The sequence below is a fragment of the Peromyscus eremicus genome, chromosome X (assembly GCF_949786415.1).
Source record: "Peromyscus eremicus chromosome X, PerEre_H2_v1, whole genome shotgun sequence".
NCBI lineage: Eukaryota > Metazoa > Chordata > Mammalia > Rodentia > Cricetidae > Peromyscus > Peromyscus eremicus.
The window spans coordinates 667892-739980 of NC_081439.1; the positions used below are offsets into that span (position 1 = coordinate 667892).

The 72089-nt window shown below is 40.0% G+C and overlaps 2 protein-coding genes and 1 long non-coding RNA gene across 3 annotated transcripts; all 3 read right to left on the reverse strand.

The window, feature by feature from the left end:
• Positions 1-12094: 12094 nt before the first annotated feature.
• On the reverse strand, positions 12095-16081 carry LOC131899862 (uncharacterized). Its single transcript, XR_009376137.1, has 3 exons — positions 15406-16081; positions 12876-13011; positions 12095-12199 (listed from the first exon to the last, which is right to left on the reverse strand). It is a non-coding gene; the product is annotated as an uncharacterized LOC131899862 (long non-coding RNA).
• A 326-nt stretch (positions 16082-16407) lies between these two features.
• On the reverse strand, positions 16408-23253 carry LOC131899631 (protein SSXA1-like). Its single transcript, XM_059251133.1, has 5 exons — positions 23144-23253; positions 17638-17772; positions 16962-17076; positions 16503-16589; positions 16408-16418 (listed from the first exon to the last, which is right to left on the reverse strand). Exons 2-5 carry the CDS (start codon positions 17704-17706, stop codon positions 16408-16410), a joined length of 282 nt encoding a protein of 93 aa, XP_059107116.1. The 5' UTR covers positions 17707-17772; positions 23144-23253.
• Positions 23254-39409: 16156 nt separating this feature from the next.
• Positions 39410-44032, reverse strand: LOC131899632 (protein SSXA1-like). Its single transcript, XM_059251134.1, has 5 exons — positions 43964-44032; positions 43415-43529; positions 42996-43094; positions 40344-40463; positions 39410-39898 (listed from the first exon to the last, which is right to left on the reverse strand). The coding sequence occupies exons 1-5, from the start codon at positions 44030-44032 to the stop codon at positions 39873-39875; spliced, it is 429 nt and encodes a 142-aa protein (XP_059107117.1). The 3' UTR covers positions 39410-39872.
• Between the last annotated feature and the right edge of the window lie 28057 nt (positions 44033-72089).

A 72089-nucleotide genomic window follows, 5' to 3' on the forward strand; every position in this document is an offset into this window, starting at 1 on the left:
ATTTTTGTATATGAACCCTGTGTCCTGCATCAATGCTAGGGCCATTGTACCCAGGAGCTTTTAAATACATTCCATAACACTCTTTTTGTAGGATTCACCTCCCATTCTCCTTTCCTGTCTTCTCTTCCCCATCTCAACAGCCCCTTAGCTTTCCTTTATGAATCCCTTGTCTAGCTATAGTCTGTTAGATACATATTGTTAAATATAGATTGGTTATGTGAAAGGCAATTGAGATGTTTATCTTTCTTTTTCCCCCATGTTAGTCCCTTATTAATCTCTCAATGCATCAGAACATTTTTCTACATTAGTACATAAATATTTTTAACATTTCTTTTTTGAAAAAAGTAAGAAAAGTTAGCAGAGAGAGAAAAACTGTCCATAATTTTGGGTACTTGCTGGTACATGCACCATTAATGTATACTCTTAGTTTTTCCCTCAAGCCATGATGTGGCTATGAGGACAAACTGAGGAGAAACTCTGGGCTCAGAAGAGTCTCCTGTCTCCAACTATTATGTAACTTAGACTCTAATCTTAGTCTTGTGCTATACGGTAGTTTTGTTGTTTCTTTCTTTGTTTGTTTGTTTGTTTGTTTGTTTGTTTGTTTGTTTTGAGAGGTGCGTTCTTATGTGTGAGATGACTGTCACAAGTAGAGTGGTCTCCCTCACTGATGATTTTCAGAGGTCAAGGCAAGGGATAGTTGGCTCTGCTGTGATGAAGAGAGGAGGATTTGCTAAGCTGAATGAATTACTGAGCTATTACTGGTCTAAATTAGAAAGTATATGAGACAGGAGAGCTGTAATCTCCAATCTACAGGATCACTATCACTCAATCTGAAGGGACTTGGAATGTTTAAAGATGAACTAATAGAAGAGCTTGGCTCCTATATGAAATAATTGGGAAAATGTTAGTAAGTGGATGTTGAAGGACCTTTGGTACAATGGAGATTGTGGCATTGTCCCTGAGCAGGCAGTGAAGTAGCCCTTCTGACAGGAGCCATTTGGTGTTACCTGTGATAAAAGAAATTTCAGGTCATCTGGCTGATCTCAAGGTCTGTGCACTGTTTACTTCGTAAATAGTGGCGAAAAGTAAGTCAGAACTGAGATGGTTGCAGTTTTGTCTAGTATTTGTGGAAATCTCCCAGTAAGGTTTTAGTTCCAAACACAATCCTAACTGTGAAATATTGTGTAAACCACAGGGGAAGCAGAGGTATTTAAAGGGTCTACAGGGGTTTTTTAATGTTTGAACTGTGCAGGTTTAACATGTTTAATGTGTTGTCCCTCAGAGAGAATTACCTCAGTATTTGTCCAGGAAGAGACCAAATGCCTTGATGCAACTATCCCTCAAGGATCACTCTACTGGGGGCAGTCAGTGCGCTTGAAATTCTCAGGAAATTGGATGAGCTACAAATTGTGTTTGTGTATTATATATGGTTCCATAACAGAAATTACTTCAAAAAATGGCTATGGTCCCTGAATTTTTCCACCAAAAGTAGTATCTTTGGTTTCCCTGGCAATGACTACTCAGGATCAAAGACCTGTTGAAATGCATGTCCCTCCACATGCCCAGGCTTCTCCTTGTGTTCAGATCCATAATTCTACCCTCTTCTGTGTAGCTCTTTGTCTAAATACATAATGTACATGCTGTAGCACATCATCTCAAATCCCTCTGTGTATCTTTGATTATACATAAATTATCTATTCTGGACCTTTATGCAAAAAATAATAATAATTAAATAATTCATCAAAAGTAATTATTAACTTTGAAAACACTCTGCTATGTGCTTTGTGCTTTTTAGCCAAACACACAAGAGCTTGAAGCATGTTTACTGTTTTTTTTTAACCATATTCTAATCTATGACAGTACATAGTTTTTCAAGTCAAAAGAATTTACTGTGCTCCACAAGTGGTTCCTAAGTAACTCCTTTTAGGAAAACCTCCCTTTCTCTAGTCTAATGTACTTCTAATATCCCCCTTTCTATATAGAAAGCTGTTATGTCTATGTTGCCCTTTCAGAACAGCAGAAATCTCCTGGCAGGAAGAGGATTCATCACTCTTAGTCCCAACACCAAGCTTTTCCCTGCATCTTTCCCCCAAGTTTCATAACCTTATTTTGATTTCTGTACTGTTGTCATACCTAGTTTTAAACTACTGATATTGAGATAATCAAATATGATTAAAAATCACACAGTAAACAAACGTAAGTTTCACTCCCTAGTTGAATTAAATCTAGAGTGTGCTTTTAGTCTTCCCATATGTCCTTCTTGCCTTTTTTATTTCTTAGAGACATGATATCACTATGTAACCTTTGCTGGTCCAGCCTTAGGTATGTATACCAGGATGTACTCAAATTCACAAAGATCCACCTACCTCTTCCTTTTGGAGCACTGGGACTAAAGGCATGTCCTATCATGCCAGGAATGCTTCCATATTTCTTAAACTCTTGATTGGTCAGGTGAATGAAAAAATGCATCTTAAATATATGAAGTATGGAGGGTGGAGAGATAGCTCATCAAACAAGACTTCAATATCAAACTCTGGCTGCCCAGGAACTTGCTACATATACAAGGTTGGCTTCAACCTCACAGAGACTCACTGCTTCTGCCTCTGAGATTAAAGGCGTGTGCCCCCAAACCTGACTACTTGGTACTACTCTTGCTGAGGAACAAAATATTCAGTTTCCATTATCCAAATACAGCAGTTAACAATTCTATCTCTAGACAATCTGATGCCTCTTCTGGCCTCCATGAGCACCTACACTCGTGTATACCAACAAACAGACTTACGTGCATATAAAGATATAAATTTTTTAAATGAGGCTGGAAGACAGATGTGGTTATCTACAACTTTAATTCTAGCACTTTGAAGGCAGGATACACACACACACACACACACACTCATACAAAAGGAATAAAGGGATTTGCTGAGTGGTGGGTGGTTCCGCAGCTAAGAACATATGATGGTCTTATTTAGGACTTGCTTAAGTTCCAAGTATCTAGGAGATAAAACAATCTTCTAGCTTACATTGGGTTATACCTGCATGTGTTAAATGTATGTCCACGCAGACAAAATACTCATACACATAAAATAAATATTAATATAAATGAATCTTTAAAAAATAAAAACCCGATGTTAGGGAAGTTGCCAGTTATCCCCAAGGATGACCCCAGCCTGGGCTACTAGCAATAGTGGAGATGGTGCCTGAACTAAACTGGCTTGCCCCAGAGATCAGACTGGTGAATACCCTAACTGTCATCACAGAACTTTTCTCCAATGACTGATGGAAGCAGATGCAGAGATCCACAGCCAGTCACTAGACAGAGCTCCAGGAGTCCGGTCAAAGAGAGAGAGAAGAGGGATTCTGTGAGCAATTGCATCAGGATCATGATGGGGAAACATGCAGGGACAACCAAACCAAACTAGAAGGAACTCATGAAAGTTGGATCAATGGCTGTGGAGCCTACATGGGACTGGACTAGGCCCTTTGCATGGTGAGACAGTTGTGAAGCTTGATCAGCTTGGGAGGCCCCCTGGTGATAGGATCAGAATCCACCTCTGGTGCATGAGCAGACTTGTGGAGCCTGCTACCTATGATTGAACACCTCCGGCAGCCTTGAGGCAGGGGGAAAGGGCTTGGACTTGCCTCTACTGAATATGCCTCCACATGGGAGGCCTTGCCTTATTGTGGGAGGGAGTGGGAGATGGGTTGGGAGGGGAGGGGGCAGAAGTGAAGAGGGGGATCTTTGATTGGTATGTAAAATGAATGAAAAAATTTTCTTAATTAAAAAAATAGGAATCTCTAAAATCAATGAAGTATATATATTGTTTAATCCCTTACAACCACAAACATTTTCTACTAATTATTACCACAGACCTCAAAACATTATAAAAAGCATGAATTTATTACTCAGTGTTCTGGGAATCAGAAAGGCAAAATAAGTTACATTGAGCTCAAGCCATCTTACCAACAGGGCCACACTTCTTTTCCAGGTTCTCTAGATGATAACGTGTTTCCCATGTCATCCAGATGCTGATGGTGCCAGAACTCTTTGTAACTTCTGGCTGCATCACTCTATAATCTGCCCCTGTGATCACATTGGCTGCTTCTCCTCTGTCAGTGTTGTATTTGCTTCTGCTTCTTCCGGTGAGCACATTTCTTGCCCACCCAGACAAGCAAAATAGGTTCATTAATCAAATCTGCAAAGGCCCATTATCCAAGGAAGATAAAATTTATAGGATTCAAGTACTGTGGCATAACATTGTAATGCTCATTTTTCAATTAAGTGTACTTAAGTAGTAAGTCGGAAGCCTTCTTGGGAACTTGTAGAGTCACCTCACAGTGTTGGGAAGGAGTGACTGGAATTGTTTTAAGCTATGTGGTTAGGAGGCAGTACATTCTGGTGGGAAGGATGTGGGATTTGATATTAGACACATTCAAATACTACACAAAATATATAACTCAATAAACATAGAAAGACACAGTTTTATAAAACTGCATTTTTTCTCCTTTGAAATTAGGTAAAAACTGCACATAATCTGCAATCAACAAATATTAGATGATGTTTTGAATAAGCCTCAATCCATGAATATGGTAAAATATAACACAATTACTTTGTTCTGTAGCTGTAGTGTTTTATATTTGTAAGGAAACTTCATTTCACCCTAGATTGTTGCCAATAGAACCCAGAGTGTGTCTCATGGTAGGCCAATTCTATACCATTGAGTTACACTATAAGTACCTTATGAGAATTTTGAACATATATTTCTCATAATTATGTGATGTAAGTGGTCTTGTTTCAAAATATTTAGACATCCATTAACATGTAAAGATTTGTTTGTAATTAGATAGTCAACAAATTTTAGATGCAGGACTGAATATGATGCTTTGCTGACTCTTCATCACAGTGATAATCTCGATCACAAGATGTGATTGTACAACAAAGTTTCTGAAGAAAAAGTCCTCCACCTTTGTGTTACTTTTTTCAAGAGTTGCTTCGGTCACTCAAGACCCTTAAAAAATCAATATGAATTTCAGATTCAGCTTCTCAGTTTCTATCAAATGCCGTGCTAGTGTTTTCATTAACATTACATGAAATCTGTGGATAAAATTGGGGAAAGTTGACACTTTAATGATGTTGACACTGCTAACTTCATAACAAAATATATCTTTATATTTCCTTTAATCTACTAAGTTTCTCTTAGCCATTAGCCCTGGCTTTCATTATATAGGACATTTATTTCTACTCTTGCTTCATTCTCTTGCAGATAAAACACTCTGGCCAAAAGTGACTTGGGGAGTGAAGGGCTTATTTGATTTATACTTCCAGGCCACAATCCATCATTGAGGAAAGGCATGGCAGGATCCAGAGGCAGGAATCATGGAAATCTGGTTCTTTCTCAGCTAGTTTTTTTTCCCTTTTCTTTAAATTTTTTCATACAATATATTTTGATCACATACAACATGTTTTTTCCACTCTCTAACTCCTCCCAGATCCTTCCCACCTCCCTAACCACACAAACTTAACTCATCCTACCTCCCCTCTCTCTAGAAAAAAAGAACAAAAATGAAAATCAAAGCAAACAAACAAAAATATTTAACAAAGGATACCAAGACAAAGCAAAATGAAACAAAAATCCTCCTTTCAAACATATGGAATTTAGGCAAATAGCCCTGGGTTAATGAAGTGAGCTGAATAAACTCATGAGGCATTTTCTCAATTGAGGGCCCCTCTTCACAAATTATTGTAGATTGTGTCAAGTTGACATAAAACTAGCTAGCATTTCAGATGACTCTAGATTGTGTCAAGTTGATGCTTAGAGATGACCAGAGAAATACCCTTTGTTAAATATGTCTTTATGTATGTCATATAAACAAATTCTATAAAAAGACTGAATGTAAATGCTGGTAACATATCACTTTGCAAGAAATACTATTTCAAAAAAGGAAAAGCCAGGGCACAATTACAATCATATCAAAGCAAAATCAGAGTGCAACAGTAAAAAAAAAAAAAAGCTACCTGGAGAGATCCCAAGAGAGGCTATAGGTAAAGGTGAAGTTCAGTTGCAGAGGATACCATGGCATTCTGAATCTAGCTTTCTTATATAGTACAGGCCCATGTACCTAACAATGGAGCTGACCACAATGGACTTAGCCCTCCCACTTCAGTCAATAACCAGTCTTTCCCAGATATGGCTACAGAACAAGCTGACCAGAGCCCTCCCTCAATTAAGATTGTTTCATCAGGTATCTTGAGATTTTTATTGTTGTAATAAAGCATCTAAGTAACTTGAGGAGGAAAGTGTTTATTTCATTTTACACTTTTTCATCACAGTGCAGGGTAGTCAGGACAGGAACTGAAGCCAAGAACCTGGAGGCAGGAACTAAAGTAGAATCCATGGACAGGTGCTGCTTACTGGCTTGCTCTTCATGGCTTGCTCATTCTTCTTTCTTTTAGCACCCAGGACCACCAGCCCAGGGGTAGAATCACCCACAGTGGGCTGGGACCCTTCCATAGCAATCACCAGTTAAGAAAATGTATAACAGACTTGCTAACAGGCAAATATAGTAGGGGCATTTTCTCAGTTGAGGTCCCCTCTTCCCAAATGATTCTAGCTTGTGTCAAGTTGTAATTTCTGGAAATTTACTGGTAGAATTTTTGGGACATCTTATGTATAATATGATGTTATCCAACAGAAAATTTGTAAGAAGCAGAGATAAGGGAGGATTTGAGTGAAATTATGTCTTTTAGGTGTGACAGGGCTGCTGCACTCATATGCTCACAGTAACTATGGTTGTCTACACAAAGCGTGTACATGATCAAGCCAGTCAACATTCCACAAGAGTATCAAATAAGAGTTAGTGATCCTTGAGAGACAAAGAGTCATATTTGTTTAAAAGTATGGCCACTTTCAAGTTGATTATGATCTACTGGATTACCTCGTATCCATCACACATGAGCAGCACAAATTGGGGGTCAGTAGGCTAAATATACAAAAAGAATATACAAACTTGGGAAGAGTTGAAGCCTGCCACGGCCATACAGTTTATAAGTAATATAAGTCTCTGTGTGTTTACTTGGGTCTGAGCGGCAGTGGCCCAGGCAGCACTGGAGAAAACTCCAACTACAGAGAGATGTGGGGGTGAATATGATCAAATTATATTATATATATGGACTTTTAAAAATAATTAAGACAAAAAAAATTATGCCGGGTGGTGGTGGCGCACGCCTTTAATCCCAGCACTCAGGAGGCAGAGCCAGGCAGATCTCTGTGAGTTCAAGGCCAGCCTGGGCTACCAAGTGAGTTCCAGGAAAGGCACAAAGCTACACAGAGAAACCCTGTCTCAAAAAACCAATAATAATAATAATAATAATAATAATAATAATAATAATAATAATTAAGACATATTATTTTAAAACAGAATTTAATAACATATATTTTGAAAATATATTTTCAAATTTTTCCCTTATTTCCTTCAACAACTCCCATAATCACCCTCTGTGCCTTTCCTTCCTTAATCTATACAATTTTGAGTTTTATTTTTTTTTTCAGTTGCAATACAGATTGTGCTGTACAATTAGAATACAGTTTGTGTGTATTGAGAGTGGGGCCTGGCCTGGTGTGTGGTTGACCTACCAAGGGGTCACATCATTAAAGAAAGCTGATTTTCCCTTTCCTAGTTACTATCAAATGCTGCTATCTCCTCAGCTAGTGGTGGGATTTATTGCCCACCTTCTACCCTCTGAAGTGGGATTTTTGTCTGTCTTGAACTTGTGCTAGTTTTGTGCATGCTGTTACAACTTCTCAGCATTCACATGTGCAATTCTCCTGTTACATTGGGAAAACTCTGTTTCTTTGATGTTACCCACCATTTTTTTTGCAATGTTTCCCCACCCTGTTCCTGAATGATCCCTGAAATTTTGGGAAAAGAGTTATGATATGTATGCCACAGTAAAGACTAAGCACTCCACAATCTCTTATTCTTTCACAATCAACAGTGGGGGATTTCTGTGTTAATTTCAGTCTACTGCAAGATAAACCTTCTTTAAAGCATTTCAAAGGAAGGTGCTCTGCTGTGGGATGGTCTGTATGTCAAATGTGTTGCTGATTGGTCAATAAATAAATCACTGATTGGCCAGTGACCAGGCAGGAAGTATAGGCGGGACTAACAGAGAGGAGAATTGAGAGAACAGGAAGCTGGGTGGAAGAGACACTGCCAGCCGCCACCATGACAAGCCGCATGTGAAGATCCCGGTAAGCCACGAGCCATGTGGCAAGGTATAGATTAATAGAAATGGATTAATTTAAGCTGTAAGAACAGTTAGCAAAAAGCCTGCCACGGCCATACAGTTTGTAACCAATATAAGTCTCTGTGTTTACTTGGTCGGGTCTAAGAGGCTGTGGGACTGGCGGGTGAGAGATTTGCCCTGACCGTGGGCCAGGCAGGAAAACTCTAGCTACAGTGCTCTGATCTATGGTTATTGAAACTAAATATTAGAAGTTATTTTAATATTATGTCCATTCTTAACAGAATAATAGTACTGGATTCTCCTTTAAAGCCTAAGATCTATCTAGCCACAGGTTCTTGACCTTTTAAACAGAGCCAGATAGGGATTTGATCCTATGACATAGGTATTACAACCAGTCAGAAAGCTGTTGGTTACTCCCATAACATTCCTGACACTCTTGCACTAGTGAACACATCTTGTCAGGCCAATTGTTGCAGTTTTTAGAGTTCACCGCTGGGTGAAATTGGTAATTACATTTCTTCTCTGGTAGCATAAGTCACACATTCCAGCATCATGAAAACTAGTCAATAGAGATGAAGCTTCCAGGTGTGTACCAGATTGATTTCCTTGTGTTCGGTGACACAATACTGCTTTTTAAATGGTGATCTTAAAAAACCCCAAATTCTTGTATTTAACAGCATATTCAGGGTCCCACATGTTTGATAATTGTAGAGTTTGACAAGTCTATAATTTATAAGATGAGCTGAAAGAGAGAGTCCCAGGGGAGCACATATAGTAGTTAGGATCAGAAGGCATTTGGCTATAAAGCCAGGAAGAAATAATGCTAGAAATGAAGTCTGTAGGGAAATCTGGATGAAGACAATAGCTTGTTTCAATCTCCTTGCTTCAGTTTGGATTTAACCTTGAGCAAGTTACTTAACCTCTCCAAACCCCAGTTTCATCATTGTATGCAAAGTTGCTCTTGATATTCACATCTGCAAGGGTTTTTCCAGATTTCTACTCTATTTTATTTCTTTTCTCCACACTTAGAGGTCAGAAAATTATCACTAATTGTGTTTCCCAGTTACAAGTGTGAAAGAACCAGATCAAACTCAGTGCCTGCTTTAGGAAACTTAATCACTGTACTCAGACACTACAGTCTTTTGTATAAATTCTAGTGATTTCACAAAGCTTCCATACTGTAGGAAATAGCTGGGGACCATAGTAGAGAACAGTAGAGTCTTAACAACACAAATCTATTTTCTTCTGAAAAACATTTTCTCTGATGGCTCAGAATCTGTACAACATCTCCTTGAGTTTCATTCTTGTGTTGGGCAACATAACCATAAATCCTATGTTCTAGAGAGAAACATGAATCAAACCTATAGTATCTCATCTCAAATTGTATAGGAAATAAAGTGAAGTCTATGCTTGTTCTTATTTCTACCTTGTTGTACAACCAACAGCCTTCTAGACACACAGTATGCCTAGCTCTCTCCTACCTTACATTCATGATACTATTCTTCCTCCCTTTTCTTCACCTCCATCTTCAGGTTCTTAGGGCTCCCCTCTTAGAAAGTGAGCCCACATTCAGTACCCAGAGATTAAGAATATATCCTGGTATATTCACTTATCCCTTCCTGGCTTGTTCTCTTCAATGTTCCTGACATCACAATGTATTCCACATGCCTTTATTTCTCTCAGTGATAAGTCCTGGAGCTCTCACTAGATACCTTACATATACCAGGTTCTTCAGGCCCCATAAAGTCTAGAATGAGAAAGTCAAATTTCCATCTTTGAAGGCTGTGTGAGAGCAAGGTCAAAGCAGCACCAGTAATGACTCCATCTGTGTATGCTATTTCAAGATCATTGGAAATACTTCTTTTTTCAGTGTGGAAGGTTGAACCTAGAGCTTCAAACAAGGAAGGAGATGTTCTAATATCAGTATACATATCATCTTACAGAAAGGGCTTTCATGTATTCAAACATACAGTGGTATATTCTAAAATAAAATCCTCTTAACTTAGTCAAAGTTGGGTGTATCATCTTTATACTTTACAAGTATATACTGGGAGAAGACTTTCCCAACCCAAGTCTTTATCAGAAAATCAGTCTTCAAGGACCTAGGATAGTACTGAGCACACAAATCATGTTCAATCAGTGCTTGATGAATACATAACATCTATGATGCATCAATTTTGTTTCTAAGAATTAGTCATAAATATCACACTCATATGCAAATCTATATAACCAAGAATGAAAGGTGTCAATAATTGGGAAACTTTTACAAACCCTTAATTAAGTGACAGTGACTAATTCTGGGGCAATGAAGGATAAGTATTTCCCTGTGTGGCATGTGCCAACTAGTAAACACAGTGAGAGAGACAAGCCCATACACCTTTCAAGTGAAGCGAAGCATGTGATAATCGTGCATGGTGGTTTGTTCTCTTTCCTCTCCCTCTCACTCTCATTGTCCTCTTTCTGTGTACATGAAAGTGCAGAGAAAAATATGTGAAATTACAAAACAGCACTGTTTATAATATTCATATTTGGGCAAGAGAAGGGTAGCGCAGTTCAGTACCGAAAATGTGATTCTAAAAAACTTTCAGGACAATGGACAAAGACACATTTTAGATTTATTCCTTGCTCAATGAAATACTGATATTTAACATACTTGTCACAGAGTAAAGAAAATACTATGAGAGTGCTTATCACACAATAAACATAATGCTGTCAGAGTTTTAGGCAGAGTAAAAACAATTCTTACACAAAATCTGGCAAATATAAATGACAAGGCTTATGGAGTGCTTGATATAGAGTAAGACCAGTGGAAATAGAGTGTTTGACACAGAGCATGAAAAATGCTAACAGAGTGCTTGTCACTTGGTCAGAGCAGTAATAAGAGAGTGCTCCACAAATGGTGAAAACAATGCTTACTGAGTGGCACAAAATGAGAACAATGCTTTTACAGTGTTTACAATGGTAAAAAAAAAATACTAACCAGTTTTGTACTTTGAAATAACCAGGTTTTGGTGGCTGCAGAGATGTTTCAACAGGGAAAGGCACCTGCTGCTTTTCCTGAGGCCCTAAGATGTGTTCCCAGCACCCATACTGGGCAGCTCACAACCATCCGTAACTCCATATCCAAGGCATCCAATGCCTTCTTCTGATCTCTATAGGCACCCAAACTCAAGTGGCATACACATGCACAAGGCAACCATATGCATATCCCTAAATGAAAATACAAATAAATCTCACAAAAACTCAAACAAACAAACAAACAGAGAAGAGGCTTCAGAATGTGCTTGGCACAGAGTAAGAATACTGACGCTTAATTCTTCATTGTAGGAAATTTTCCTTTTATTTGACATATAGGATTCCAGAGTTGTTCCTTTGATACTGAAAGACCACCAAATTCTTCTCACCAGCTTTTCCCCCTGTTTTTTTGGATGAGACAATGGAAGAGAAGAAAAAGAATTGTGAGAGAGTCCCCACCAATGGTCATTCAGTCATCAACTCATCTTATTACCCAGCAAAACCTACATACTGCCCTTCTGCCTCACTTCAGAGCCTGTATCTACAGAAAACCCTTTACTCAGGTCACAGTGACTACACAACATGGCCTCTGTGTGGCCTGCACATTGAAAACTGACCTGACCTTTGGGAACCCAGAGCACCACAGGTGGGGAAGGACCCTAATATACAGACTAGAAGTAGAAAAAAATGGGATTTCTCATTAAGCCTGAATGTTGTACAGGCTTAGATTGTGTGAAGAATTAGATAATATGAATGAATTGGGCAAGCAAAAGACTATACCATAGTAAAAATGTTCATTTTCAAGGTGTAGGAAAGGTATCAAAAGTTGACTTACAGGTTAGTTATTTTCATCATCATCACTGCTTTCTTCAAATATTAGGATACGCTTTCTTTTTTGCAATCTTGGTTTTCTGGCCCTCTCATGACTCCTCTTGGGTCCTGATGTGAGGAAGGGTTGCTAAGTGAGAGCTACTTCTGGGGATAAGTGTTCTTCCCCATTTTATCAGGCAAGCAGAGGACTGATCCCACCCATAGGGCTGTAGGCCTTCTCCATGCTCTAGGCTGATATCTCCTGGCTCTGAGAGAATGATTTTAGACAGCACCAATAACGTCCAAATGTTATTTCAGATATGTACATCTGCCCTTTCATTGTCAGGTTCATATAGATTTCCCATCTCACCTTTCACTAGTACAATGTCTTGTCCATCTTTCATTTAACATGTTTTTGTGAATGAGGTGTTATATATCACACACTTAGCAGAGAAATATATTGTCTAGATTTTCCTACAGAGATAATTATGTAAGCAACTGTCAGGTTGTGAGGCCATTTGGATTTAGTGGAAAGCTTGAAAGAGTTTACAAACAGTGACTCTTTAATTACATCCTTTGGAGGAAGGATCTGAAACACAGAGCAAGTAGAAGATATGTTACATGTGCCTTGTGGCTTTTAGATGAAGGACAAGTCAGAGCATGATTGTCAAGTCCTGTTTTAACCTCTGAGATGTGCTGATAGCATTTTATACCCTGTGTTTGTAGAGCCCATGCCCACACCCAGACCACAAGATAGAACAGAACTAGGAAAGCCAGTGGATGTTTCCCCACTGATTTCTCTCACCTGTTGTCATCTTACTGTTTCTCTGAGACACACTTGCTTTCTCTTGGGTGTCCAGGCATCTCTGAGTCCTTCCTGAGCCATGTATACCTGACACTCTCTTTTGGCAATTTCCTTTCCATCCTGCCTCCTTCTGCATCTTTTAAATATTAAGGGAACATGTAAAATATATCAGTGGCAATTCCCCTGTGCTTTCGAGTTTACAAAACACCTTTGCATTCAATTTTGTTTTCCAAAGTTTTGTAAGCACGTGTCATTTCATGATGACATTTTCAAAGATGTATGAATATATTATGGAAACATTCACTCCCCATTAACCTCTCTTGACTGTCTTCCATTCAATGTTGATGCCCTTCCTCATCTCAACCAGTTTGAGCTCTACTTTCATGTTGGAAAACCCAATGAATTTTATCAGGATTGCCAAGCAGAAACATGAATAAATGGTTATTTACACTGCAAGTACAATTTGCCAGTGTCAACAGACAGCACTATATAACATGTCTCCCACTCCTCAAGTAAATCATTAACTGCACACAATTCTTTTGATTCTCCCCTATAAACTGTTAAATTGTCTATAAATTGTTTGTTTGGCACAATGGAGCCTGGAAAGCACCTCTTTATAAGCCAAAATGTTGATACGCAGACCTTTTTTGTGTATTTTCTTAGTGTGCTTCCTCACATCTTGGAAATTATCTCCTTATTGAACCTGAATTAAGAGGAACTCAGAAGTTTAAAAGGGTAAAGAATGGACTAAACGAACAGTGTTTCCAACACTAAAATGTTCTTTATCCTTCTTCCAAACAAATATTCATGAAAACTTAAATGATATTCATATAAATGAGAGTGTGATACACATAAAATTTGGGAAGAAAAAAGAATGGAAGAATACACAGTATCTCTGAAGGACAGGAATTCTAGGAAATACAGGTCTTCACACATAAACTTGTAGAACACTATATGGACAGTAAAATAAATGTAAGTAGATGGGAGAAAGCACTATATATCAGGATTTTATGTGGAGATGATGTGGAGAAAGGAGACTAAAGAAATGAGCCACAATGATCTAGGCATCAAAGAATGTAGTAACAAGTGTGTCTTCACACCTAATTCTGATGATAACACTACATGTGGAACTAGACAAAGTGACACCTGTAGCAATTCTGCTTAGGTCAAGAGGTGTCATAGGCCACTAATCCTGAGCTATATTTCATTCAGTTTGTTCATTCATGGTGTAGAGAATCCATGTACAACTTGATGAAAGAGATCAGATTCTAGCTTATAAACACTTTATTCTTTTTGTTTCTTGTATGTTTTTGATTTGAGAGGTTTCCTTACATACCCTACAAAGGTCTCGATGTCATGATACCACACAGTCCTGATATTATATGCATGCCCCAGCAACAAGAGATAAAAACATGGTTGAATGGCATAATAATAAAGTTGAATGCTTTATTTTATGATCCTTTCTTTGAATTTATCCTTCAACTGTTTCCTTGCTGGCCACCAAATTTCAGATCCATTAAATCCCTGTAGAAATGATTGGTTTCTGCAGCAGTGGAAACTTGCTCTTCATAAACAGGTACCTCTGAGACTGGGACTATGGATGAGAATGTTAAAAGATGTAGAGAGTGTCTTGAAGGAGATCACAGTGGGAGTAGCTACCAATGAAAGCCCTGTTACTTCCAAGTCATTTGAGAGATCAATTCACAGAGTAGAGCCTAGCTCCTGCTTCTTATTTGGAAAATACATGTTAGAATGGAAGTATCAGCTTCCTCTGTGGGAGAATACCAAAATGAGGCCTCACACGAGCCTTAAACACCAATGAAAACATTTCAATATTCTGGGCTATGGATTATAAACTTGGTGGAACTGCTGCTCAGGCCAATGATTTCACATGTTTAGACACAAGAGCCTCATCCTCAATATTATCAATAAACCATGCGCATATATTCATTATTATTTGAAAAAAACAACTGTCATAGCTTTCTTAAGGATCCAAGAACTTAACTGGAATGAGTTCACTAAAATAATATTAAGAAATGGTGTGATTCAGACCACTTTCCATGGTACTAGAAATTGAAGCCAGAACCCTAATCATACTACGCAAATGCTCTGCAACTGGGGAATGATTCTGGGCCTGCAAGTGATGTGACAACTAAGGATGTATTACTTATCAGAATTGTTGTTGATTATTATTGTACTGTATATGCTACATCAGGCATTGTGAAAAAGAGAGCAGGAAGTCTGTAGAAATTTCCTTAGTGATAGAATGCTTGGCCAACAGGTGTTAAGCCCTGTGATCCATTCTCTTTTCTGAAAACTGTAAACAAAGGAAGAAAGAAACAACAAAGGAAGGAAGCCATAAGGAGAAAGAACAGAAAATATAAGAACTACACAGAAAAGGGAAGAAAACAAAGTGATAAGCAGAGCAAAAGTGTGGGAGCTGGGCATTTCATATCTTCCATCCTCACTAATGTGAATACAAACTGAGGAACAAATGTGGTAAAATCCTATAGAACTGAGAGATACTCACCTTCAGGCCTTTTGTCTGAATAATGCCAAATATCCTCTCAAAATGTTCATCTGCAGAAGGGTGACAAGTTAGAAGGTGTTGCTTGTTAGTAAATATTTTCAAAGTTAAGGCTCTTGCACCTATTCTGAATACTAGAATGGAGGGTTACAGCCCATTGATGGATAAGAAGTGGAGCATGGCTTCTATTTACTAATGCCTTGCCAATTAAAAATTCAGCTCTGAAAGCTCCTACTGTTACTTTATAAAATGTGGGCTAAGCTTCATCATAGCTTTAGTTATGTTATTATGTTAGTATGTTATTTTTATTTTCCCCACAGCATTAAATGGGTTGCAGAAACATTTGAATCATTTGCACTTAGAGATATAGAAAAATGAAAAAAAATCCTTTCACTTGAAATGAGTGAATCTTCATGTGTTTAATGTGTGATAAAGTGTGGCCCAGTATTACTGAATTCCACCTAGTGTAATAATTCTACTTTAGAATCAAATGCTGTGTATAAATACAGGACCTGGACTTTGAGGTCAATTATAGCATTGTAGGAGATTGAACAATTGGGGCTGCTTTCTTGAGGAGTCACAGGTCTGTGGGACACAGGACATTTTGACTCACTTTACAAGTTTTATGTTAGAGCAGAAGAGCAAGTGAACTCATCTTGCCTTCTGTCTCCTGATTATACGTGTTCTAATGAATAAGAATATGGATTCTTGAACCACTCACCTTTTTATCATGTGCAGGGTATATTCCCTGACTATATTCTAGATATCCTCTCATCTCCTTTTCTCTCCCAGCCCACTGTGTGTGTGGGGTGTGTGTGTGTGTGTGTGTGTGTGTGTGTGTGTGTAGTGTGTCAGTCTTTGTTAGGATAGTGCTATTCCAACTAAACCCATTATATATTTCTCATCTACTCACTATCCACAATAATGCACATTCTTTTTTTAAATATTTTAGAATTTTATATGCCAGGTTCTTCTATGTAATTTTCTGAGTGAACTCCTTTCCACTCAGCTCTGACCTGAGGAAGGGAGGCAGTGTCTGTGACCTTTCCAAGCATTTGATTGAAAAGGCAATCCTCCACAGCCCCTCCCTGCCCACTCACCATCACATTCATGGCCATAATCTTCATCAGATTCTTTCATTAGGAATTCCTTTCCACGCATGAAAACTGGTTGGTTGACTTTGATCCCTAGGAGGAAGCTAAGTGCTTTTTAGTTTAGCAGAGATAAAAAGAGGAGAAGTGCAGGGAAGGTGCTGGGATTCAGCCCAGACAGTAAGGGTCAGCAGACCAAAAATCTTCAGGCAAGGAAAGTGCAGGCTACAGACCTGAGCCCTGTGGTGGCTGATCTCTGCCTTTACCTTTGTACAGGTTGGAAAAGAACAGGATACTCAGTGAGCACCTTCACCTTTTTCCATAAAGAGAATGAACATATGGGAGAGAGATCTGCTACAGGCTGAGATGAAGCCATAGCATAAAAAGGGACTGGAAGACACCCAAGCTTGTCTAAACCAACCAATCAATCAATCAACCAAACAAACAAACAAAAAAACTTCCTTTTACCTAAGCCTGTCATTCTGATGTAGTTTCTTTTCATAAACACGTAAGCACTTTTCTGCCATTTAGTCAGCTTTGCCCATTCTTCCTCAGAGAAGTATTTGGAAATATCCCTGAAGGACTAGAAAAGAGAAAAATAGAAGCTCTGACAGCTACTTGGCTGGACATGTGGGCCATTTAGCCCAACTTCATTCTTTGTAGTGAGAACATGGTGGTGCATCTAGAATCTCAAAATAGTCTGTACTGAACAATGTGAAGCTCACATGTGAGACACAGCAGCACGTTCTTCCCAAGGAAACCTGAGATACTCAATCTTGTCTTCTTGTTCTCCACCCACATTTACAAATGTCTGAAATTCACCCAAAAAGCATTGTTCCAGATCACCATTCTGATATCTTCAGGGCTGCTGTAGAAGGATATGCTGGAAGTGTGTGTGTGTGTGTGTGTGTGTGTGTGTGTGTGTGTGTGTGATAGAGAGAGACAGAGAGAGACAGAGAGAGAGAGAGAGAGAGAGAGAGAGAGAGAGAGAGAGAGAGAGAGAGAGAGAGAGAGAGAGAGATCTGGAGACTTCTGAATGTCCTGTGGAGAAACTATTCCTTCTATTCCTTGTCTCCTGTGACCTTGTTCCCTCTTTATGTGTTGTCCCATTAAGCTTGTGCCCAATCCCCATCATGTCACTTACCTTGGACATCTTCTCTGGTTTACAAGTATCTTCCACAGGGCTCTTTGTACAGGAAGTGTCTGTCTTCATGACACTGGGAACAGGGTGATGTTGAAGATTGTGAACTGACTGCCTCCAGGCACAAGACCAAATGTCCTGTAGAGGAAGATAGTGTGGAGGAAAGGTTACACTCAGAGCCTGGAATTGGATTGTGTTTTATCTCTGGGATAATATGTACTGGAGATCTTTGAGAGAAGTAGTTGTTAGGAAGAAGAAGGATTTTATCAGCATGTGTGAAGTGACTCTGAGTATCTGAGAGCGGGTCAGTTACTGTCCTGACAACTTCCCCTGAAGTGTATCTTAAACTGAAGAGAAAAGAGAAAGTTGTTGGGTTTGGCAGACACAGACATAACATGTTCCCACCTATTTGTGGAAAGTGAAAACTGATTTCATAGAAGAATGAAAGAGTTGTCACTGGAAGTGGGTGATGGGAAGTTCAGTAGAGGAAGATAGAATTATAAGTACCAAATACAGTTACAGAGTAAGAATAACTTTGAGGGGTTTTCATTCATTGATTGTTTATTGTGTGTGCCTGGAGGATGGGTACGTTTTTGGGGGTGGAGGATGTGTGCCATAATGCATATGGATTTGAGAGGACAACTTAGAGTTTTTTCCTTCCAGCTACAAAAAAAAAGATAATATAATGTTTTGTTTTCCAGGATTTTTAAGCCATTTCAGGATGAACTACAGATGAACAGAAAACAGTAAACCATGCTAATGCCTTTCTGTGTAGTCTTTCCCCTCTGTGAAACTCTGATACTCTTCCCCCACCCAAACTACAAAATAAGAGTAGAAATTTACTAACAGCCAGGCTTGTCTTCTAGGTGTGTGTCTGGTGAGATTTAAAAGAACAAGTTGTAAAATATAGAAATGAAACCAGACATGTTTTGTTTCTTTTTGAGAAAAACATAACTGTAATTAACAGAGGGAAAGATAAGAATACCTCAATTGTGTGTAAGATTCTTCTGATTACTCCAGAAGATGAAGGGGAGGAAAAAATCATACATGGGATTTATCACCATTCTGATATCTTCAAGGCTGTTGTAGAAGGACATGCTGAAAGTGTGTGTGTGTGTGTGTGTGTGTGTGTGTGTGTGTGTGTGTGTGTGTGTGAGAGAGAGAGAGAGAGGGGGGGAGCGAGAGCGAGAGCGAGAGAGAGCGAGAGAGAGCGAGAGAGAGCGAGAGAGAGCGAGAGAGAGCGAGAGAGAGCGAGAGAGAGAGAGAGAGAGAGAGAGAGAGAGAGAGAGAGAGAGAGATCTGTTCTCTTCAGCGTGCCTGCCCACTCTTCTGGGCTGACATCCAACTTTATAAAGTTGTAAATACTTTGCATTGAGAATTACTCTTTTTACACATTTTTACTTGGGATCTTGGGACCAAGCTCATGTTGTCAGGCTTGCCCAGCAATCATCTTTACAAAGTCATTTCATTGGCTCCAGTTCTATTGTTTCACAGTACAACTAGGAACTATAGTTTATAATCATTTTTGGAGAATTTAATAAAGAAGCAAGAGAGACATCAGGTCTAGTATTCTAGGCCTGTATTCTGAGATAACTTGGAAGCTGGAGCAGAATCATGACATGTTCCAGGCCTACCTCAGCTACTGCTTGAAGTCAGAGTCAGTCTGGACTTTGTAGTTAGAACCTGTTTCAAAACAACAGTTTAAAGGAGGCTGCAGACTGATGGAGGTATTTTCTCAATCGAGATTCCTCCTCCCAAATAGCTTTGTTTTTGTCAAGTTGATTTAAAATTCACCAGTACAAAGGACAATTTTTTCACTTCTAGCATTAAGTTTCCTCTTAGCAAAAACATATTCTTGTTTTATTTAACACTGCTTCATTTATTTTACATACAGACCATCATTTCCCCTCCCTCATTTATTCCCATCCTCCTACCTCCCATCTACACCCCTCCGCATCCACTCTTCCTCCTTCTCCATTAAGAAAGGGGTAGGCTTCCCTTAGACTTGAACATCAAGGTGAGGCAGGCCCAAGCTCCTCTCCTTGCATCAAGGCTGGGCAAGGTATTCCAGCATGGGGAACAGGTTCCCAAAAGCCAGCTAAGTACCAGGGAAAGGTCCTGATCTCACTGCTAGGAGCCTTACAAACAGACCAAGCTACACAATTGTCACACACATGCAGAGGGTTGGTCCCATGCAGGCTCCCTAACTGTTGGCCCTAACTGTTGGCCCAGTGTCCATGAGCTCCCACAAGCTCAGGTCAGCTGTCTCTATGGGTTCCCCTGTGGTAACCTTAACCCTCTTGGCTCATACAGTCCCTCCCCCCTATTTTCAAAAGGAATCCTAGAGTGTGGCCCAGTGCTTGGCTGGGGATCTCTGCATCTACTGTCCTTATCTGTGCATCAGAAGACAGGCACTCTACAAGCAGAACTGTCATTTTTAAATACTGATAGCAGCAGTCACTAGTGTAAAATTTGACAGTTATTAAAAATTCAAGAGCCGGGCGGTGGTGGCGCACGCCTTTAATCCCAGCACTTGGGAGGCAGAGGCAGGCGGATCTCTGTGAGTTCGAGGCCAGCCTGGTCTCCAAAGCGAGTTCCAGGAAAGGCGCAAAGCTACACAGAGAAACCCTGTCTCGAAAAACAAACAAACAAAAAATTCAAGAATGCTCATATGCATACACATACCCTTTAAAGACTAATTTGAAACCTAAGGAAAGTTGTGAGACAGTCATATAACTTTGTATCCCTTCATCAAATGCTACAGCTGCCACTATTTCACATTTGCTTCATTGTCTTCCCTCTCTTATGACCAATCTTTCTCTCACTCACTTGAGAGAAAGTTGTAGACAAGAAATTCAACCACTCTTCTGAATAACTACACTTGCACTATCCAAAGAAAATTTGCACTATCAAGAAAACACCAGCATCAGGATGCCATGTAAATTTGCCAGCTAACCCCCACAAGGTCTCTCTTTCCTTTCTGATCCAAAATCTAATGTCCACTGCATTTAATTGGTGTCTCTTTTGTCTCCTTCAGCTTGAACAGTTATCAGTCATTGTTATCCTTCTCAGTTTTAAATGATAAAGGCTTTCATTTTGATAGCATGGGTCCACTCTGTCTGTAGGATATTTTCTCGATTAATGGTTGCCATGGAAATACCCAGCTCAATAGGAGTTGTGCCACCCCTGGGCAAGTGGTCCTGGGCTGTATAAGAAAGGTAGCTAAGCAAGGCATGGGGAGCAGGCAGTAAGCATTGTTTCTCCATGGCTTCTGCTTCAGTTCCTACCTTAGGTTCCTGCCCTGTCTTTATGTGAAGTACTGTGAACTGTAAAGTAAAACAAATGTTTTCTTCCTCAAGTTGCTTGTGGTCATAGAATTTATCACAGAAATAGAGCCTAACTAGATTGTCTACTCTTGCGTTTCTTCTCTCTCTACCTCCTTTTCTCCCCTCTCTCCAACTCCTTCGCTCCCTTCCGACTCCAACATGTTTTTGTGTGTGGTCAAATGTATACACGTGCATGGAGGCCAAAGGAAGTCAAGTATACTGCTCTATCAATCTCTGCCTTATTCTAAGACAAGATCTCACAAGATCTGGAAATAGGATGAGGACCAGCAAGCCCCCATGATCCTCCTGTTAACACCTCTACTCATAGTGTCAGGGTTCCAGATGTATGCAGCTATGCTCAACATTTTACATGGGTACTGAGAAACAAACACAACTCTTCATGCTTGCACAGAGTACCTATACCCATTGAGCTGTCTCTCCAGGACCCTCATTGTAGATCTTAATGTGTCCATGTTTTGGGCCTTATATTAGGACCCAAATTTTCCCAAAAAGTGTCTGTACCCTTTTCCCAACTCTGTGTAAAATCAGCCAGTGGTGCTTGAACTGGCCAATAAGGAATACAACAAAGTAAAAAAAAGAGCCTGCAGATGAAGCTTAGTAGTTGAGTCCTGGCTTAGTGTATGTGAGGCCCTGTCTTTATTCCCCAGTAGTGCCAGAAGTAGTGGAGAAGGGAAGTCAGAACATGGAAATGATATTTAAATATGATTTATCCACATATATGCGTATATTGAACAATCACACTGCCTTCCATTTGTGTAAGTGCTATTATTGCATGCCACTTAAGATAAATTGTCAATGAAAACCAGAACAAATCCTTCTTTGGAAGCCAGGCTTGGTGGTGCACACCTGAAATCCTAGTATAAAGATGCTTCAATAGGAGGGTGGAGAGTTCGAGGCCACCCTAGGCTACATTTTCTAAGCATCATCAAAAAGCAATACAAACAAAAATGAAAATAGTTGAAGTTGATGAAGTGAGCATTCAGGGTTTTTTTGGGAGGGTGGGGGATTCATTCATTTCCCCCAAAAAACAGAGAAAAACGAATTAATTTTTACAAAACAAATCACTTTCCCTTTTATTAAATGAAGCATTTTATGTCTCTCAAAAATGTATTCTTTTAATTAACTTTCTGTACCTAGCATCAGAAATGTTGACTTTCATTATACTTTTCTTACATTTCACCTGCCATTGTCCTTTGCTGTGGCCTCCTCCCCTTCTGGGTGCTCCCTTTGATTTTTCCCTTTCATTCCCCCTTTTACTTTTTCTGTCTTTTAGATAAATACTGTTAAATGTAGACAATTCATCACATGAAAAACAATCTGAAGTATTTCTCTTTCTATCATTACAATCACTGCTACAAGTTAACACCCACCAGTTTTGTTCTTTATTAGTAAAGTTTTAATGTATTATGTAAATAATAAAAAATTCTACTCAACACAAGAAATTGCACATATTTCTGGGCACATACTGAAACTTCCATTCATGTGCATGCATAATTAGGTATATAATCTTGATATTTTTCTCTTAAGACAGAGTATGTTTATGATGGTAAGTGAACAGGAAAACTCTGGTCTCAAAGTGCTGTGCTTCAGAATCCCACCCCATGTATAGTGTGTGTGTGTGTGTGTGTGTGTGTGTGTGTGTGTGTGTGTGTCCCTGCAGTCATGTTTTGTAGTAAAGTAGTTCTGATTACCACGGCTTGAATGGGAGTGTGATATTTTTTAATTGACAAGGAAAGGAATATATGCCTCGACTTTGCAGAAGAGAGGTAGATCTACTTTGAATGGTTGGGGGGGGGTATTAAATGTGTTAATTTTGAAAGTAATAGAGTAAAGAGAGCTATGATCCCCACAGAAGATGGTGAAATAGTCCCGTAGATGATTTTGGCAGTACCTCTGATTAAGGAACACTTCAAGAATTTGGTTGATATTGAATTTTGTAGAAGTAAGAATACTGCTCCCCTTAGAAATATGTCACTGGAGTCTGTTACATAAGACAATATCCATGAGGTATTGTACAGTAAGAATTTACCTCAGAGCTCATTTCTAAGAATTGAGAATTGCTAAAGCAACAAAAAAGACACAAGTATAAGGGTGCTCTACATAGGCTCCCAGGTTTTTCACCAGGTTTTCACTTTATGGAGTAATGTACAGAAAGAACCTACCTCAAACACAAAGATAGAGGAGTGTTTCTCTAGGAAGAAACCAAGTGTCTTGATACAGCTGCCCCACAAGGATCAGCAAACCAAGACAGTCAGTGCCCTTGAACTACTCAAAAAAATGGGTGGAGCAAATGAGGTAAGAATGGGGTGTATTAGCACAGGCTTTAGGGAGAGAAAGTACTTCACAATAAGGGTGTGGTCCCTGGATGTTCCCACCTAAATTATCATCTTTCTTCTCCACGGCACTGGCTACTTCATGGTCCACTGAGCTGTTGAAATAGATGTTTCTAAGCTTTCCCACATTTTTCCTTATGTCTAAATCTACATTATTCCATCCTTTACTGTACATCATCTAAAAATACAATCTATATGTCAATCAAGGCTCCAAGTCTCAAACCCTTCACCTTTCTTCCATAGGTGATCTAGCTTGACATCTCTTGAAACAACCTTACAAACTTTTAATAATTTATAAAGGAATTTTTTTTTATTTTGCAATACAATTCAGTTCTACATATCAGCCACGGATTCCCTTGTTCTCCCCCCTCCCACCCCCAGGGCAAAGCCTTCCCCGCGGACTGAGATCAACCTGGTAGACTCAGTCCAGGTAGGTCCAGACCCCTCCTCCCAGGCCGAGCCAAGCGATCCTGCATAGGCCCCAGGTTTCAAACAGCCGACTCATGCAATGAGCACAGGACCCGGTCCCACTGCCTGGATGCCTCCCAAACAGATCAAGCCAATCAACTGTCTCACCCATTCAGAGGGCCTGATCCAGTTGGTGACCCCTCAGCCATTGGATATAAAGGAAATATTAATGCTTTAAAACACTTGTATATGTGCATTTTTCTCAAAGTCTCAAGAATTTGAAGTGTATGGCAATTCCCAATAGTAGTAAAGAAAGTGCATATGATTCTGTAATCCTTGGTTAGTTTCTAAGTAACTGCAGCAAGAAAGTCTCCCCTATCCAAGTTACATGTAAAAACAATGACCCTTCTATGTCTTCTAGGATTTCCTTCTATAAATCAGATCTGTAAGTGTTATAGCTAGGATGGAAAGGTATCCTGGCAGTCAGGAGCCAAGGAATACCACAAAGTCACTCTGCTCCAGAGAAAGGGTTACCCAATGCAAGTGTAACAACTTTTCTCTGGCAGGGGAGGGTTTTCCCAGTGAAGTTGTTACAGCCCTGTTCCACTAAAGGAAAGTTTCCCTAGCAAAAGTGTTACAGCTCCACTCTGCATTGGCTGTGGCGAAAGTGTCACACCACACAACAAACCTCACTCAAAAGCTTTATTGGGAAGGAAGAATCCAGGAGATTGGCTGCCTCAGGTGAGAAGCAGGAGCAAACTGAACAGGGTACAGAGCTTATATATGGTTTCTGGGTGGGACAGATCTTTTCAGGGTGGCTTGACATTAGTGTATTTTTTGTGGTCTGATTCTGGGACAAATTCAGGGATTAGTGGAATTCTGTGCTCAGGGATTGGTGGGATTCTGCAGCCTGACTCTGGGGGCAAGCTCAGATATTGGTAGTGTTTCAAGCCCTGGTCCTGGGGACAAGCCAGGGTCAAGGTGTTTTTTTCCTTGGCCATTTTCACCCTACAAGATCTGCCAGTGTTGCCCTTCTCAGAGAGATAGTGTCCATTTTTCTGACAGGAAGAGAATCCAGGACCCTTGAGCTTTACCATAAGCTTTTCTCTGCCTTAACTGTTCGAGTTTTCTTTATTTTTAAAATGAATTTTTTTGCTTTCTTCTTATTAATTTTTAGGTTAGAATAAACAGCAACAAGTTTCCTTATGACATCTTCATACTTATGTATACATTTGCACATATGTATGTAGGAGTGAGCTTTCTTGTGATAAAATTTTCAGGACAAACGCTGACATTGTAATGTATTTTTATATTACTTCTCTATATTGTTTTATGTCACTGATCTAGATCTTACAGATTAGGACAGAGCATCAAGTGCAGTCCATTTCTCAGTGCTATGGTCACAGTGCTATGGTTGCAGATGTGTGTTGCTCTGCCTAGATTTTACATGCATAATGAGTATACAAATTCAGTATCTATGCTAGGCCAGCAAGCACATTACCTACTAACTCATCTCCTAAGTCCCAACACTTCCTCAACCAACCTAATCAGTTTATTATTTCAAATTTCAGACTCACTTAAAATTTCAAGATGAATAGAACACAGAGAGAGACAGAGACAGAGACAGAGACAGAGAGACAGAGAGAGACGGAGAGACAGAGATACAGAGACAGAATGTAACTTCAACCAATTCCTGAGAGAGTTTTTTGAAACTACCTGAGCATGACTTTTACTACAAACATTTATTTCTGAATTCAGGTCTTTAAATGTCTCAGCAAAATTTCCAATTAATCTCTGCTTATAAGAGTATAGATTTCTTGGGCCTGGAGTTACAAACACATAAACATTCTTTATACTAACTAATTTCAAAGGCTGAAGAACTTCATATCTGTGTTTATCGTAGCAACAGTCTCACATCTGAATGAGAATGTTCTGTATTAACATACTACACTGTATGGTGAAACCCTTGGTGGATATGCCCAAGATGAGAAAGGATTTATTTTTGACTCACAGCAAAAGATAACATAGTCTATTATTGCAGGAGGCTTGAAAGCTAAGGATCTTTCTGTGGTGGCCTGGGCTTGTGGCATACTTCATTTATTCCATGACAGTGGATCTGAAAGCAGAGCACTTTGACAGGAAAGGGATCCGACCTGCACCCGTTAAGCATTCATATGAGTCAATGCCTAATCCCCATGTCCAAAAGGCTTCACAACAGCACCACTGGTTGAAGCACAAGGGTCCAACACATAAGCATCTTGGTGAACATTTCATATTCAAACCATAATAGTATCCACATTTATTGAGCTTTATGCACACAGGACATTTGGGATGCTTCCAGTTTGGGGCTATTATGAACAAGGTTACTCTACAAACTTTTATACAAGTTTTGTATGTACATATGTTTCCTTGGTTAACAATGTAGGAATGGAGTATAGATCATCTGCTAGGTGTGTGGCTAGGTTTCTGTGAAATTGCCTCACTCTTTTACAAAGTGTAACTACCTTCTTTTTTATTAGTTTTGGGACTGTTTCTTACTATTTAGCTAAGACTGGCTTAGCATTCATTATGTAGGCCAGACTGACCTTGAATTTATATTAGTTACTTCTGTCATTGACTGCTGAGTTCTAGTACTACTACCATCCTGGTATTTTTCACATTTTTCTTCCCTTTTTAAAAAGAGGTAGGTAGGGTTATAGTATGCAGCTCGTGGTGACCTAAATTTACAGGATCAAGCAATCCTCCTTCCTTAGCTTCCTCATTCACTGGGAATCAACTTTAAAGCCATCACTCCTGTCATTTTTGCATTTGATAGATTTAAAGTAAGAATATATATTCCTGGGTAGTGTGAAACCTCTTATGTAGGTCAGGCTGGTCTCAACATGATGTTAATCCTCTTATATCTACCTCTTTAGTGATGTGTATTTCAGATGAACACCACCTATGTGGCCTCTGTCTGACCTTTTTACCAGGACACACATAGTGTCAATGCTGGAAGCGTTAAAATAATGTGAGTCAGGTTGTGTTTTATCCTCCAAACTTGTGCTTCTGCTTCAAGTGTTGCTTTAGCTATTATACATGCTTTGCATTCAGTATGAATTTTAAAATCACCTTCTTTCCATTTCTGCCAAACATCTTGCTGGTACTCTCATTGACATTACATTAGCTCTACAGACAAATTTTGAGAAATTGACGTAATCTTTGCACAACCTATATCTATCTCTCCAGTTTCTTAAATCTCACTTAGTTTCTGTCAGCATCATTATGACTTTCATTGAACATGTTACTTGCATCCTTAGCTAAATGTGTGCTTGTGTATATAATTTTTGTGTAGATTTTGTAAAGAATTGGCTATTGATATTTAAATGTTAATGTAAAAATTGCTTGGATGTAGATATATTGACCTTTCTATATAAATCTTGTGTCATTATGTTGTGGCTTTTTTCAGAAAGTGAAATGTTTATTGAATTTTATATTAGTACAAAATCCTGTCAATTAAATTTATTGCTGCTGTAGAAGCTTTGTTTTTACAGAATGGTAATTGCTTTGCAGTGAAATAAAGAAGTTTGAGTTGAGGGTATTCTCTTTTGCTGTTAACCAGTAAAGCAGGCCCAAAGTAGAACTTTTCAGCCTCATTTTCTGCAGTGACACTTAAGTATTTGTTTTTAATTTTTATTTAAAAATTTTATACAATAAATTGTGATCATTTTCTTTTGCCACTTTCAACTCCTCCCAAATATTCTCCCAGCTCACAACCTAGGCTTTTCTATCTTAAAACTGCTAGGAATACATACAAACACACACACATATACACAGAGTGCCTTGTAGTCCATTTTGGTTTTGTGCTGGCCTGCTCTGGAGTAAGTTTGATATACCCAGTGTCACTCCTTCAAAGAAAGGATTTTCTGATTTTCTCTCTCTGAGTTGATATAAACTACAAATAGTTTCCTGATTAGAAGTTGGACATTGAGCCGGGCAGTGGTGGTACACGCCTTTAATCCCAGCACTCGGGAGGCAGAGGCAGGTGGATCTCTGTGAGTTCAAGGCCAGCCTGGGCTACCGAGTGAGTTCCAGGAAAGGCGCAAAGCTACACAGAGAAACCCTGACTTGAAAAACAAACAAACAACAAAAAAAAGTGGGACATTGTGTCCACTTCCTTTTCTCTAGACTGGAATTTTGACTATTGAACTTACGTAAATCTGTCAACCTCTATTCTCTCTCTCTCTCTCTCTCTCTCTCTCTCTCTCTCTCTCTCTCTCTCTCTCTCTCTCTCTCTCCAGAATACTGTAGGATCAACCTTGAAAGCATATTGCCTGCCTTTTGTATGTGTGTGTATGTATGTGTGTGTGTATACACATATGTGCAGTGTATATCTTAATGGCTGCATGCGTGTATAAATGTATATGTATGTGCACCTGCAAGTGGAGACCAAAGGTTGGCATTAGGTGCCAATCTGTATTGCTCTCCACCTTACCATATTGAAGCCAATGCTCATGTACTGGTTGACTAGCTGGCTAATGAGCTCTGAAGATCAGTCTCTCTCTCCCTCCTCTCTATGCTAGAGTTAAAGTGTTGCACAACCATGTACACCTTTTCATGTGATTCCTAGAAATCCAAATTCAGTCCTCATATTTTCACAGAAAACATTGTAGCAACAAAGCATCAGTTATCTTAACAAAGTGACAGAATAAAAATCAACTTAAAAAATCAGTTTAAAAGTTTTCAAAATGATATGTTTACTGAGATATATAAACAAAAACAAGCATGGTGAGAAGGGAATCATGGAAACATTCCCTTTCAAATAACTTGAAAACAATCTAGGAATAAACCTAACAAGGAAGTGAAAAACTTTATAATGAAAATTATATGTATCTAAAAAATAGAGAGATTGAGAAAGATACTAGAAGATGGAAAGATTTTTCATGTTCATGGATTGGTAGAATTAAAATATGAAAATGACCATCGAACTACAAACAATTTACAGATACAAGGCAGTCCCCACCAAAATTGCCATGACTTCCTTTACAGAAATAGAAAAAAAATATCTCAAAATTCCTTTGGAACTACAAAAGACTCCTGATAGTCAAAGCAATCCTGGTCAAAAGAAACAATGAACAAAATCAGATTTGAAGACATGTTAAAGAGATACAGTAATAAAACAGTAAATTACTGGTACAAAATCAGACATGTAGATCAACGGAACACAATAGGACACTACAAAAAGACTGTGTTTGATTGTTTTTTTAATTTTTTTATTTTTATTTTGCAATACAATTCAGTTCTACATATCAGCCACGGATTCCCTTGTTCTCCCCCCTCCCGCCCCCCTCACCTTCCCCCCAGCCCACCCCCCATTACCACCTCCTCCAGGTCAAAGTCTCCCCCGCTGACTGAGATCAACCTGGTAGACTCAGTCCAGGTAGTTCCAGTGCCCTCCTCCCAGGCCGAGCCAAGCGATCCTGCATAGGCCCCAGGTTTCAAACAGCCGACTCATGCAATGAACACAGGACCTGGTCCCACTGCCTGGATGCCTCCCAGACAGATCAAGCCAATCAACTGTCTCACCCATTCAGAGGGCCTGATCCAGTTGGTGACCCCTCAGCCATTGGTTCATAGTTCATGTGTTTCCATTCTTTGGCTATTTGTCCCTGTGCTTTATCCAACCTAGGTCTCAACAATTCTCACTCATATAAACCCTCCTCATTCTCACTAATTGGACTCCCAGAGATCCACCCAGGGCCTAGCCATGGGTCTCTGCATCCAGATCCCTCAGTAGTTGGATGAGGTTTCTAGCATGACAATTAGGGTGTTTGGCCATCCCATCACAGGAGTAGGTCAGTTCGGGCTGTCTCTCGACCATTGCCAGCAGTCTGTTGTGGAGGTATCTTTGTGGATTTCTGTGGGCCTCACTAGAACTTTGCTTCTTCCTATTCTCATGTGGTCTTCATTTACCATGGTCTCCTATTCCTTGTTCTCCCTCTCTGTTGTTGATCCAGCTGGGATCTCCTGCTCCCCCAAGCTCTCTTTCCCTCGACCCTCAACATTCATTACCCCCACTCATGTCCAGGCTGTTCATGTAGATCTCATTCCATTTCTCCGTCATTGGGCGATCCCCGTGTCTTTCTTTGGGTCCTGTTTTCCAGGTAGCCTCCTTGGTGATGTGAATAGCAGTCCAGTCATCCTTGTTCCACATCTAGTATCCTCTTATGAGTGAGTACATACCATGTTTGTCTTTCTGAGTCTGGGTTACCTCACTCAGGATGATTTTTTTCTAGATCCATCCATTTGCCTGCAAACCTCATGATGTCATTGTTTTTCTCTGCTGAGTAGTATTCCATTGTGTATATGTACCACATTTTGTTTATCCATTCTTCAGTTGAAGGGAATCTAGGTTATTTCCATATTCTGGTTATTACAAACAATGCTGATATGAACATAGCTGAACAAGTGCTCCTGTGGTATGATTGAGCATTCCTTGGGTATATGCTCAAGAGTGGTATAGCTGTATCTTGGGAGAGATGGATTCCCAATTTTCTAAGAAAGTGCCATATTGATTTCCAAAAAGGTTGTACAAGCTTGCATTCCCACCAGCAGTGGAAGACAGTTCCCCTAGCTCCACATCCTCTCCAGTATAAGGTGTCTTCAGTGTTTTTTATCTTAGCCATTCTGACAGGCGTAAGGTGGTATCTCAGAGTTGTTTTGATTTGCATTTCCCTGATGATTAGGGATGTTGAACAATTCCATAAATGTCTTTCAGCCATTTGAGTTTCCTTTGTTGAGAATTCTCTGTTTAGTTCTATAGCCCATTTCTTAATTGGACTGTTGGGCATTTTGATGTCTAATTTCTTGAGTTCCTTATATATTCTGGATATCAGTCCTCTGTCAGATGTAGGGTTGGTGAAGATCTTTTCCCATTCTGTAGGCTGTCGCTTTGCCTTGTTGACCGTATCCTTTGCTCTACAAAAGCTTCTCAATTTCAAGAGGTCCCATTGATTGATTGTTTCTCTCAGTGTCTGTGCTACTGGTGTTCTATTTAGGAAGTGATCTCCTATGCCAATGCGTTCAAGACTACTTCCTACTTTCTCTTCTAGCAGGTTCTGAGTAGCTGGATTTATGTTGAGGTCCTTGATCCATTTGGACTTAAGTTTTGTGCACAGTGATAGATATGGATCTATTAGCAGCCTTCTACATGTTGATATCCACTTATGCCAGCACCATTTGTTTAAGATGCTTTCTTTTTTCCATTGTACACTTTTGGCTACTTTGTCAATGTCAGGGTCTTCAATTTGATTCCATTGGTCCACATGTCGGTTTTTATGCCAGTACCAAGCTGTTTGTATTACTGTAGCTCTATAGTAGAGCTTGAAGTCAGGGATCGTGATGCCTCCAGAGGTTGTGTTATTGTACAGGATTCTTTTGGCTATCCCGGGTTTTTTGTTTTTCCATATGAAGTTGAGTATTGTTCTTTCCAGATCTGTGAAGAATTGTGTTGGTATTTTGATGGGAATTGCTTTCAATCTGTAGATTGCTTTTGGTAAGATTGCCATTTTTACTATGTTAGATCTACCTATCCATGAGCATGGGAGATCTTTCCATTTTCTGACATCCGCTCCAATTTCTTTTTTCAGGGACTTAAAGTTCTTGTCATATAGGTCCTTCACTTGCTTGGTTAGTATTACCCCAAGGTATTTTATGTCATTTGTGGCTATTGTAAAGGATGATGTATCTCTTATTTCTTTCTCAGCTTCTTTGTCCATTGTATATAGGAGGGCTACTGATTTTTTTTGAGTTGATCTTGTATCCTGCTATGTTGCTGAAGGTGTTTATAAGCTGTATCAGTTCCTTGGTGGAATCTTTGGGGTCACTCAAGTATACTATCATGTCATCTGCAAATAGGGAAAGCTTGACTTCTTCCTTTCCAATTTGTATCCCCTTAATCTCCTTATGTTGTCTTATTGCTCTGGCAAGAACTTCAAGTACTATATTGAATAAGTATGGGGAGAGAGGACAGCCTTGCCTCGTTCCTGATTTTAGTGGAACTGCTTTGAGTTTCTCTCCATTTAATTTGATGTTGGCTGTTGGCTTGCTGTAAATTGCCTTTATTATGTTTAGGTATGTTCCCTGTATTCCTGATCACTCCAAGACCTTTATCATGAAGGGGTGTTGGATTTTGTCAAATGACTTTTCTGCATCTAGTGAGATGATCATGTGGTTTTTTTCTTTGAGTTTGTTTATATGGTGTATTACATTGATGGACTTTCGTATGTTGAACCACCCTTGCATCCCTGGAATGAAGCCTACTTGATCATGGTGGATAACTGTTTTGATGTGTTCTTGGAGTCTGTTTGCCAGTATTTTATTGAGTATTTTTGCATCAATGTTCATGAGGGAGATCGGTCTGTAGTTCTCTTTCTTTGTTGTATCCTTGTTTGGTTTAGGAATCAGGGTAATTGTAGCCTCATAGAAGGAGTTTGGTAATGTTCCTTCTGTTTCTATTGTGTGGAACAATTTAGAGAGTATTGGTATTAACTCTTCTTTGGAGAACCTGTAGAATTCTGCACTGAAACCATCTGGTCCTGGGCTTTTTTTGCTTGGGAGACTTTTAATGACTGTTTCTATTTTGTTAGGGGTTATTGGACTATTTAAATAGTTTATCTGGTCTTGATTTAACTTAGGTATGTGGTTCCTATCCAGAAAGCTATCCATTTCTTTTAGGTTTCCCAGTTTTGTGGAGTAGAGGTTTTTGAAGTATGACCTGATGATTCTCTGGATTTCCTTGTTGTCTGTTGTTATGTCCCCCTTTTCATTTCTGATTTTGTTAATTTGGATGCTCTCTCTCTCTGTCTTTTGCTTAGTTTGAATAGCTTGTCTATCTTCTTGATTTTCTCAAAGAACCAACTTTTTGTTTCATTAATTTTTTGTATTGTTCCCTTTGTTTCTATTTTATTGATTTCAGCTCTCACTTTGATAATTTCCTGGCATCTATTTTTCCTGTGTGACTTTGCTTCTTCTTTCTCTAGAGCTTTCAGGTGTGCTGTTAAGTCACTAGTGTGAGATTTCTCCAACTTATTTATGTGGGCATTTCCCTCTTAGCACTGCTTTCATAGTGTCCCATAGGTTTGGGTATGTGGTGTCTTCGTTTTTGTTGATCTCTAGGAAGTCTTTAGTTTCTTTCTTTATTACTTCTTTAACTCATTGGTGATTCAGTTGAGTGTTATTCAGTTTCCATGAGATTGTAGGTTTTCTGTAGTTTTTGTTGTTATTGAAGTCTAACTTTAGACCATGGTGGTCTGATAGAACACAGGAGGTTATTCCAATTGTTTTGTATCTGTTGAGATTTGCTTTGTGGCCAAGTATGTGGTCGATTTTAGAGAAGGTTCCATGGGGTGCTGAGAAGAAGGTATATTCTTTTTTGTTAGGATGGAATGTTCTGTAGATATTGATTAAGTCCATTTGAGTCATGACATCAATTAAGTCCTTTATTTCTCTGTTAAGCTTTGATTTGGGAGATCTGTGGGAGTGGTGAAAGTGGGGTGTTGAGGTCTCCCACTATTAATGTGTGGGGTTTTATATGTGATTTAAGCTTTAGTAATGTTTCTTTTACATATGTGGGTGCCCTTGTGTTTGGGGCATAAATGTTCAGAATTGAGACTTCATCTTGGTGGATCTTTCCTGTGATGAGTATGTAATGCCCTTCATGATCTCTTTTGATTGATTTTAGTTTAAAGTCTATTTTGCTGGATATCAGGATGGCTACACCTGCTTGTTTCTTAAGACCATTTGATTAGAAAGTCTTTTCCCAGCCTTTTATTCTTAGGTAGTGTCTATCTTTGAATTTGAGATGTGTTTCTTGTATGCAGCAGAAAGATGGGTCCTGCTTTCGTATCCATTCTGTAAGCCTATGTCTTTTTATAGGTGAATTAAGTCCATTGATATTGAAGGATATTTGTTCATTCCTGTTATTTTTTGGTGGTGATGTGTGTGTACTTCTCTTCATTGGGGTTTACTGTTCTGGCTTTATCTATTGCCTGTGTTTTCGAGGGTGTATCTGACTTCCTTAGGTTGGAATTTTCCTTCTAGTGCTTTCTGTAGGGCTGGGATTGTGGATAAGTATTGTTTAAATCTGGCTTTGTCATGGAATGTCTTGTTTACTCCATCTATGATGATTGAAAGTTTTGCTGGGTATATTAGTCTAGGCTGGCATCCATGGTCTCTTAGTGTCTGCATTACATCTGTCCAGGTCCTTCTGGCTTTCAAAGTCTCCATTGAGAAATCGGGTGTTATTCTGATGGGTTTGCCTTTATAAGTCACTTGGCCCTTTTCCTTTGCTGCTCTTAATATTCTTTATTCTCTATGTTTAGTTGTTTAATTATTATGTGGCGAGGGGACTTTTTTGGGGGGTCTAGTCTTTTTGGTGTTCTATAGGCTTCTTGTATCTTCATAGGCATTTCCTTCTTTAAGTTGGGAAAGTTTTCTTCTATGATCTTGTTGAATATATTTTCTGTGCCCTTGAGTTGGTATTCTTCTCCTTCTTGTACCCTTATTATTTGTAGGTTTGGTCTTTTCATGGTGTCCCAAATTTCTTGGACATTTTGGTTCATGACTTTGTTGGCTTTAGTGTTTTCTTTGACTGATGAATCTATTTCTTCTACTATGTCTTCAATGCCAGAGATCCTCTCTTCCATCTCTTGCATTCTGTTGGTTATACTTGCATCTGAAGTTCCCATTTGTTTACTCAGATTTTCTATTCCCAGCATTCCCTCTGTTTGTGTCTTCTTCATTTTTTCTATTTCCCTTTTCAGGTCTTGGACTGTTTCCTTCATTTGTTTCATTGCTTTATTTGATTTTCTTTCAGTACCTTATTGTTTTCTTCCAGGACTTTATTGTTTTCTTCTAATTTGTTTGCCCTTTCCTCTAGTTGTTTACAGTGTTCTTCCCATTTTTTTGTCTTTTCCTTTACACAAGCCTCTACCTTCTTCATGATGTCATTCTTAAGGCTGTTTTCTTCTGCTTCTTCCAATTTTTGATGTTCAGGTCTAGATGTTGGAGGAGGGCTAGGTTCTGGTGATGCTGTATTGCTCTTCATTTTGTTGTATGTATTTCTGCCTTGTCGTCTGCCCATCTCCTTGTGGTTCGTTCTTGGTCTTATCAGCGCACTTGGTCCAAATATTGCTGACAGATTCAGGAAGTCTCTCTCTCTTGTCCAGATGGGAGCTCTCTTGTCCAAATGGGAACTCCGGGGCAGGACAGGAGCTCTTGTCCAGCCCGGAAGTCCGGGGCAAGATGGGAGCTCTTGTCCAGACAGGAAGTCCAGGGCAGGATGGGCACTCATCCAGAAGGGAAGTCCGGGGCAGGATGGGCACTCTTGTCCAGAAGGGAAGTCCAGGGCAGGATGGGAGCTCTTGTCTCTCTCTCTCTCTCTCTCTCTCTCTCTGGTCTCTCTGGTCCAGAAGGGAAGTCCCGGGCAAGATGGGAGCTGGGGGCCAGTCTCTAAGTCTCAGGAAGTGGCTGGGGTCTCAGGCGGATGGGCATGGAGGCAGGGCGTGGAGATTGCAGGGTCTGCAGGGGGTCTTGGAGAAGGGGATCCTTCCCAGTAGGGCTAGAAGGGAAACTGCCTGATGGCCAGAACCTGTGGCCAAGTTGTGCAGGTCTTCCCTGGAGTGGCTGGTGCCCAGGGATGGGGTCCGGCCTGAGGCAGGGCACTCACCTCTGTCCAGAAGGGAAGTCCGGGGCAGGATCGCCTAGTCTTATTGTAAATTGTTATGTCATATTCAGTTGATATCCCTAGGAGACGTGCTTTTTTCTGAAGGGGAATGGAGGTGTGGTTCTAGAGGAGGGGAATGGAGGGAGGGGAATCCAGTCAGCATGTATTCTGTGAGAGAATCATTAATAGTTTTTTTTAAAAATAAAATGAACTTTTTCCTCACATAGTATATCCTGATTATGGTTTCTTATCCCTCTACTTCTCTCAGTTCCTCCCCACTTCCCTTTTCATCTGCATCCTCTCCCTTTCTGTTTCTCATTAGAAAAGAATCAGGATTCTAAGGGGATAATAATAAAATAAAGTAAAATGAAATAAAATGAGATGAACAAAAACTAATAGATCAGAATTAGTCAGAAGAAACAAACAGCAGGAAAAGGACTCAAGAGAAGACACAATAAACAGAGACACACTAGTTTGCACACTCAGGAATCCCATAAAATCACTACTGAAAGCTATAATATATATGCAGAAGACCTAGTGCAGACCCATGTCAGCCCTGTGCATGCTGCTTCAGTCTCTGTGAGTTCATATGAGCTTTGATCATGTTAATTTAGTTAGCCCTATTCTCCTGGTATCCTCCAACCCTTCTGGCTATCATGGGGTCCACTGAGTCCAGAGGGGAAGGATTTGACAGAGACATTCTTTTTCTTTTTTAGAATTTGACTAATAATTTTACATATCAGCCACAGATTCCCCTGTCCTCCCTACTCCCACCCCCCAGCTTCCCCCCCCAATCCACCCCATTCCCACCTCCTCTAAGGCAAGGTCTCCCCTGGGGAGTCAGCCCAGCTTGGTAGATTCAGTTGAGGCAGGTCCAGTCCCCTCCTCCCTACACCAATGCTGAGCAAAGTGTCTCACCATAGGCCCTAGGTTCCAAAAAGCCAGCTCATGCACCAAGGATAGGTCCTGGTACCACTGGCTGGGGGCCTCTTTAACAGTTCAAGCTCATCAACTGTCTCACTTATCCAGAGGGCCAGGTCCAGTTCCATGGGGGCTCCTCAGCTATTGGTTCACAGTTCATGTGTTTCCACTAGTTTGGCTAGTTGTCCCTGTGCCCTTTCCAATCATAGTCTCAATATCTTTTGCTCATATAATCCCTCTTCTCTCTCACCAATTGGACTCCTGGAGCTCCACCTGGGGTTTGGCCATGGATCTCTGCATCTGCCTCCACCAGTCACTGGATGGGAGTTCTATCATGACAGTTAGGGTGTTCGGCCATCAGATCACCAGAGTAGGTCAGCTCAGGCACTCTCTCGACCATTGCCAGTAGTCTATAGTAGAGGTAACTTTTTGGATTTCTGGGGACCTCTCTAGTACTCTGTCTCTCCCTATTCCCATGGGGTCTTCATTTATCATGGTATCTCTTTCCTTAGTCTCCCACTCTTTTCATGATCCAGCTGTGATCTCCCACTTCCCTAAGCTCACTTTCCCCCAACTCTTGCCCTCCATTATTCCACTTGCCCCCAATTTGCTCATGTAGATCTCATCTATTACTCTGTCATTGGGTGATCCCTGTGTCTTTCTTAGGGTCCTCTTTACTAGGTAGCTTTCATGGGGTTGTGAGTTGCAGTCTGGTTATCCTTTGCTTTACACCTAGTATCCACTTATGAGTGAGTACTTACCATGTTTGTCTTTCTGAGTCTGGGTTACCTCAGGACGATATTTTCTAGTTCCATCTATTTGCCTGCAAATTTCACAATGTCATTGTTTTTCTCTGCTGAGTAGTACTCTATTGTGTATACATACCACATTTTCTTTATCCATTCTTCAGTTGAGGGGCATCTAGGTTGTTTCCAGGTTCTGGATATTACAAATAATGCTGCTATGAACACAGCTGAGCATGTGTCCTTGTGGTAAGATTGAGCATTCCTTGGGTATATGCCCAAGAGTGGTATAGCTGGGTCTTGAGGAAGACTTATTCTCAATTTTCTGAGAAACTGCCATACTGATTTCCAGAGTGGCTGTACAAGTTGGCATTACCACCAACAGTGGAAGAGTGTTCCCCTTGCTCTACATCCTCTCCAACATAAGATGTCTTCAACGTTTTTGAACTTAGCCAATCTGGTTGTAAGATGGTATTACAGAGTCATTTTGATTTGCATTTCACTGATGATTAGGGATGTTGAGCAATTCCTTGAATGTCATTCAGCAATTTGAGCTTCTTCTGTTGAGAATTCTCTGTTTAGCTCCATAGCCCATTTTTAAATTGGACTGTTGGCTGTTTTGATGTCTAATTTCTTGAGTTCTTTATATATTCTGGATATCAGCTCTCTGTCAAATGTGGGGTTGGTGAAGATCTTTTCCCATTCTGTAGGCTGTCCTGTTGACCGTGTCCTTTGCCCTACAAAAGCTTCTCAGTTTCAAGAGGTCCCATTTATTAGTTGTTTCTCTCAGTGTAAGTGATACTGGTGGTATATTTAGGAAGTGATCTCTGGTGCCAATGCATTCAATACTACTTCCTACTTTCTCTTCTATCAGGTTTAGAGTAACTGGATTTATGTTGAGGTCCTTGATCCACTTGGACTTGGGTTTTGTGCACGGTGACAGATGTGGATCTATTTGCAGTCTTCTACATGTTGATATCCAGTTATACCAGCACCATTTGTTGAAGATGCTTTCCTTTTCCATTGTACAGTTTTGGCTTCTTTGTCAAAAATCATATGTTCATAGGTATGCGGATTAATGTCAAGGTCTTCAGTTCAGGTCCATTGGTCTACATGTCAGTTTTTATGCCAGTGCCAAGCTGTTTTTATTACTGTGGGTCTATAATAGAGGTTGAAGTCAGGGATCTTGATACCTCCAGAGGTTGTTTTATTATACAGGATTCTTTTGGCTGTCCTCAGTTTTTTGTTTTTCCATGTGAAGTTGAGTATTATTCTTTCTAGGTCTGTGAAGAATTGTGTTGGGATTTTGATGGGGATTGCATTCAATCTGTAGATTGCTTTTGGTAAGATTGCCATTTTTACTATGTTAATCCTACCTATCCATGAGCATGGGAGATCTTTCAATTTTCTGACATCTTCTTCAATTTCTTTCTTCAGGGAAGTAAAGTTCTTGTCATACAGGTCCTTTGCTTGCTTAGTTAGAGTTACCCCAAGGTATTTTATGTCATTTGTGGCTATTGTAAAGAGTAATGTATCTCTGAATTCTTTGTAGGGTAGAATGAAAGCTATGCTAGGTACCACCTCCACTTGGGCAGGGATATTTGTCTGCCCTACCACACCACCATGTCTCTTCCAGCCCTAGGACATCACTCCACATATTAGGTGTTTGTTGAAAGAATAACAATTTTAGTACAGCAACTGTGTCCCTAAAGTCTGTCCTTAACATCTCCAACATGCCCTCACAAGAGTAAACAGAGTCAATAGTGCAAAGGTCCACTGTTAGTGACTGGGTCAGAGTACATGAATATGGGACTTCAAAGCATGTGGATTGCACCAGACAGAAAACTTTAGAAAAAATTATCTCAGACTCATTTGTAGTAAGGCAAAGCTAATGACAGATGATCACAGTGTTAACCTCTGTGTGAACAACAGCAGAGAAAAAAAAAGACTGGACTTTAACACTTATGACTTTCTTTAACAGTTCATCATATCAGAGACAAGAGGAGTGCTATTTTGTTCAGAGGACTGCCAATAATTGCTTCAAAAGATAAGCATGGGGACACAGAAATACACATGGTTAATTTTTATTTCTCAACAGGACACTAATATCTTTTTTTTTTTTTTTTTTTTTTTTTTTTTTTTTTTTTTTGGTTTTTCGAGACAGGGTTTCTCTGTGTAGCTTTGCGCCTTTCCTGGGACTCACTTGGTAGCCCAGGCTGGCCTCGAACTCACAGAGATCCGCCTGGCTCTGCCTCCCGAGTGCTGGGATTAAAGGCGTGCGCCACCACCGCCCGGCAGGACACTAATATCTTACAGGGTGCTTATCACAGTAAAAGCAATGATCAGAGAGTTCTTGGTATCTTGTAACAGCAGTGCTGTGAGAGTAGTTCACAGCTCACAATTTAGTAAGGATAATGCTTATAGAGGGAATGTAGTAATGGTGATGCTTATAGAGTTCTTGGAACATATGAAAAAGAATGCTAATGAACTGGTACAAACAAGAACAATGGTAACAAAGTGCTTAACACAATTAGACACATTAAGAGAGGTCCTAGATCACACTACGAATAGTGCTTATAGAGTAAAAACACAGTACGATCAATGCTATGAGAGGGACACACAAGAGCAATGCAATTTGACACAGAGTATGACCAATGTTCAAAACAGTCCTTGGCATATAGAAAGTAAAATGATGCTTAAATTTAACTGCTGAGAATGTTCCTTTTTGATGCTTAAGGTTTCACAGTTCTGCTCATAATCCTGATGCCCAGCATGTTCTTGTTCACATCGTGGGCTTATTTCTCCTGTCTGGGACAGAGACAAGAAAAAAAAGGAAAGCAAGTGTCAGTGAGATCCCACTGAGTTCTTAGTGTTCAACTCCTCCTCCTTCATTGCAAAGCATACATGTCCCCCTTCTGCACAACCTTGGAGTCTCTGCTCTTCAAGCAAAGCCTCTGCTCAGAACACATTGACAACCTCATTAGGCCTCTGAGTTTCTAGGTCAGAGGAAAGTGTGGCCTGCACATTAAGAGCTGACCTGGGATTTGGGAGCCTGGAACATTCTGGGCAAGAAAGATTTCTAACATAATTGATAGGGAGTAGAGGAAGCATGGGATATTGCATTCAGCCATTATGTTGCACCACAAAGGACAAGAAATGGATGATTGGCAGGTCCAACTGGCCATGTGGGATCCAATATTATGTGAGAAAGGTGTATATCCTAGGGTGTACAGTATGTCAGAGGGTCACTTACAGGTCCAGCCTTCTTCTTCCTCATCTTCTTCTTCTGGGTCACTGATCTCTTCATAGATCACTGGCTTCTTCCTTTTCCTTAGCCTATGGCTCCAAATGTTCACATCCCTTTCATTGAGCCCTGAGATAAGGAAGGGTAGTACATGAGAGCCAGGTGGAGAGAGGGTTTCTGGGTCTTGTTATGAAACTCAAGTGTGCCCATGGGCTTTTTTTCAAGCACTTGTTTTTAACATCTTCTGGCATAGACAGACTGAGACAGCAGGGTTTCACCAATTTGGAATAAAGACCAGTTCAGTGAGAGCCTTCCCCTGTGACCTATTTGCTCCAACATGTACCTGTGAGTGCATATTAGAGCTGGAGCACTGACTGGAATGTGATACTATACTAGGTTATCATGTGGGACAGAATGTATGATGAAGGGTTGATGATTTAGCTTAGTGGTGCTGGAAATTTTCCAGTATAAGGGAACTGTTCAATGTAAAAACAGAAACAACAAAGTGACAACAACAAAACCACCTTGCAGATATCAAGCTCCAAATTTCTGAATCTATTATACTTACAGTGGGAGCCTGTGGAATCCAGCCTGCTTAACTGCAGAGTCACAGTTCTTTGGAGACAGTTTTGACTGTTTGTTTTTAGAGCTGAGAAGCCAGAAAGAAGAGCAAGGAAACATATTTGGCTACACTGTTGGTGATTACGTCTGTTAATCAAGTGTGATTGAAGTTCACATGGTGGCTCAAGCCTCTAATCTCAGTATTCGGGAAGCTAAGGCAAGGGAGCTGCTGTAAGTCTGAGGCCAGCTGGGAGCTGTAGCATGAAGCCCAATCTTTAAAATTCCATGCTATTGTCTCTGGTTACCTTTAACCTTTATTTTATTTTTATTTTGCAATACAATTCAGTTCTACATATCAGCCACGGATTCCCTTGTTCTCCCCTCACCTTCCCCCCAGCCCACCCCCCATTGCCACCTCCTCCAGGGCAAAGCCTTCCCTGCTGACTGAGATTAACCTGGTAGACTCAGTCCAGGTAGGTCCAGTCCCCTCCTCCTAGGCCGAGCCAAGCGATCCTGCATAGGCCCCAGGTTTCAAACAGCCGAATCATGCAATGAGCACAGGACCTGGTCCCACTGCCTGGATGCCTCCCAAACAGTTCAAGCCAATCAACTGTCTCACCCATTCAGAGGGCCTGATCCAGGTGGTAACCCCTCAGCCATTGGTTCATAGTTCATGTGTTTCCATTCGTTTGGCTATTTGTCCCTCTGCTATATTCTATCTCTTACCTGAGCAGTGAGAAATATATGTAGCCATTCCTCTCTCTCTCTCTCTCTCTCTCTCTCTCTCTCTCTCTCTCTCTCTCTCTCTCTCTCCCTCTCTGTGTGTGTGTGTGTGTGTGTGTGTGTGTGTGTGTGTTTGTGTGTGTGTGTGTAGAGTAGGAAAACAGCTATTCTCTGCTAGGCATGGTCTGTTTGCCTCTAGTCCCACCTATCTGGGATAATGAGGCAGGATATTTCCTAGAGTCTACGAATTCAATACCAGCATGGAAATAATATAGACTGTGTTTCTAACACATAAGCAGGCAATTCCTTTCCAGGCTGAACATACAGAATAAGATTCAGTTGGGAGTAAAATTGTATTTCCTTAATATATTTTGATATACTAATGGATAATATTTATCTCTATTAAATTTAAGTGTAGCAGGAATCTTAAAAGTCTTATTAATAAAAAGCTGGTGCCAGTAATTCGGGTGAACGCTGGAAGACCAGAGAAACAGAACAAGCCACAGCCACCTCACCTTGCCAATTCCTCAGCTGATCCTGTTTCCTCAGGCTGGAAGCCTCTGAGTCCTCATCCTGAATGAATCTCAGCTGAACTGCTGCTAAAAGCCTAAAAGCTTAACCAGCTAGTTCTTGATCCTCACACCTTATATACCTTTCTGCTTCCTGACATCACTTCCTGGGATTAAAGGCATGTGTCACCATGTCTGTCAGTTTCCAGTGTGGCTTTGAACTCACAGAGATCAAAATGGATCTCTGCCTCCAGAATGCTAGGATTAAAGGCGTGTGTGCCACCATTTTCTGGCCTCTATGTCTAGTGGCTGTTCTGTTCTCTGACCCCAGATAAGTTTATTAGGTTGCACAATATTTTGGGGAACACAATATCACCACATTTGAGTATGCAGTTATGATGCAGATTCTGAAGATTTAGATAGATTTATCATTTAAAATTGTAATTACACTGTGATTCATGAACAGTATTTATCATAACTTTAAGAAAGAAATATTTCAAGCGTACGGATACTAATGGAGAATCACACTGAGTTCAGTTGGAGCTCAACATTATCCCTCAAAGTGCTTCAGATCTGTGTGATGCCTTTAAACAAACTAGCCACAGCTGAAGCTGTCTGTTCAGCTTTCACCAACCTCACCCCCTTCCAGGTCCACTCAGCATCTATACATTTACCATTTACTTACTGCCAATAAAAGTATACATCCTCCTTTTGCATGTTTCAGAATTTTATGTGGTGCCCAAGTACGTAACTTTCCAACACCACTCTTCCCTCAGCTCTGACCTGAGGAATGGGAGATTTGTCTGTGAACATCCCTGGCATCTTGACTAAAAAGTTTTTTTGTAAAAGCCCCTCCATATCTACTCACCTTGACTCTCATGGCCACGACCTTCATCAGATTCACTGAGCACAGGTTTTGAGGCCTCTTCCTTGGAATCCATGAAATCTGGGACATGGGCTCTGAGGCCTAGAAAGAAGCAAAATGTTTCTTCCTTATCGGACAACTGAGAAGACGAATGCAGGGTGCTGGCACAGGGATAATGGCAGACAATAAGGGCCACCAGAACAAAGGCCTGCAGGAGAGAAAAGTGCCGGCTACAGGGGTGAGTGCTATGGTGGCTGTTCTCTGCTTTCAGCCCTGTACAGGATGGAAAAGAGCAGGAGGTTCAGCAGTTACCTTGACATTTCTCTTGAAAAAAGGAACCTGGAAGAGGCTGAGAAGAAGCCACAGCATAGAAAGGGACTGGAGGACACTCAGCCTTGCCTGAACCCAGAACATCTTCTTACTTAGACTGGTCATGGTGGCGTAGTTCCTTTTCGTATACACATAGGTGATTTTCTCTGAAGGACTCAGCTTTGTCCATTCTTCCTTAGAGAAGTGTCTGGAAATATCCTTGAAGGCCTAGAAAAGAAGGAAAAATTCAATCTGGCAGCTAATCTGCTGTGCATGTGTGCCATTCAGTCAAGAGTATGTCCTCTGCTTCTATACCTCTGAGGTATACTTGGGAATTGGGAGAAAACCCTGATGGTTGATTGAGAGCAAAGAGAGAATTTTGTGGACACACTGTCCAGCCTGTTCCTTAGCATGCAATAGAGATGTGTTCTACTTGCTTGTTCTCCGCCCACCTTCCAGAAGGATATAGGAGTTGCCAAATCAGTGTAGCACAAGGTCACAGATCTGCTGACTTCAGAGATACTGCAGAAAGATCCTCTGACTTTGGATGTCCTACTGTAACATTACTACTCTTCCCCCGTGCTTCTGCAATCACCTACTAAGAAACCTAATTCTCCATGGTGTTTCCTGGCCACTGCTCCGCCCCATGAAGGTCACCTCACCTTACATGTCTTCTCTGGCTTATGCTCACTTTTCCTGAGGTTCCTTGAACAAGGCCTTCTTCTATTCATGGCACTAGGGATGCAACCTTGAAAGAGAGCTTGAAATTTCCAGCCTGTGAAGGAAGGCAGCATCAGCCAATCACCTAAAATTAAATTCTACTATTTTCCATTATGGCTTGTTTGTCCCTGAGGAATTCCATGGACTAAAGTCTGGGGACAGACATATCTGGGTTAGGAATGAGAGGGTTCCTGTGGCATGACTGAAATGACTTTGAGTCTCTGAGAGCAGGTCAGATACCGCTGTTACTGGGGTATGTTTTGAACTGAAGGGCATACAGAAAGATCTTGGTGGATGAGTCAGGCAGAGCAGGACACTCACCTCACATTCTGACTGATAAGGGGCAGGTAAAAATGTTGATTTCATTGGCAGACAAATAGTGCTCACTGGTGATTGGGGAAGAGGGATAATCAGTACCAAATGCCATGAGAGAGGAGTAATGAGTATGATGACCACAGTTTATGGCTGATCATTTACTTTATAAAGAGGGGAGTCAGAAGTCTGTAAACACAGAGACTTGGTAAATGTTTAAGGACAGGAAATGTTAATTGTCCTGATTTGATGACAACCTATTGTGTGCATCTGGATTTTTCACGTTGTATTTGATAATCATGCAGGCATATTATATCTATAGGAAACAACAGACAATATCAGAAAAAAATACTTCTTAGGAAGTTGGGTTTGGTGTTGAACAACAGTGATCCAAGTAGTGAAGCAGGTGAATGGGGAGCTCAAGTTCAGCCTGGCTTTATAAGTGAAACATTGTGTCACCAACACAATGTGGTAATATTGTGTCCCCCAATATATTGTGCACCCTAATAAGCTTATCTGGGGTCAGAGAACAGAACAGCCACTAGACAGACATGGAGGCCAGAAAATCGTGGTACACACACCTTTAATCCTATCACTTGGGAGGCAGAGATCCATCCAGATCTCTGTGAGTTCAAGGCCACACTGGAAACCTCCAGGCATGGTGGCACACACATCACTCAGGAAGTGATGGCAGGAAGCAGAAAGGTATGTAAGGCATGAGTACCAGGAACTAAGTTTGTTAAGCTTTTAGGCTTTTAGCATCAGTTCAGCTGAGATTCATTTGCATGAGGACTCAGATGCTTCCAGCTTGAGGAAACAAGATCAGCTGAGGAATTGGTGAGGTAAGGTTGGCTGTGGCTTGTTCTGTTTCTCTGATCTTTCACCATTCACCTCAATACCTGGTTCTGGGTTTGTTTTTTATTATGAAGACCTTTTAAGATTTATGCTACAACACAACATCAAGCAAAAAAATGAGAATTTTTGATAAGGTAGTGAAGTAAATGTGCAGGATATTTTTGGAGGTTCAAACTTATACTTTCTAAAGCCAAAAAAGAAAAATAATCAGTATGAGGTTTTACAGTAAAAATGTATTTTCATTTCATGATGATGAATTTTTTTCTCTCCAGGCATTTTAAACTTTTATTTATTTGAAAATGAAAAAAAGATACATGATTGTGTGTGGCACATGTGCATGGAGGCCAAGGTTCAATCTCAGGTGTCATACCTCAGGAGCCATTCACCTTGTTTTTTTAGACAATGTCTCTCCCTGGGACTTATGACTTGCTAACCAGGGAGCTTCAGAAAGCCAGCTGTCTCCACCTCTCCAGAGAAGTGATGGCAAGTGCCTGCCCTATTTCTCAGCTTTGGGCTTTGACCTGAGTGTTAGGGACTGAACTCGGGTCCTCATGCTTGTAGGGCAAGCTCTTTATCAACTGAGTTATTTTCCCAAGCCATTCAAAATCTTAACACACACACACACACACACACACACACACACACACACACACACACTATACATACATTTGTACACACTGTGGTATTTCATTCTATGTATGTGTGTCAGTACATGTGTAGGTTTTTGATTTTGCCTTTGAGACTGGATCTTGCTATGATGCCCTTGCTGGACCCAGCTCCAGGATTCAAGGTGTCTTTCTGTCTCAGTCTGCTGAACAGATTAGAGGTACAGGCTTATGCTATGGTGTATCCCTCTGGTATGTAGTTTTGAATGTGGTGTTCAAGGGTACAACAGTGATATGTCCTCTCTACAGAATGGACTTTGATTATAAAGAAAAGAATGTGTGCAAATTTAGGGTCTATTACTGGGTTAATCTGGAAATTAACTGAATGAAACCAAGTAGAATCTATGAGACAACAGGACCTGACATGATTCACGGTGAGGAAATATGGATCCTTTCAAATTTGAACACCTAAGGCTGGCCTTGGAGACCAAGACAATTTCACTTTATCTTGTCTAATGTAGTAAAACAGCCCCTTGGGCGAAGGCCATTTTCTCATCTATCACTGAGGAAACCTAGGAGCATCTGGCTGATTTATGGATTTATTACGCTGGGAGTAGTTTTGTTTCCCTCAGAAATAGTAACATAGCACTCTCACACACCTAAAATAGTAATTTTGTCTGGGCTTGTGGGGACATTTGGCATCTTTTCAACTCTCATAACTACAGATACCCAGGATCTCAGAAGGCACAAGGAAGTCACAAGCACTCCCTTTGTCTACAATGTCCTCCTGCTTTCCTTATCTTTTTGTTGTTGTTGTTCTAGTGCAGGGACTAAAATTTAGGGCCTCACACATCCTAAACAAGAGCTCTACTGCTGAACTACATCCCCACCCCATCTTCCTGTTTTCTATCTGCCTTGTTTTAATTTGTTCAAAGCCTTCCTCAGAGAGAACCTACCTCAGATGCCAAGCCTCTGAGAAGCTTCCCAAAAAGAGAGGTGGTAATTTAAATGTAGACTGATGATCAGCCAATCAGGGCGGGAAGTGAATATGAACTATCCAATCAGCATCAGGAAACCGAATGTGGTCCTGGGTGTGTGGGTGGGTGGATAGGTAATAAAGAATATGATGTGATATCTGGTCCTACTGAAAGGAAGTTTTTCTAAAACTACCCTGGTCTCTAGGCAATTACACCTGCAGAAGCAAATTTTCGCTAGTAATCCATTATCCTGGGATCAGCTGGGCTGCCTGTTCATGTGCATCCTCGATCTCTGTGGGAGGGGATTGTTTGGGGCCATTAAACACAGGATTTGTCACCTGATTTGACCTCCGGAGTTCTGGGTTTAAGGATAGGAATGCACCATCACACTAGGCTTCAGGTTTTCCTTTTGAATCCTGACTCCATTTTCCAACCCTCTCCTGAGCTGTAACCACCTTTATGAAATAGTTTATATGATGCAGACCACCACCTCAAATCCTTCTCATTATAGGATCTCTAGCATAACTTTAAAAACCCTTAAGTTTGTAAAAAGCAAATTTGGGGCTATTGGGATCACTCAGTGAGTAAAAGTGCTCACCACCACACCTGGAAACCTGAGTTTAATCTCCAGAGGCCACAGAGTAGATGGAGAGAACCTCCCAAAGTTTGTCCTGTGACTTCCAACTGGAAGAACATAGCTTTCCCCTCAAAATAAATAAACAAATAAAAAGCAATTATTTAGATTTCAAAATTTTTCTGCATATGCTTTTTCCTCAAAGACCCAAGAACTAGAAGTATGTTTAGTACTTAATATTTACAGCAACAGTACTGCAGAACATCTAGATCAGAGGTTTGCAACATGTGGGTTGTGTCCCCTTGGAGGTCAAATGACCCTTTCACAAGGGTCACCTAAGACCATTAGAAAACACAGATATTTACATTGCAATTCATAACAGGATCAAAATTGCAGTTATGAAGTAGCAACAGAAATAATTTTATGTTTGGGGGTCACCACAACTTGAGGAACTATTATTAGAATTAAAGGGCATTAGGAAGGTTGAGAACCACTGCTCTAGAGATAGAGCTAGTCATGTTTCCTAGGTGGCTCCTAAATTACTTCCTATATGAGTCACTAATGTCCACATAACCAGTGTCTTCCATGCTTCCTCAATACTCTCTGGACTTTCCAGCCACAGCTCTGACCTAAACTGCTCTTCTCAGAATGACAGAGAAATCTCTCACTACAGGGAGAAGACCCATGACCCTTGGACCCAGCACAAAGACCTTTCTGATCATCTTCTTAAATTTTCACAATATCTTGAGTTAAGTATTGTTATCATACCCATTGTGAAGATGCTGTGATTGTGCTTCAGAGAATTAAGAAAGTTATTTCAAGTATCATAGGCAGCAGGTGACTCCTCTGAATCTCAACCTCAAGGTGAACTGAATCCACAGTTGGCTGTTAGTTGTACTTCTATATTGCTTCACCCAATTGTTGGTCACCTGAATCAGTGAATACAGTTTAAAACTTCAAGACAAAATGTCATTCTCATAATTGCAGTCACCCCAATTCACTCTAGGTAACAAATTGCCATAAATTTTGTAGCATAAAACAACATAATTTGATCTGTGGCTGAGTCACTCCAGTGTGTACTTTTATGGTCACAGTGTTTTTTTCTCATTTGTCTGTGTGGAAGCTATCTCTGCTTCCCTCTGATGAGAATACCTGTGATTGAAGTTAGGGCTTAAGTGGTCGGTGCCTGTAATCTTTTAAATTATAACTGCCAAGCCCATTTTTCAAGGAATTTAACATTTACAAGTTCCACAGATTGTGAAGTAATGTTTTTAAGAATCATTAAACTATGAAGAGTTAGTAGGAAGCCTTGGTGTGAAGTTATAGCTTACTGCTGTATTAGGGTTTCTATTGCTGTGTGGAGACAACATGTCATGGCAACTCTTATAAAGGAAAACATTTAATTGGGGCTGGCTTACAGTTTCAGAGGTTTAGTCCATTATCATAATGTCAGGAAGCATGGCAGCATGCAGGCAGACATGTTGCTAGAAGAGTCAAGAGTTCTACATCCAGATCAGCAGGAAGTAAGAGGAGAATGCAAAACTGGGCCATGGCTCAAGCTTCTGAGACCTCAAAGCCTGCCCCAGTGACACATTTCCTCCTATAAGACCACACCTATTCCAAAAAGGCCACACCACCTATTAGTTCCACTCCCTATGAATCTATGGGGCCATTTCCTTTCAAATTACCACAACTGAGTTTGGGAAAATATGGATCCTTGAGGCCACAGGTTGGGAGTCAGTGCAACCATGTTGGGAAGATGTGGGATCTGACATTGGACAGACTTGAGTTCACTTCTCAGACCCTATACCCTCATACTCCATGAACAAGCCAGACCTCTAGCTTCCCAGATTTTTCATTTTCTCTTCTGTGAAACAAGATAATAAATGCACATTTCTTTTAGGTCTGTTATAATTTACCTTTATAAAATGCTTAGCACAAGGCCATGGCACATATTAAATGATCAACACATGCCTGCTTTTGTTATGTCTTGTTAATCAGTGAACATGGCAAAAATAATAGTGTCTTTTCTATACCTCTATTGCTTTAATTTTTATGGAAACTCTTTGCTCCACAGGGAGTTCTCTAGATAGAGCCCTGAGCTTTGTGGAATCTAGACTAGCTCTGCACTACTGAGTTTCACCCTTATCCTTTCCAATGACACTTAACTCATTCTTCCCGGAAACATGGTATAGTTTGTTGGCCTTTGTACCACATGTGACAGATAAACAAGGAAGGGTTCTTAATTTGTCTAAAATCAGTCAACAAATCCTATGAGACTTTAACCTAGCTGATCCTTCACCGCTTAGCTAATCGTCACTATGAAAAAGTATTCAAAACCCCTGTGCCCAAAAGGAAAACAAAATGCGTGTAAGGGCTGGAGAGGTGGCTCAGATGTTAAGAGTACTTGCTCCTCCTGTAGAGGACCCAACTTTAATTCTCAGCACCCACATAGGGCAGCTTACAACCACCTGTAACTCCAACTCCAGGGGATCCAATGCCTCTGTGAGCAACTGTATACATGTATGCATGGTGCGCACACACTCAAGTGCTTACACACACACACACACACACACACACACACACACACACTGATAATAAACCTTTTTAAATGAGAAATAACGTATGTAAATGACCAAAACACTTCATAGGTAGAGAATTTCATGGTCATTTTAGGGGAATGACATCTTGGTCTCATGGTTACAGACCATGGATGATGTGTAAAGCCAGAATGTTGAGTATCTCCATGGACACCAATGTTCCATAAAAGAACAGGTGACTTCCCTTGCTACTACTTACTTTTGGTTGCCTGAGAGCAAATAAGGACACAGAAATAACTTAAGGGAGAAAAAAAATAATCTTGGATCATGATATCAAAGGTTCCAGTCCATCAACAAAAGAGTTCACGGCTAATCATCCACTAAGAAGACAAAAGGAATACAGGAAGGGGACAGGGTAAGATATACATGAAGCCCTATGAACACACTCCAACAATGACTTATTTCCTCCTTCAAGGCCCTTCCTTTTACCTTCTATCACCTCTGAATACTGCCTATTGTGAATTCATCAAGCAGTTAATCTACTCATTAAACCAGATTTCCCTTACACTAATATTCTCTGGAGATGCCCTCACAGATACATTCAGATGTGTGCTGAACTCATAGAGTAGTCTCAGTCCAATCAAATAGACAACCAGGATCAACTATGACATACTCCTTGTACTAGCGGTTGTAGTGAAAACCCTCTCTTATTCAAGGTTATTTTGCTGTAAAGAGACACCAAGACCATGTTTATAAAGGAAAACAGTTAATTAGGGCTGGCTTACAGTTCAGAGGTTTAGTCCATTGTCATCATGGTGGGAAGCATGGCAGCATGCAAGCTAACACAGTGTTAAAGAGGTAGCTGAGAGTTTTACATCTGGATATGCAGGCAGCAGGAAGAGTGAGTGACACTGGGCCTGGTTTGAGCTTCTGAAACTTCAAAGCCCATCCTCAGTGACATATTTCCTCCAACAAGGTCACACCTATCCTAGCAAGACCACATCTCCTAATAGTGCCACTCCCTATGAGCCTATGGGGGCCATTTTTATTCAAATCACCACAGACCCCATGTGACAGCAGATTCTTCACTAGGATCCAGGATTCTGTGAACTTTCTGGCCTTGAAATGGATAACCAAAGGCCAGCAATGGGTGTCTCTGGGAGCATCCTGTGATTCTCTAAGTGTATTCTCTTAGTTCATTTATTGAGTTCATTTTTCTGTTCTTTAGTGTATTTCTATTTGTTTTGAAATGAAGTAAACTCATATTGAAATGTTGCATAGACCTGGAACTTACACATTACACAATTTATTATATGTGAAGAGTGAAGGACCTGGGATGTGAGAGATGCTACTGATTTGCTGAAGATAAACTGTTGCTTTAAACCATGAAATAAAAAAAAAAAACCTGCTGCCTTCATAGCTTGACAATTTAGATTTTCTTGCACTGATGTGGGGGCATGAAAGCCTATGTTGCTTAAATATTTAATTTTTAATTTGTGTGTGTGAATGTGTGTGGTATACATACTTGGGTGTGAGTGTCCACAGAAGCCAGGAAAGGATGTGGATTGCCCTGAAGCACTTGTGAGCTACCTAATATGAGTACTAAGAACTGAACTTGGATCCACTGTAAGAACAGCAATATCTCTTAAATACTGAACTATCTTTTCAGCCCCTCTATTCCTTTTCAAAATGTTTCCAGTTCTTATTGTATTACATTAATTATACATAATAATGAATTTCATTATGATATTTCCATACATGTATATAATGAATTTTATCATATTTACCTTCATTACATTCTTTTGTTCCCATCTTACTCTCCCTGATTCTCTTTCTTTCTCCAAATAGTCCCTTGCTACTTTCATGACTTTTTCCAGATGAACCAATGAGCTTAGTTAGGGTTACTTACAGGAGCATGCACAACTTACTAGTGGTTCCACCACTGAGGAAAATGCCTCTCCTTCCCCCAATGAAAATTACTTTCCTATAGATTCTCAGGACAGGTGGGACCTCAAGATAGCCCTCCCTGCAGCCACCTTTAACTACCTCTACATCCTCAGGTAAGGATGGGGCCTCATGAACTCTTCTCCACTCTGTTATGGAATGTTGATGGGCCTAGTATTTTAAAGGTTCTGTGAAGGTAATCATAGCTTCTGAGGAGTCAAGAGTACAACATCTGTATCCTGCTTAAAAAATCAAATTCCACAGCACTACACCCCACCTTTATTTCTTATGTTCTTTCACTGCCCTCCACTGTGATATTCCTTGAGTCTTCTATAGATGTCTCATTTAGGGATGATCATGCAACAGTCACTTTTTCTGAACACTTTGAACTGTTCTGAGTCTCTGAAGAAACTAGAACCCACTGCAAAAAGAAGCTTCTCTGGCAAAAGCTGACAACAGTAAAAAGCTATAGTCATAAACATAGTTATATGGTAAGTTGGTGGTCACAACATGTACATTTAGCAAACAACAGTTGTAGCACCATCACTAACATTGATGACCTCCCCAGCCATGGCAAAACTAACCAGTTCAAAATACAATTGAAACAAGTTTCTCATATTGAAAATTTTAAATTGATGTAGAGATAATACTTCTCCATAATCAGAATAGTTAACATAGCAACCACTAATCTGCTCTACTACCAAAGATTAATTTACATTTTATAAAGTGGCATATACATGGGCTTGCCACGTGATTTAGCAGGTAAAGATGTTTGCTGCCAAAACTGATGATCTAGGTTCAATGCCTGGACCCACATGGTAGAAGCAGAAAAATGACTGCTGCATGTTGTCCTCTGATAGGCACATCTGAGATCACAGGTGCATGCACACATGCACACACTCAAACATGCACATGCACAAACATGCACAAACTAACACATACACACAGTATGTAATAAAAATTAAATTTAAATGTTGCTTATAGATAGTAGAGTAGTATACAATCACATTTGTCTTGTTTCCTCCACTCAATATACTTATTTAAGATTCTTCGCCAGTTGTGGTGGTGCGTGCCAGTAGGATTTGCTGAAGGAGGCAGAGGCAGGAGGATCACGACTTCGAGGCCAGCCTGGGATACATGTTTGACCAGGTGATGGTGGCACATGCCTTTAATCCCAGCACTCGGGAGGCAGAGGCAGGTGGATCTCTGTGAGTTTGAGGCCAGCCTGGACTACAGAGTGAGTTCCACGAAAGGCACAAAGCTACACAGAGAAACCCTGTCTTGGAAAAAAAAAAAGATTCTTCAACATTTTTATGTTGAATAAATGAAATTTTGTTTATTTTCACTTAGGTTTTTCACATTGTAGTTTACACTAATTGTCCAAAACAATGAGTTTCATATTGACATATTTTCAAAGGCATCATACAATTTGAACATAATAATTCTCTGGGACCTCCCCACCCCACTAGAACCCTTTCCCCCCTAATAATGTCCTTTCTACTTACATGCTGTATGTATATGTATGCCTTTTACTGTTTATGTTTATATGTAACCTAGGTTCCATGTTTGAGAAAAAAAACATGTATTCTTTGTTTTTCTGGCACTGGATTATGTCCCTTAACATGGTCATCTTTTTACATCCACTTCTCTGCAAATGAAACAATTTTGTTGTTCTTTATGGCTGAAGAAACCTCCATTGTGTGAATGTGTGTCTGTGTCTGTCTGTCTGTCTGTCTGTGTCTGTGTCTGTGCTTGTATCACATTGTCTTCATAATTTGTCTGTAAATGGACAACCTGGATGCTTCCATAACTTAGATATGGCAAACAGTGCTACGAGTAACACAAATGAGCAGGTGTCTCTGCAATATGCTGTGTTAGATGCATCTGAGTTTATGCCCAGGAGTGTTATAGTAAGATCATATTGTAGTTCTTTTTTTTTTTTTTAGTTTCTTGCAAAACCTCAATATTCCATTGTGCTGTGGTAGTTTACATTTCCATTAATGGTGTATAAGACTTTTTTTCAGCACATCTTCAACAGCATTTGTTATCTGTTTATTAAATATAGCTGTGTAACAATAGTGTGTAGATGAAATTCTAAATGGTCTTACTAAATAAGAAAAACAGAGCTAAATACAGAGTTAAAAGCCCAAGAGATCAAAGCACTAGCGAATAGCCTTTAGCTTACCACTCACTGCCGTCCTTCCCCTGAGAGAGAGACCTTCTCCTGTGTGACCTGTCTTTTTATTGCCTTTCTGTTCTACCTTCTCATTGGCTTTAAACCCAACCACATGATTTCCTCATCACTGCCTGTCTATACAGACCTCCAGGTCTCTATGGTGGTACTGTGATTAAAGGTTAGGGTCACCGCTTGGCTGTGTCCTTGACCACACAGAGACTCTGCCTGCATGTGATCGGATTAAGGGTGTGTGCCACCACCGCCGAAGTTCTGCTAAATGGCTTGCTTTTAGCTCTGATCCCCCAGGCAACTTTATTTATTAACATGTAAATAAAATCACATTTTAGCACAAATAAAATATCACCATAGTAGTGAGATGAAATCTCAGAGTAGCCTTGTTGTTCTTTTCCCTGATGGAGAAGGATGTTCAACACCATTTTTCATGTACCTATTGTTTAACTGTACTTCACCTTTTCATTTGTCTGTTTCATTTGGGCTTGATTCTTTCTTTTGTTTATGAGGGCATTGTTAGATTTTGGGGGGATTTCTCTGTTGTTTTTTTTTTAATGTAAGCACATGATATCTATGAACTGTACTCCCAGAACTTCCTTTAGTGTATCCCACAGCTTCTAGAAAGTTGTATTTTCATTCTCATTTGATTCTAGGAAACTTTGTTCACTTTGTCCATGAATTCTAGGGTACAGTTTTATTTAGAAAATTTATTGCTATTTCAATATCCCCAGGATACATTCAGATATGTTTAAATTCTTTGGGTGTAATTTTGGAAGATCATTTTAGCTTCCTGGTAGTTCTTAGCTATTACAAATTAAGTTATTGAAGTCTGTGTGCAAATTTTGTTTGGGTGTATATTGCCTTTTATCTCCTGGACAAATCTAGAGTAGAATAGAAGGATCATCTGGTAGACATATAATTATAGTTTTAAGAAAACCAGTTTTTTACAGTGTGGTTGTACCTGAATCCTGTTTTTAGACAGACAGCATAGCAATTGCTACCTTGATCTCATGATCCTGCCTCAAGCTCCCAAGAGCTGGATGTGGTGATATTTTGTTTTTGATATAACAAATAAAGCTTGCCTGAAGATCAGAGTGCAGAGCTAAGCCATTAGTTAGCCATAGAGGACAGTCAGTCATACACCTTTAATCCCAGCACTCTGGAAGCAGAGTCAGACAGATCTCTGTGAGTTCAAGGCCACCCTAGGCTTCATGAGACTGATCTAGTCTAAAAGAGAAACAGAGCTAGGCAGTGGTGGCACCCACCTTTGATCCAGCACTTGGGATATCATGCCTTTAATCCCAGCACTAGGAAAGTGGAGACAGGAATTGATATTGCTGGGTAGAGAGAGAAATATAAGGTGGGAGAAGACAGGAGCTCAGTCTCTTTCAGCCTGAAGAGTTGGCGAGGTAAGAGGTGGTGGCTGTGGATTGCTCTTTTGTCTCTCAGATCTTTCAGCATCTACCCCTATATCTGATTCTGGGTTTTTATTATTAAGACCAATTAGGATTTATGCTACATCTGCCATCCAACTTTTGGGGCACAAATTCATGAATAAGGCACTTGCCATGGCTTAGCAGCCACCAGCACAAGCTGGAGCTGCACTCAGCTGGAGTCACTACCATTTTGCAGCCTATTTTCAACAAACTCCATAGGCTTTTGGGCTCCAAAAGCCACAGGAGTTAGCTGCTTTCCCACATTCCCCCTTGCAGATGGCTGGCTCTTCAGCTTATTCTCTCCCAGTGGGTCGTGGGCTTTCCCTGGACCTCCTCCTCAAGCTGCTAATACACTAGGTAGCTGCCTTGAAACCCTCTTGGGCTTCTACTGTTCTACAAAGAAGCAGTCAACCTCACATCTGAATCATCAACATTGGCAGATTTGGTGAGACAATTGGGAATTCTTAAAGGGAGGAATTAGTTAAAAGAGAGAGTTTTTTTCCCACATTAAAAAATGAGAAACCCTGTGATGGAGAGAGTTGGGTCTCTGTATGATTACACAATGCACAGTTTAAAAGTGGAGCAATTAAATGAGAGAATAATTAATTTAGATGAGATTCATGTATAACATCAATTATAAATATTATCTATCTGATCATTTTTGTTTTGTCACTAAAAACATTGGTTAATATGAGTGCCAAGATAAAAATTTTAGAAAAACTTATTAAAAGAAATCATAGAGATATTCAGACCCAGACAGAGAAATTTAAAGGAGAACCAATCTCAATATTGCATTATAAGGTTACAGAGGTTTTCAAACAGGCCAAACTTAATTTATCCAGTAACCTTACAGGAACTGCTAAATGATAGCTATCCTCAAGACTTAGTAAGAGCTAAATAGCCTCCTGTGCAAATGTTATGTCTGAGGAGATTCAAGGAAGCAATAGTCTCATATGACATGCACTCACCTTTTGTGAAACAGATGTTAAACTCATGGTCAACTTGTAACAGAATTATCCTTCAAGACTGAAGGAATTTGATTACAGCAGTATTGGAGCCTGGACCTCAGTTTCAGTGGAGGACTTGGTGGAAAGATGAAGCTAAGACCATTGAACAATGAAGTAGGGCTATAGGTATGGAGATCTCCCAAGACCAACTTCTTGGAGAGGGAGATTATGCCAGTATACAAAGACAAGCGCTACAGGATGACCACACCCTGGCTTTATGCCATGCAGCAGCCTTGAATTCTTGAACAGAATTGAAGAAGTAGGAAAGAAAATTGGGTCATTTACTAAAATTATACAGAGCTCCAAAGAAATCTTCACTGATTTTTACAAAGATTGACTTCAGCAGTAAATAGAATGATACCAAATTCAGAAGCTAGACAAATAATAATTGAATCTCTGGTTTTTGAAAATGCTAATGAACAAAACAAAAGGGTAATTAGACCAATAAAGACAAGATCACCATTCATAGAGGAATGGATCCAAGATACAATCAATATTGAAACTCATGACCCTGATGATGCTTGGATAGGAGCAATGATTTCCAGAGGTTCGAAGAAAAATCAAAACGTCAGGTGTTCAATTGTGGTAAACAAGGTCACCTAAAGAAAGATTGTAAACAGGGCATTCCTAGAAACAATGTTTTTTCTAAGAAAAACCAAAAAAAAAGAATAATCTCAATAGAACACTCCTCCCTTCTGAATTATGCAGAAGGTCTGACAAAAGCAAGCATTGGACTAATGAATGTAAATAAACAAGGGACAGACAAGGCAATCCTTTGCCATCATTAAACACCTTGGAGGCCTCTCATAGGCCCTCATGTTATATTCTATTCAGTCCTTTCCTCTTATCATGGAGGAAACTATTTCCCAGAACAATTAAAGAGCCTAATGCCTATTGTACAAAACCATACTGCTCTAGATGATAGAACAGCTATAGAAGAGAGAAAAAAGAATTCAGGAGAAATGATAAATAAAATATTTTGGCAAAATTCTATAAATGAACAAAGACCAAAATTAAAAATACAAATAAATGATTTTGTTATTGAAGGTCTTGTAGACACAGATGTGGATGTAATAATAATTGCACCAGAATCTTGGCATCCAAATTGGCCTCTTCAGGAGGTAAATTTTACCTTTTATGGATTGGAATTATCTCAGGTAAAATAAAATGCAAGATGGGTTGATTGTAAAGGGCCAGAAGGACAGAGAGGAAAATTAAAGCCATATGTTGCTAACATAGCAATTAACTTATGGGGACATGATTTGTTACAGCAATGGAATACCCAGATTAAAATTCCTCCAATATCAGAAACAAACCATAAATTAACATATGTTTTGGGAAAAATATTAGAATGTAATATAAAGAACAGTCACTGACCATTCAAGCTGTACAAGAACAGGGCACAACAGCTGCTGATCTTTCAGATGCACCAACAGCCCTACCTTTAAAATGGTTAACAGACAAACCTTTATGTATTGAACAATGGCCTTCAAAATGAGAGAAATTACAGGCCTTAGAACAGCTTGTATAGGAGCAGTTAAATGATCAGCATATTGAAGAATCAACCATCTCTTGGAATTCTCCTGTGTTTGTTATTAAAAAGAAAACTGGAAAATGGAGAATGGTAACAGATATAAGAGCTGTTAACAACATAATTCAACCAATGGGCTCTCTATAGTCTGGAATTCCTTTGCCTTCTCTGTTTCCTAAAGAATGGTCTCTCATAGTTATTGATTTAAAGAACAGTTCCTTCACTATACCTTTACAAAAAAAGACAGAGAAAATTTTGCCTTCATGGTGCCTACTTATAATAATTCTCAGCCTACTAAGAGATACCAATGGAAGGTTCTCCCATAGGGAATGTTAAATAGCCCTACCCTATACCAATATTTTGTAAGTTAGCCCTTGGAAATGATACATAAGCAATTTCCTCAGTCTATAGTTTACCACTACATGGACAACATCTTACTAGCTGATTCAAATGTAGGTACTTTAGAAAGAATGCTTAAAGAAGTAATGAAAGATTTGCCTTGTTGGGGATGACCAATTGCTCCTGAAAAGATACAAAGAGGAGATTCTATTAATTATTTCAGATATAAAATAGGTCTATAAAAAAATTAGACCACCAAAAGGTGTGAATTAGGAGAGATCAATTGTGGATTCTTAATAACTTCCAAAGATTGCTAGGAGACATTTCCTATCTATGGCTCACTATTGGAGTAGAAAATAAAGAACCCAAAGGCCAATTCTGCCAAGGAAACACTGGAGATATACTATTACCTGAGAAATGGGAGAAGGATGCAGAACCCTTTACCCTCTTTCAGATCTACTGCCTATGACATTTAAAATGTTTAAATTTTCTGCAATGAACCATGACCACACCTAACAGTGACCTTTGAAGGCTCCAAAAGGATGATAGGGCCCCACAATGACAGGAGCAATAAGCCTAAGTGACCCTTGACACACATGCTGCCATATTTGGGCTTCTCTTCTCTTTTCTTAAATCTAGGCCTTGCTTAAGTCTCCATAGCACCAGAACCTCTTCTCACAAATACCAGAATCTCTTCTCAGATACCAGGTAAATGAGCTGCAGTTAAGCAATTAGGCAGTTAGACAAGAGTAGATAGATAACCCCCAGAGCAACATTCACTGCTGACCGAACAGCCCATAATTAAGTCCCTTCCTGCTTGCAACCCCCATACTTAAGTCCCGTCCTGCTTGCAACCTCCATAATTAAGTCCCTTCCTGCTTGCAACCCCCTTTGACTACCTATATATGCCTTAAGAGAAAAAAATAAAATTTTGGAGCTTGATCAGACATCCTGTCTTGCTCTCATTCTTTGTGTCTCTTGTCCCTCTCATTCACCAGCCCTCCCTTTAGGGCCCCATTGAGGACCCCGCTGGCCGGGGCACCACAATGATGATTCCACATGGACTATGATAACTCCACTAAGCAGGCAAACACCACCCAAAGATCAGCTTTGGACTACAAAGTTTTCAGAGGTGGCCAACTGAGATGATCCAGCCTCATAGACTATTCTAGCCAGGACTTCAGGCAAGTGCTGCACTTTTCTATTACACAGAGACTGAACAGCAAATGATACAGCTATCCATCCAAGGACTTGACAATTAAAACAAGTTTTTCTTTTCAGGATCCCCTAAAGATGCTGTTGCCCCAAGACAGCAGGAAGTAAATTAAAGATCACAATGCCCACATTCCAAAGAGGTAGGGTGGGTGGTTTTTGGTCATTCAACAGGTTACAGATATTTCTCATCATTTAGGGGGTTGGTTAAAAGGTGTTATTGGTGATGGTCAGAAAAAAGGCTGAACAAAGGAGTTTAGATTCAGGGTTCTTTTTTAGAAAAGAAAAAAAGGATATAGATATAAGATATAAGAGTAGATGTAATACGAATCTTTTTTAATTTTATAATTAATTTAATTTTACATATCAGCCACAGATTCCCCTTGTCCTCCTTCCTCCCACCCCCTCCTCCCTTCCCCAAATCCACCCCCCATTCCCACCTCCTCCAGGGCAAAGATTCCCCTGAGGATTCAGCTCAGCCTGGCAGATTCAGTTGAAGAAGATGCAGTCCCCTCCTCCCTTCACCTAAGCTGAGCAAAGTGTCCCAGCATAGGCCCTAGGCTGAAAAAGCCAGCTCATGCACTAAGGACAGGTCCAGGTCCTACTGCCTGGGGACCCCCTAAATAGTACAAGCTAATCTACTGTCACACTTATCCAGAGGGCCTGATCCAGTTCCATGGGGGCTCCTCAGCTATTGGTTCATAGTTCATGTGTTTCCACTAGTTTGGCTATTTGTCCCTGTGCTTTTTCCAATCATGGTCTCAATATCTCTTGCTCATAAACTCCCTCCTCTCTCTCACCAATTAGACTCCTGGAGCTCCACCTGGGGCTTGGCCATGGATCTCTGCGTCTGCTTCCATCAGTCATTGGATGAGAGTTCTATCATGACTGTTAGGGTGTTCGGCCATCCGATCACCAGAGTAGGTCAGTTTGGGATTTCTCTCGACCATTGCCAGTAGTCTACAGTAGAGGTATCTTTGTGGATTTCTGGGGACCTCTCTAGCACTTTGCTTCTTCCTATTCCCATAGTGTCTTCATTTATCATGGTGTCCCTTTCCTTGTTCTCTCTCTCTCTGTTCTTGATCCAGCTGTGATCTCCCACTCCCCTAAGCTCTCTTTCCCCCAACACTTGCCCTTCATTACTCCCCCTCAAGTCCAGTATACTCATGTAGATCTCATCCATTTCTCTGTTGTTGTGCAATCCCTGTGTCTTTCTTAGAGTCCTCTTTGCTAAGTAGCCTCCCTGGAGTTGTGAGTAGCAGTCTAGTCATCCTCATCTAGTATCCACCTATGAGTGAGTACATACCATGTTCGTCTTTCTGAGTCTGGGTTTCCTCACTCAGGATGATTTTTTTCTAGATCCATTCACTTGCATGCAAACCTCATGATGTCATTGTCTTTCTCTGATGAGTAGTACTTCATTGTGTATTGTACCACATTTTCTTTATCCATTCTTCAGTTGAAGGGAATCTAGGTTGTTTCCAGGTTCTGGCTACTTCAAACAATGCTGCTATGAACATAGCTGAGCATGGGCCCTTGTGGTATGATTGAGCATTCTTTGGGTATATGCCCAAGAGTGGTATAGCTGGATCTAGGGGGAGATTGATTCCCAATTTTCTATGCAAGCGCCATATTGATTTCCAAAGTGGCTGTACAAGTTTGCATTCCCACCAACAGTGGAAGAGTGTTCCCCTTGTTCCACATCCTCTCCAGCATAAGGTGTCTTCAGTGTTTTTGATCTTAGCCATTCTGACAAGTGTAAGGTGGTATCTCAGAGTCATTTTGATTTGCATTTCACTGATGATTAGGGATGTTGAACAATTCCATAAATGTCTTTCAGCCATTTGAGCTTCCTCTGTTGAGAATTCTCTGTTTAGCTCTATAGCCTATTTCTTAATTGGACTGTTGGGCATTTTGATATCTAATTTCTTGAGTTCTTTATATGTTCTGCATATCAGCCCTCTGTCAGATGTGGGGTTGGTGAAGATCTTTTCCCATTCTGTAGGCTGTCACTTTGTCTTGTTGACTGTGTTCTTTGCTCTACAAAAGCTTCTCAGTTTCAAGAGGTCCCATTTATTAATTGTTTCTCTCAGTGTCTGTGCTACTGGTGTTATATTTAGGAAATGATATCTGGTGCCAATTCATTCAAGACTATTTCCTACTTTCTCTTCTGTTAGGTTCAGAGTAACTGGATTTATGTTGAGATCTTTAATCCACTTAGACATCAGTTTTGTGCACGGTGACAGATAAGGATCTATTTGCAGCCTTCTACATGTTGATATCCAGTCATGCCAGCATCATTTGTTGAAGATGCTTTCTTTTTTCCATTCTATAGTTTTGGCTTCTTTGTCAAAAATTATATGTTCATAGGTGTGCGGATTAATGTCAAGGTCTTCAGTTACATTCCATTGGTCCACATGTCGGTTTTCATGCCAGTACCAAGCTGTTTTTATTACTGTAGCCCTATAGTAGTGCCTGAAGTCAGGGATCATGATGCTCCAGAGGTTGTGTTACTGTACAGGATTCTTTTGGTTATCCTGGGTTTTTTGTTTTTCCATATGAAGTTGAGTATTGTTCTTTCCAGGTCTGTGAAGAATTGTGTTAGGATTTTGGTGGTGATTGCATTGACTCTGTAGATTGCTTTTGGTAAGATTGCCATTTTTATTATGTTAATCCTGCCTATAGATGAGCATGGGAGATCTTTCCATTTTCTGACATCTTCTTCAATTTCTTTTTTCAGGGACTTAAGGTTCTTGTCATACAGGTCCTTTGCTTGCTTAGTTAGAGTTACCCCAAGGTATTTTATATAATTTGTGGCTATTGTAAAGGGTGATGTATCTCTGGTTTCCTTCTCAGCCTGTTTGTCAATTGTATATAGGAGGGCTACTGATTTTTTTTAGTTAATCTTGTATCCTGCTATGTTGCTGAAGGTGTTTATAAGCTGTATGAGTTCCTTGGTCAAATTTTTGATGTCACTTATGTATACTATCATGTCATCTGCAAATAGTGAAAGCTTGACTTCTTCCTTTCCAATTTGTATCCCCTTGATCTCTTTACATTGTCTTATTGCTCTGGCTAGAACTTCAAGTTCTATATTGAATAAGTATGGGAAGAGTTGACAGCCTTGTCTTGTTCCTGATTTTAGTGGAATAGCTTTGAGTCTCCATTTACTTTGATGTTGGCTGTTGGCTTGCTGTAAATTGCCTTTATTATGATTAGGTATGTTCCCTGTATTCCAGATCTCTCCAAGACCTTTATCATGAAGGGGTGTTGGATTTTGTCAAATGACTTTTCAGTATCTAGTGAGATGATCATGTGATTTTTTTTCTTTCAGTTTGTTTATATGATGTATTACATTGACAGGCTTTCATTTGTTGAACCACTCTCACATCCCTGGGATGAAGCCTACTTGATCATGGTGGATAACTGTTTTGATGTGTTCTTGGACTCTGTTTGCCAATATTTTATTGAGTATTTTTGCATCAATGTTCATGAGGAAGATTGGTCTGTAGTTCGCTTTCTTTGTTGCATCTTTGTTTGGCTTGGGAATCAGGGTAATTGTAGCCTCATAGAAGGAGTTTGGTAATGTTACTTCTGTTTCTATTGTGTGGAAAAATATGAAGAGTATTGGTAATAACTCTTCTTTGATGATCTGGTAGTATTCTGCATTGAAACCATCTGGTCCTGGGCATTTTGTGGTTGGGAGACTTTTAATGACTGATTCTATTTCTATAGGGGTTATTGGACTATTTAAATCATTTATCTGGTCTTGATTTAACTTAGCTATGTGGTACCCATCCAGAAAATTATCCATTTCTTTTAAATTTTCCAGTTTTGTGGAGTAGAGGTTTTGGAAGTATGACCTGATGATTCTCTGGATTTCCTCAATGTCTGCTGTTATGTCTCCCTTTTCATTTCTGATTTTGCTAATTTGGATGCTTTCTCTCTGCCTTTTGGTTAGTTTGGATAAGGGCTTATCTATCTTGTTGATTTTCTCAAAGAACCAACTATTTGCTTCATTGATTCTTTGTATTGTTCTCTTTATTTCTATTTTATTGATTTCAACTCTCAATTTGATTATTTCCTGACGTCTATTCCTCCTGGGAGACTTTGCTTCTTCTTCTTCTAGAGACTTCAGGGGTGCTGTTAGTAACTAGTGTGAGATTTCTCAAACTTCCTTATGTGGGCATTTAGTGCTATGAATTTCCCTCTTAGCACTGCTTTCATAGGGTCCCCTAAGTTTGGGTATGTGGTATATTCATTTTCATTGATCTCTACGAAGTCTTTAATTTCTTTATTTCTTCCTTGACCCATTGGTGATTCAGTTGAGCATTATTCAATTTCCATGAGATAATAAGCTTTCTGTAGTTTTTGTTGTTGTTGAAATCTAACTTTAAACCATGGTGGTCTGATAGAACACAGGAGGTTATTCCAATTTTTTTGTGTCTGTTGAGATTTGCTTTGTAGCCGAGTATGTGGTCGATTTTAGAGAAGGTTCCATGAGGTGCTGAGAAGAAGGTATATTCTTTTTTGTTAGGATGGAATGTTCTGTAGATATCGATTAAGTCCATTTGAGTCATAACGTCAATTAAGTCCTTTATTTCTCTGTTAAGTTTCAATTTGGGAGATCGGTCCAGTGGTAAAAGCGGAGTGTTGAAGTCTTCCACTATTAATGTGTGGGGTTTTATATGTGATTTAAGCTTTAGTAATGTTTCTTTTACATATGTGGGTGCCCTTGTGTTTGGGGCATAAATGTTCAGAATTGAAACTTCATTTTGATGGATTTTTCCTGTGATTAGTATGTAATGCCCTTCTTGATCTCTTTTGATTGATATTAGTTTTAAGTCTATTTTGCTGGATATTAGGATGGCTACCCCAGCTTGCCTCTTAAGACCATTTGATTGGAAAGACTTTTCACAGCCTTTTATTCTTAGGTTGTCTCTCTTTGAATTTGAGGTGTGTTTCTTGTATGCAGCAGTAAGATGGGTCCTGCTTTTGTATCTATTCTGTTAGCCTGTGTCTTTTTATAGGTAAATTAAGTCCATTGATATGAAGGGATATTAATATCCCTTAATTAGGGACCAGTGATTGTTAATTCCTGTTATCTTTTGGTGGTAGTGTATTGCGTACTTCTCTTCTTTGGGGTCTACTGCTGTGGGGTTATCTATTGCCTGTGTTTTCATGGGTGTATCTGACTCCCTTAGGTTGGAGTTTTTCTTCTAGTGCTTTCTGTAGGGCTGGATTTGTGGATAGGTATTGTTTAAATCTGGTTTTGTCTTGGAATATCTTGTTTACTCCATCTATGATGATTGAAAGTTTTGCTGGGTATATTAGTCTAAGCTGGCATCCATGGTCTCTTAGTGTCTTCATTACATCTTTCCAGGTCCTTCTGGCTTTCAAAGTCTCCATTGAGAAATTGGATGCTATTCTGATGGGTTTGCCTTTATGTCACTTGGCCTTTTTCCTTTGCTGCTCTTAATATTCTTTCTTTATTCTGTATGTGTAGTTGTTTAATTATTATGTGTCAAGAAGACATTTTTGGGGGAGTCTAGTCTGCTTGGTGTTCTATAAGCTTCTTGTGTCTCCATATGTATTTCCTTCTTTAAGTTGGGAAAGTTTTCTTCTATGACCTTATTGAATATATTTTCTGTGCTTTTGAGTTGGTATTCTTCTCTTTCCTCTATCCCTATTATTCTTAGTTTTGGTCTTTTCCAGATTTCTTGGACATTTTGTGTTATGACTATTTTGGCTTTGGTATTTTCTTTGACTCACGAATCCATTTCCTCTCTTGTATCCTCTACACCAGAGATTCTCTTCCATCTCTTGTATTCTGTTGGTTATGTTTACATCTGTTTCCTGTTTGTTTACTCAGATTTTCTATTTCCAGCATTCCCTCTGTTTGTGTCTTCTTCATTGTTTCTATTTCCCTTTTCAGGTCTTGAACTGTTTCCCTCACCTGTTTAATTGCTTTTTCATGGTTTTCTTTAAGGGATTTATTGTTTTCTTCCACTTTTTATTTGTCTTTTCCTCTAGTTCTTTACAGATTTCTTTCAATTTTTTGTTTGTCTTTTTCTCATTTTCTTGATTGATTTCCTCCACTTTTTTGTTTATCTTTTCCTCAATTTCATTTTTCATTTTTTCTTGAAAGGCCTCTAGCCTCTTCATGATGCTGTTTTTAAGGTTGCTTTTTCTGCTTCTTCCACATTGTGATGTTCAGGTCTTGCTGTTGGAGGAGGGCTAGGTTCTGGTGATGTTGTATTGTTTTTTTATGTTGTTGTATGTACTTCTGCCTTAACGTCTGCCCGTCTCCTCCTCTAATGGGTATAAGAGGTGCCTGTGTCTGAGAGAGTTGCTGTTGGTCCACTCTGTGCTTGTTGTGTCTGTGTCTCAGGGGGGCCCTTCTGGGTCTAATCTTAGCTCTTGGTCTAATTGGAGCAGGCAGATTCTGTGTCTCAGGGAGCTGCTCTTGGGTCAACCCAAGCTAGTTGATTCTGTGAGTCACAGATCCATTCTTGATCTTCTCAAGGCTCTTGGTCCAGTCAGAGCTATTTCAGGAAGCCTCTCTTGGTCCAATGAGAGGTGGCACATTCTACTTCTCAGAAAGCCACTCTTGTTCTAATGAGGGCTGGCAGATTCCCTGTCTGCTGAGGTTACTCTTGGTCCAATGACAGTCCTTTATCCAATGGGAGCTCTCTCTCTAGGCCCGATGAGAGCTGGAGTTGGTTTCCAAGCCTCAGGAAGCGGCTGGGGTCTCGGGCAGATGGGAATGGGGCAGGGTGTGTAGATTGCTGGGTCTTATGCTAAGGGGTCTTGGTGAACAGGGAGCCTTCCTACAGGAGCCCTGCCTGCTTGCTGGCAGCTGGGGCCAAGTTGAGCGGGTGTTCCTGGGGAATGGCTGGGGCCCAAGGATGGGTCCTAGGGGCAGGCTTCACTGGATATGAACACAGTCACTCACCTCTAAGTCCGAATAGATCTGGGGATTGGTTTCCAGGCCTCAGGAAGTGACTGGGGTCTCAGGTGGATGGGAATGGGGGTAGGACATGTAGATTGCAGGGTCTGCTGCTCTAGGTCTGAATAGAGCTGGGGTTAGTTTCCAAGCCTCAGAAAGTGCTTATTTGTATTATTAATTTTTATCTTTGTTCATTTATAGAAGTTGACAAAAAAATTCACTTTATCATTTTTCCTGAATTTTTTGTTCTCTCTGCTATAGCATTATGGTTTTTTACAATAGGCATTTGATTATTTAATTGCTTTGGGAAGGGGTTCCTTCTATGATGGCAGGAAAAGACTGAACTGAATTTGTTATGAGGGCCTGTGGGAGGCCACTCAGGGACTTTCCCGATGGCAAATGCAAAGGATTACCTGTCTGTCCCTTGTTGACCTTTGTTCATTAGTTTATTGCCTTTACCACACCTTCTGCATAATCCAGAAGGGAGGGGCATTCTGTTGCAATTATTCCTTGAAAAAACAATGTTTCTGGGAACATCCTGTTTACATTCCCTTTTTAGGTGACCTTATTTACGACAATTGAAACACCTGACACTAATATGTTTCTTCAAACCTCTGGAAATCACCTCTCCTATCCAAGTATTATCATGGTTATGAGATTCAATATTAATTGTATCTCAGATCCATTCCTCCAAGGGGCCTAATCATCCTTTTAATGGTCTAATTATCCTTTTGCATTGTGTATTAGCATTTTCAAAAGCCAGGGATTCAATTATTATCTGTTTAGCTTCTGAATTTGGTATCATTCTATTTACTGCTAAAGACAGCCTTTGTAAGAAATCCATGAAGGTTTCTTTTGGTCCCTGTGTAACTTTTGAAAATGACTCAATTTTCTTTCCTACTTCTTCAATTCCCAAACATTCAAGGCTGCCATTCAGCATAAAATTAGGGTGTGGTCATCATATAAAAATTTTCTTTGTATACCAGCACAATCACCTTCTACAAGAAGTTGACCTTAGGAAATTTCCATACCTGTAGCCCTATATCATTGTTCAATTGTCTTAGCCTCTTCTTTTCACCAGCTCCTCCTTTGTAACTGTAGACTAGCTTCTAGGATAGCTGTAACCAAATCTCTCCAGTCTTGATGGATAATTCTATTACAAATTGACCATGAGTTTGACATCTGCTTTGCAAATGGAGAATGCACACCATATGTGACTACAGTTTTTTTTAATCTCCTCAAATCTAACATTTGCACAGGAGCCCAGTCAGCTCATACATAGCCTTCAGTATTGCACAGTTCCTGTAAGGTTAGTGGATAAAATAAGATTGGCTGTTTGAAAGTCTTAGGCTGTTTGTCTGTAACCATATAATGCAATGTTGAGATTGGTTCACTTTAAATTCTTCTGTCTGGGTCTGAATTTCTCTATGATTTGTTTTAACAAGTTTTTCTAAGATTTTTATCTTGGCACTCACATTAATCAACTTTTTTAATGATAAGACAGAAATGATCAAACAAATAATATTTATAATTGACATTACATCTATCCCATCAACATTAATTATCCTCTCATTTAATTGTTCCATTTTTAGACCACCTAATGTGTTATCAAACAGAGACCAAACACCCTCCATTGTAAAAATGTTTCCCATTTTAATGTGATTAAAAAATCTCTATTAACTAATTTCTCCCTTTAATATATCTTAATTGACTCACCAAATTTGCCAAAAGTGATGATTCAGATGTGAGACTGACTGCTTCTGTGTAGAGCAGTAGAAGCCCATGTGGGTTTCAAGGCATCTACCTAGTGTGGTAGCAGTCCAAGATGGGTATCCAGAGAGAGGCCACAACCCATCAGTTGAGAAGAAGTCAAAGAGACTCTGGTGCATATGAGGTGGAGACTTTGGCATGCAGCTTGGCCCTGAGCCAGGGGTCTGAACAGCCACAAGCAGCTTTTTAGTGAATTTGTGCCACAAACATTGGGTTGCCAGATGTAACATGAATCTTAAAAGTTCTTATTAATAAAAAAACCTGGAGCCAGATATTGTGGTAAAGGCTGAAAGATTAGAGAGGCAAAGAGCAAGCCACTACTTCTTACCCCTACAAAATCCTCCACCAAAGGATTGTGAGTTCCTGTTTCCTCATGCCTTATATAACTTTTTCTGCCCTGCCATCTTACTTCCTGGGATTAAAGGTGTATGTGCTTCCCAAGCAGAGGCATGAGATCTTGAGTTTTGGGATTAAAGGTGTGTGCCACCATGCCTGGCTCTGTTTCCATTGTGGCCTTGAACTCACAGAGATCTGGATGGATCTCTGCCTCCCAAATGCTAGGATAAAAGGCATGTGCTACCATTGCCTGATTTCTATGTTTAATATAGTAGCTATCTTTTTCCTCTGGTCCTCAGATGAGCTTTATTAGGGTGCACAATATATTGGGGCATACAATATATCACCACAGTCTAAAGTTTGAAGTCACATCTGAGATTCATGCAATCTGTTAACTGTAGACCCTGCAAAATCAAAAGGCAAATCACACACTTGCAACATGTAATGGCACAGGATGTTACTGTTCCAAAATGTAGGAAATGGAACACAATGAGGATATACTGGACCAAATCAAGACCAAAAACCAACTGGGCAAACTCCAAACTCTGCATCTCCATGTCTGATGTCAAAATGCTCTTCAGATCTCCATCTCCTTTCTGCTTTTTTGACTGCACCACACTTCTTTCTCCTGGACTAATTCCACTCTCTATTATAAGCTTTTCTTGACAGGTATCCCACAACTCTGGCATCTCCAACATCTTGGGTTCTCCAAGATAATCCAAGATTCAACATCAGAGCTTCACAGAATGATCTCTCTAGATATCCATTCAGAGACACCCTTGACACAAACCTGGCCTCAGTGGCTTTCCTTAGACATGGAGAAAGATTCATAACCTGTTTCTTCTATCCTTGATTCTAAAGCCAGAACCCCATGGTCAAAGCTGAAAAATTTGCTGCTTTCTAAGACTGGAACATATCCCACTCATTCAATTATATTTTCACCAGTTTTCTGTTTTCTGTGGTTTCCTTCAATGCCCAAGCTTAGCTGTCCTGGAACTTGCTCTGTAGATCACACTGGCCTCAAACTCAAGAGATCTGACAGCCTCTGCTTTCCAAGTGCTGGGATTGAAGGAGTGCACCACATCTGGCTCTAAGCTTTTCTTTAATTCCTTTTCACAAGTTAGAAACTCACCTGGGTGGAATCTTGCCCTGAGATCACCATTCCCTCTTTTACATTTCTTAATCTGTTTATTTCCTTGAACACAGGACTTAGCTTCATTCCACTTCCTAGTGCTTTCTCTGAAAATTGTACATTTTGTGTTTTCCTTGCTCCTTTTTATCATAAATCTTCATTAGAGCTAACACTAACAACCACATGACAGAGTCTGTACCAGACCACATGCTAACATTCTTCTCTGAAACTTCTTGAGCCAGGCCCCCACAGTTCATCAAATCACACTCAGCACCACTGCCTTCCATGATCTTACTAGTATGGCCCCATTAAACAGCATTTAAAGTGCCCAACTACTTTACTAATCAAAGTCCCAAAGTCCAAATTCTATCAAACAAAAACATGGTCAGGCCTATCACAGCCATACCACGTTTCCTGGTACCAGCTTCTGTCTTAGGGTTTCTATTTCTATGACTCCATGATCATGGAAACTCTTATAAAGGAAAACATTTATTTGGGGTGGCTTAAAGTTTCAGAGGTTTAGTCCATTATCATCATGATGGAACACCATGGCATGCTGGCAAACATGGTGCTGAGGATCTGAGAGTTCTATATCTTAATCTGCGTACAACAGGAAGTAAATTGTCTTATAGGCATAGCTTGAACATAAAGACCTCAAAGCCCATCCCCATAGTAACACACTTCCTCCAACAAGGCCATACTTACTCCAACAAAGCCACACCTGCTAGTAGTGTCACTCTCTATGGTGGCCATTTTCTTTAAAACCACCACACCCCCCAAGCAAAACAACTTGGCAGCTTTGGCCATGTGGCTCTGGCTTTAACAAGGAATATACAGTAAAATGGTTTGTGGAACCTTCCTTCATGCTTAAGGAAAGCTGTTGAGGCCAGGCATGTGGTAGGGGAATCCCTGCATGGTGGCCCAGAAAGGCCATTGTATGAGGTTATGAAGGTGAAGCCTGGATTACCTTGGAAACAACAAGATGTTGGAGATGCTGGAGCCATGAGATACCTATTATGGAGAGCTATAGACAGGTTGTAGAATCAGGCCCAAAGAGAGAAGTGTATTGCAGCCCTCAAAGCTGGATGAAAAGAGCCATCTAATAGATTCTTTAACGTCAGTCATGGAGCTGTAGAATTTGGAATTTGCCATTGTTATGTAGTTTAAATCCACTGCAAAAAGACAACAGACTCAATTCAAATTATAATTACAGCTAGTAGACTGGTAGACTTAAAGTCAAATTGAAGGCATGTCATGTGGAAGAGGCTAAAGGAAGGGTTTTTAAAGGTGAGCATAATTATCTCATTTGCATGGAGTGTGTAGCTGGGGGAGAAACTACTTCTACTCTTCTCAGTTGTGTGGAACTATCTCTCTCCCTTTACAAAGCAATAAAGGCACTGTCTCACTCCTTAGTACACAGTGGTAAGTGGGTTTACAAGAGCCAGAGCAAGCAGATAATTATATCATAGCAGTTTTACAAAGAGTCGGAGTTACTGGGAGCCTATTTTTAGGAATTTAGAATGGGTGCCTCAAAGGGAGCACAGAATGGAGTTTTCATTAGCCACAATGGGTTTTGGTCTTGCTTTGGTCCAGCATTGCTTCCCTATTGGTATGATAATGTATATTCTGTGACGTTGTATATTGGTAGTATATAATCTGCTTTTTTATGTTGATTTTATAAGTGTTTATGGTTAAAATACTACCTTGAGTCTCAGAAGAGACTTTGGAATTTTAAACTGTGTTGAGACCGAAAGACAATGGGGACTTCTGAAGTTGGACTAAATACATTTTGTATTATTATATGGCTAAAGCCTATGGGGGCCAGTGAGTGTAATGTGATGGTTTGAAGAGAATGACACCCATCAGCTCAAATGCTCAGTCCCTAGTTGGTGAACTTTTGGGAAGGAAGTGTGGCCTTGTTGGAGGAGATGTAGCCTTGTTAGCAATCATTACCATCAGTATCCTCATAAGAGCTTTGATGTTAACATCATGTATATTCCCACTTTCCAGGCAAATTAGTTTCCAATGCATTTGTGAGAACTCTTATAGATATAGCTAATGTGTATGTTTACTCAGGTCTGTATAAGAAATACTGGGGAAAGAGTATCTTAATCAACAGAAATTATTTTTTTCACAGTTCTAGAGGAAGAAAAATCCAGGGTCTAGTTTCTAGCAGCACAAGTTGGAGAAATGTAGCTCATAGGTGTATCTCATGTACAAGATCAATTCATCAGGACACTATAATCTTCATCACTTCTTTAAAGGCCTTATTTATAACGCAATTCCATAGGACATTAAGGTCTCAACTTATGAACATGGGGCATGTGTAGCACAATCCAGATTACAACAGCTTTTGTACAA

Excerpts from the sequence above, each read along its gene's own strand:
- LOC131899631 (XM_059251133.1), bottom strand. The coding sequence starts at position 17,706 with ATGAAGACAGACACTTCCTGTACAAAGAGCCCTGTGGAAGATACTTGT. Across the intron at positions 17,077-17,637 it reads AACCAGAGAAGATGTCCAAG|TCCTTCAGGGATATTTCCAA; the intron begins GTAAGTGACATG and ends TCTCTTTTCTAG. Across the intron at positions 16,590-16,961 it reads CATCAGAATGACAGGCTTAG|GGATCAAAGTCAACCAACCA; the intron begins GTAAAAGGAAGT and ends GCTTCCTCCTAG.
- LOC131899632 (XM_059251134.1), bottom strand. The coding sequence starts at position 44,032 with ATGAATAGAAGAAGGCCTTGTTCAAGGAACCTCAGGAAAAGTGAGCAT. Across the intron at positions 43,095-43,414 it reads CGCCACCATGACCAGTCTAA|GCCTCAGAGCCCATGTCCCA; the intron begins GTAAGAAGATGT and ends GCTTCTTTCTAG. Across the intron at positions 39,899-40,343 it reads GGAAGAAGAAGGCTGGACCT|ACAGGAGAAATAAGCCCACG; the intron begins GTAAGTGACCCT and ends TCTCTGTCCCAG.